The sequence below is a fragment of the Oryx dammah genome, unplaced genomic scaffold, assembly GCF_014754425.2.
Source record: "Oryx dammah isolate SB20612 unplaced genomic scaffold, SCBI_Odam_1.1 HiC_scaffold_29, whole genome shotgun sequence".
Taxonomy (NCBI): domain Eukaryota; kingdom Metazoa; phylum Chordata; class Mammalia; order Artiodactyla; family Bovidae; genus Oryx; species Oryx dammah.
The window spans coordinates 4690078-4748227 of NW_024070213.1; the positions used below are offsets into that span (position 1 = coordinate 4690078).

Genomic DNA, 58150 nt, shown 5'->3' on the forward strand with positions numbered 1-58150 from the left:
CCACATTAATAAGTGCTGGGGGATGGGAGCTTGAAAGGAATGAGGAAAGAAAGACCCCTCATCAGTGGTCTTGGGCGTCTCGTTTTTTTCCCCAACTTTAACTCTCCCTGCTAGCTGCTTGAGCCAAGATATGGTCTGCTTTGAGTCCTACTAAAACCATGAAACCAAAATTTCCCCACTAAGTGTGGGCTTAGGTGTGATATCCAGGTTGAGCCAAAGGCGTCTAGGAGTTCGTGTTCCAACTCTCCCCTTTATGGGCAGAGATCAGCGAGGTGAAGGGCTTTATTTGCTGCTGCGCAGCCCAGCCAGGAATCCAAGCGAGGTTTCCCGACCTCCTGCCCTCCTGACATGTGCCCCAGTCCAAAGTTTAAGCACATGCGTTTGGTTGTTAGCGTTAACTGCACACAGCAGACGCCCCTTGATGTCTGCCGCCACTGTTTGGACCTGATTCTCGAAACCCTTGTGATTTACAGCTGAGCAGGTCTCATTCCTGATGCCTTTTTGGCATCAGGGTGGAAGGCTGGTTGTGTCCTCTGACACCCTGAACGTTTCAAATGCCTTTGCTGTGTGCAGACTCCCCACCGTATTAGTCTCTCCACCCGAGGTGGCCAGACCTAGGGCTTTACCCAGAGTCCTTTGCAACCAGGACCCTGACACTGACTAGACTCCACCGTTGTGACCTACACCATGAGAAAGAAGGCGGCCCTGCAATGTTTTATGGGAAAGGGAAGCCTCCGATGTTCAGCCAGGGCAGGGGGCGGGGAGGAGGGGCCCTGCAGTGGGTACAAGGTTAAGTACCTGGGACGTGATTGCTATTGGTGCTGGTGACAGTTGTGGGTTTGGCCCAGGATAACTGGTACATTGTTATGTGGTGAGAGCACTTCCATATAGTGGGAGTGATTTGGGGGGGAGGTGGCGGGGCGGGGGAGCTTCAGCCTGCAGCCACTTGAAGCAGGATTTTGGCTTCTGGCCAGAGACTGGAGTCAGGCCGCAGCAGTGAGAACACTGAATCCCAGCCACTAGATCGGTGGCCAGGCCCTGCCCGTATGGCTTTGCAGAAGATGGGTTTCCACAAAGAAATGGAGAATAGTGAGACAAGTGAAGCTTTTATTAGAAGAGTGCGTGTGGATAGACACATGGTGGGCTCAGAGAGAGAGCAGCGCCCTCGTGGTAGCTGGAAGCACCTCCTTCGCTTGGCTCCGTTTATTCAGCGTATCCCAGTGTCCTCCCCTGTCTGCACGCACATCTCTTAGCCAAGACAGATTCTAGCGAAAAAGCCTATGAGTAGGTTGACAGCACTCCCTTTTGACCTTCAAGAAGCCTTCCTGTGCATGTATGGTTGGGAATGTCTCCTTGACCTTGAGAATGAGAAATCCGTGGTGTCTCATCTGGGCAGGGCTCAGCTCCTCCTCTTCATCTTGGAGTGTCTGTCCACAGGGAACAAGCTCCAGCTGTTCAGCCTAGGGCCCATCTATCCCCTGCCTTGGGAGCATCTCTGAGTGGTGGGAGCATCTGTGTGGAAGGAGCACCTCTGAGCAGTAGGAACATCTCTCAGTGGTAGGAGCATCTCTCTGTGGCAGAAGCATCTCTCTGTGGCAGAAGCATCTCTGTGCAGTAGGAGCAACTCTGTGTGGTGGGAGCATCTCTGAGTGGTGGGAGCATCTCCCTGTGGTAGGAGCATCTCTTGTGCCTTAGCAGCCTCCCTGTGCAATGGGAGTATCTCTATGGGGTGTGAGCATCCCTGTGCAGTGGCCACAGTGGTGGCAGCTTTCCCACCAGGCCTGTCATATGCGATGGTTTGAGGCACTGTTCCTGGAAAGAAAGCCTCTAGCTTGGTCCTCCCCACCTCCTGACAACTACATGCCTGCACTTGGTCGTTTAGTCAAGTCCAACTCATTGCAACCCCATGGACTGTAGCCCGCCAGGCTCCTCTGTCCATGGGATTCTCCCTGTAAGAATACTGGAGGGGTTGCCATTTCCTCCTCCAAGGGATCTTCCCGACCCAGGGATCGAACCCGTGTCTCTTGCGTCTCTTGCACTGGCAGGCGGGTTCTTTACCACTGTGCTGCATGGGAAGCCCCGACAGCTCTAGGCGCTCCCAACATCCTATGACAAACTCCTTCTCTGTGTAATATGCCAGACTCTGCTTCCAAGGCTTGCAAATAAGAGCCCTGCCTGGCTCTGCACCCTCCTATTTCAGACTACCCTGTCGCCCCTTCCCTGCCCAACACAGGCTGACATAAATTCCCATGGTGAAAAGAGTAATGTCAGCATGAGAAATTTTTCTGTGACGATATTGATGATACCTTACCTTTTTATAGCTTTTTACAGCTGTTAAAGCAATTCTGAGCACTCTGCAAACACATTCGTCAATGAGAAGGGGTCTTGGGGCTGAAACCATCAGTTCATTCACCCATTATCACCTTCAGGTCAAAACCCGTTAAGTGCTTGCTGGGCTGCACACTCTTGTCAACTGCACAGAGCTTCTTCGTGAAGGATGCTTGGTAACTCGGGGTTCATCATCTTACAGCCCCTCCTCTGTGTGTGTCCACAGTGCACAGACGAGCAGAAAAACACCGCCAGTCACAGGATATTACATCTGGGAAGACCCTCACTACAGATCGGGAATCTGAGGGTGGGTGACTCGGCCCCATATGACATAGCAAGGTCATGACCAATTCAGGATCAGAACCCTGGGTCGTGGCTCTGCCCACAAGGGGGTATGCAACACACATAAATATCTAAAATGCCATCACCCATTATCAGCCTTCTCCGCATGCACAGACCACCCTCCTCTGGAGTGTTTGGGAAAGAGGAGTGTATCAGTCAGTCACGCCAGGTATGCTGCAGTAACAAACATCCCCGGTCTCAGGGGCTTACACCAACCTGGGTCTACTTCTCATGCACGCTGCCCATCCGCAGCCCCTTGAGAACCGGCCTACTCGAGCAGCCCCATCTGGATACTGCCAATCTCCACGCAGAGAAAAGGAGAGCTCTGGAGGATCTCTGCCTGGCAACAAAAAGATCCAGTGCCAAAGGGCCCCTCTGCTCAGAACTGGCTGGCCGGAGCTGGTCACAGCACACCACCCAGCCCCAAGGGGACTGGGAAGTGTGGGCCTTCTGTGTGCTTGGAACCCGAGCGCAGCTGGTATTGGGTGTAGCTCACAGCACACGGGCCCCCAGGATCTGGCTGAAACGCAGATCCAGCATCAGCCGGCATGGGCCGGTCTGAGACTCTGCATCTGAGAGCAAAGGGGAGCGTGGTCAGGAGGGTCCCCTAGAAAACCTACAACCAACCAACCAACAAAACACAAAAACAGTGAGCCGGTCTCTCGAACCCCAGCCCTGGAGATGTAGACAGATGATTCACTGAAGAAGGGTCCATGCTGATCAACCTTCAGTTAGCGATGGAACCAACATGTGCCGGGCACTGAGCTGTGGCCGAGTGCTCAGTGGGAACAGGGTAGGGGGCCTTCCTGCTGCACGGGGCTGCCTTCTTGTGGGGAGACAAGTTAATAATGAACCCATTTCGGCAGGAGGATCTCCCAAGAGCTCATGAAGCAAAACCTTCGTGCCTCTCTCGGGCTCCCGGCAGCTATATTAATATTTTTTTCCCTGTCTCTCTCCACTCTGCTCTTAAAGACAACCACATGTAAGCTTCTGATCCCACAGTTCGTTTTCAGGTCTGAATTTCAGACTGACCAGTGTTGTGAATCGGTGGGGAAATGGGTGGCAGGGAAGGGGTGGGAGAGACCATGTTTCGGGGGTGGGAGGCGGGCAGGTGATGGAGCAGACACAGGGCTACAGGCCGGCCTTGGCCACAGCTAGCTTGGAGCCTGGCCTGAGCTCCCTGAAGGCCAAAGTGAGACATGGTCCATGGTGAGACCTTGGGTGCAGGGTTTGGTTCTCGGAGGGGACACCTGGGTTTCACCTTGGACCAAGGCCCACATATCTGTATCTGATAGTTCTGTGGATCTAGAGGCACCAGGAATACCTGGTCTTTGAATCTGAGTTCCCTGGTCGAGTTTTCATTCATAATTTACCAATTCATAGCAAGACACTTTGATGCAGAGCACCTTGAACTTTTTCTGAACAAGGTTGGGTATAAAACATGGACACACTTAAGGCCCACCTTGGCAGCCTGCCCCTTAATGGGGGGCTTGGGGGCAGCCCAGGCTGGAGGCCCCACCTGAGTGCCCCAGAGCTGCTGTGGGACCTGGGTTCAGCACCTACACCCCCCGGGCTTCCGTTTCCCTACTGCCGCGGATGCGCGTCTGGCAGGTGTCTGGGGGTTCCCTTCCTCCCAGGGTGGAGCAACCAGTCAAAGAGCTCAGAGGCTCCTACAGACAAAGGTCACGCCTGATCGTGGGGCCATGTGCCAGCCGATGTCAGAGCTCCCAGGGATCAGATGGGCCTGGGGTGCTCAGACCTCCAGTGCTGGGGAGGTGAGGGCAGAACAGGGCCTAAGGGGCCCTCCCCGCCAAGGGCAGAGCGCAGGCAGCCAGCTCCCCACCTCGAATGCCACCCTCCGCCTGGTCCTTCAGTCTAGAAGGGACCCGTCCCATGATGCACTTGCCCTATCCCAAGCAGGTCCCAGGCCCAGCCTGGGGTTCCGTACAGGAGCTGGGAGCCAAGCAGGCTGCTTCAGCAATCTCAGCCCCACCAGCTGAGCTGAGTGGCTACATCCTTGTTGGTTCTTGGACCAGGAACAGGCTCCTGGCCCCATCTCCCAAGCTTGCTCTCTTGGCCACTTCTTCCAGGGACCTTCTCGGTGCTGGAGCGGTCACAAGGCCCCGTGTGGTCAGAACATCCCCAGATCAGACCGCGAAGCTGAGCTCCTGCACGGCCGCCCCCTGGGCACCCCACCCTGGGCTGAAGCAGGGACTCCTGGCTTGTCTGCCACCAGGAGACACTCGTCCGCATCGACAGCTCCACGTGCAGACCCCCAGAGACTGACGCTTGCCACTAGGCATCCACGTGGCAGTACCCATCACACGGGCTCACCCACCCTGGGTCCATCCTGTTGTCTGCTCATACGTCACCCAGCCCTCACGTCCAACCAAAAACTAACTTCACAGGAGGGGAGCCCTTGGAATGGGTCACAGTCTCCCCCAACCCCTGGCCAGAAGGCCCCCATCCAGCGGCTCAGAGCTGACCTGGGAACCTGTCCCCTCCAAGAACAGGAAGGGGAGGCCCTGGTGAGCCAGTGAGCGGCCTGGGGCTGAAGACCCTGCAGAGATGTCCGCGGGGTCTGGTGTCAGACACAGCTCGGGACCAGGTAGACAGGTTTTATTCCACCCAATCCCTGCCCACAGCCGCCCTGGGCAGAGCAAGGGTAGGCTGCTTGGAGGGTCTGGGGCAGAGTGGCGTACAGGTGGTCTCGCTGTGGCCCCAGGCGAGTGACAGAGGAAAGGTGGGTCGGCCATCCACCCTGGGGTCGCTCCAGGGGCCTGGCCAAGATGAGGGGTTCACAGTCTCCGTGGTGTGGATGCTGGAGGGCTGGGGTGCAGGCCATGCCCAGACACGAACACAAGGCTGCCAGGCACCTGCTGGGCACCCAACGCCCCAGAACAAAGGTGCCGGGGGTGGGTGGGGGAATCTGGCAACAGTCTTTCCGACAAAGACAGGAATGCCAAAGTGGCCGAGGTCGACAGGGGTCCGGACGGGAGAGTAGAAAACGCTCGCGCTCACGCACTGCACACACACGCGGGTTCGGTAGAATCGCCAGGCTGCAGTCACACGACGCTTTGCCGGCTCCCCGCTCCCTCAAACTCAGACGTGCCTGAGCCTCCGCCCCGGCCAAAGTCAATGAAGATCCCCTCCGAATCCGAGTCGACCGACTCCAGGATCTGGTCGACCAGGTTCTCGGGGCTGGAAGAGGCCGGGGAGCCGCGGGCCGCGCCCGGGCCGGGCTTGAGGGGCTGGGCCGGCGGGTACAGTCTGTTGGGGCAGGGCCCTGACGGGGGCGACGACGGGGAGGTGCCGAAGGCCCCAGCGGGCCCCGGGCCGGGCGTGTCGGCGAAGCCCTGGGGCTCGGGGCAGGATGTCATCTCGGAGACCGAGTGCCGCCGGATGCCCGCGCCGCCCGCCGCCGCGCCCTCGGCCTCGTGCTCAGCCACGGGGTTCAGCAGCGGCGTGTTGTAGCTCTTGGAGCGCACCACCGGGTTCTTGGCTAGGACGTCCCCCGAGCGGGAGCGCCGCAGGTAGTGCTTCTCTGCGGAGAGACAGGCGGAGAGGGCGTCAGCAAGCATGGCCGGCCAGGCGCGGGGCAACCCCGGCTCCCGCAGCCGCTGCGCGCCGGCTCTGCACCGAGCGGCCGCTCCAGGGAGAGGAGTCGAGGCCCCGCCCCTGCGGACCCTGCGGCCATCCCGGGGGCGGGGGTCCCTCCTCCTCTCCTGGGGCCCGCCCCCTCAGCCTGGACGGGGCGGGGCTCGACGGAATCGCCCGTTCGCACACATGCACCTGGTGCACCGGCCTCCTCGTCCCGACCCGCGGGAAGTCACCAGGCCCAAGCACTTGCTACACGCCAGCACCTACCTAGGAGGGCAGAGCCCCTACCCTCACAGCTGCGGTCCTACTGTGTGTGTGTGTGGGGGGGGGGGGAGACTAGAAACCTCTTTTGGGGGCCACAGCTCAGGCAGCGGCAAACACTGAAATGGGGCAGAGGATGAGGGCAGGGCTGGGGTTTATTCTTAACCCCGGCGAGAGGACGGCCAGGGGGGCGGGGCTCAGGCTCCCCAGCTCGGGACCTGCGGTTCCAGGCAGCGACCACCAGGTGGCAGGGATGAGCGTGGCCAGCGGCCCAGGGGCCATTCCTGGACCATGGGAGACAGGCTCCCTCTTGGCCTGGCAGGGGTCTCGGGGTCCAGGGCCGCACGAGCCGGGGCGGCTCAAAGCTTTCCTCCAGCTGCTGGGGCCCACCTGAGCGGAGGCATGCCGCTGGGCAGGTTTCAGACCTGCAGGTGGATGGGCCCTCTGGACATACAATGTACAGCTGGCCTCCGGGGCCTCTTTACGTACCTCGTCCCAGGCCCAGGTCCTCCCTGCCCTTGAGCCCCCGGCCTGGCCTTCCCTGAGCGCCTCACCCATGGCGTAGGTCACTTCATGTCACCTGGCAGGAGTCACCTTGGGCACTCATCTGGGGATGGTTTACTCACTTGTCTGCCTCCCCTGGCAGCAAGAACCCTTGACAGTGGGGTGTGGTCCACCCTGAACCCCAGGACCAACAGCAGAAGCTGGCACCCAGCAGGTGCTCAGCTACACTGCTGACTGAACCAAGGGGGCCAGCAGCCCCAGGACGCCCAGGCACGCCCACCCCCTAATCCCTCCACACACCCCGGGAGCCCCCAAATAAGCCTGAATTTCTTGGGCTCTGGGCCATTGCACGTGCTAGGTCCTAGCAAAACCCCGACCCCAGGACTGAGCACGGACGTGACTTCTGTGGCGGATGCAGGGGCCTCTGGGGGGCTCTCAGAGGAGCCACAGCAACACCACTAATGCTGTCTGCCCACCAGGGCAGCCCTTAAAGGAGGGACCCCCAGGTGACCCACCCTGTGTGCCCAGTGATCTGCACGCCACATGGCCAGTGGGTACTCGGGGCAGACCTGCTGCGTCTGCACCTCTGGTTTGGTGTGGCCTTTCACTGGAGGCCGGGGTTCCCAGGCAGAGGTGTGGATGGGGCCAGGGGCCACCCCGCCCTCCACCCCAGGCCCAGGCGACCCCTACCCAGGATGCAGGTGTGTGTGAAGGCCCCCTCGCCAGAGTAGAGGCCGTAGGTGCCCAGGTAGGGCGACACCACCTTCTGGATCAGGGTCTCCAGGCGCAGGTAGTCCTTCGTCACGCCCCGGGACTCATGCACCCCCTGCAAGAGGGAGAGGGCAGGAAGGTCACTGGTCAGCCTATCCCCTGCCTCCCAGCCCAGCCAGGTGCAGCTCAGAGGCCACCACAAACGGCCCAACCCACCCCCTCTCTTCGGTGCTGGGCCCCATGGCAGGGGCCACTGCACTTTCCCTTTCCTGGTGTCTCTCCAGTTGGAACCTCTGAGCCTCTTCCTGCTTCAACGCCCTCGTGGGGGCCCGCTGCACACAGTAGCCGGCGTGGCTGGGAGGCTGTGATGTCCATGGAAAAGGCTCTGAGACCAAATCAGGCCAGGTACCCTGAACCCCCACCCGGACAGCTGTGTATTCCCTTCTGTGAGCTGGCTTCCCAGAGGCTCTGGGCAGTCACTGGGGCCAAGCTCATCGCCGGGGCCCCCTACCTCACCCACTTGTCCCATGGAGCACTGCAGGCAGGCAAGGCTGCCCCCAGGGGCGGGGCCTAGGTCCAGGTCAGCATCTCAGCTGGGCAGTCAAGCCCCTCCCATCTGATAGCACCATCCATCCCCCTCCCATGCTGCCACGTCCTGTCCAGCTCCTCCCAACACTTCCCCTCACCCGGAGCTTTGAAGGGCTTTCCACCTGCTCCCATTTCATTGGAACCAAGGCCTGAGGAACGAGGCTGCCCACGGGACAGCCTTGGTCTTGCCCACCCAGCTGTGAGCCCCGGCAGAGGGCTGGGTACACAGCAGGATTTAGTGAGCGCTGCTGAATGAAGAGTGTTTCCGAATGAATGGATCATTCTCAAAGGACTGGCAGCAGTTAAGAAACAAGACACACCCAGGTTAACATTAAATGATGGTTCAAAACAGGAACAGAATACAGCTCTATGCTGCCTATGAGAAAGCCACTTAAAGGGCAGAAACACACACAGAGGAGAAGTGAGGGAATGCAAGAGATTAAATGTGTTAACAGATCACAGCTCACCCACCACGGCAGGAAAAGCCATGTCGATTTCAGACGGGACCGACTTCAGACCAAAGAAATTTGGCAGGAGTAAGGAAGATCATTAGCTAACAATAAAGAGGTTGATTATCCAAGTTGACACAACAATCTCTAATGTGCACACACCTAACAACAGAACAGGAAACTACAGAGGCCAAAAGTGATGGCGCTGCAAGGAGAAACAGAGAAATCCATTCCCACAGCTAGCAACTCCAGCACTGGTCTCAGAAATAGATCCAGCAGAGAAACCAGGAAGGACTCAGACGGACTCAACAACACCATCAATCAACCGATACAATCGACATCTATGGACAACTTCGTCCAACAGCAGAATCCACATTTTTCTCAAGCTCATATGGGACATTCTCTAAAACAGACCATATTCTGGGCCATAAAACACAGCTCGACACATTTGTAAGGACAGAAATCAATGTCTACTCTCAGACCACAGAAGAACTAAACCAGAAACAGAATAACCGATAATCTCCAAATACACGGAGATTAAACAACTCACTTCTGATTAACACATGGGTCAAAGAAGAAATCTCAAGACCTATTTTTAAATATTTTGAGTTAAATGAAAATGTAACATTCAAATTTATGGGCTGCATCAAAAGCAGTGCTTAGAGGGAAATTTAAAGTATTGAATGGATACATTAGAAAATAAAAAAAGTCTAAAATCGATTGGCTAAGCCTCCACCTTAGGAAACTAGAAGCAGAAGCACAGGCTCAATCCAAGTTAAGCAGGAAAAAAGAAATAGAGCAGAAGTCAGTGAAACGGAAAACAAAAATGGGTAGAGAAAACCAACAAAACCAAAAGCTTTGAAAAGATCAAAAAATCCACAAGCCTCTAGCCAAGCTACTGAAGAACAAAAGAGAAAATAAACATGACTAATATCAGAAATGAAACAGGGGAGGACTTCCCGGGTGGGTCCCGTGGTTAAGACTCTCTGCTCTCAGGCAGGAGGCATGGGTTCAGTCCTTGGTGGGGGAACTAAGGTTCTGCATGCCAAAACCCAACCCAAAGCAAATGAACAGAAACCCCCACAAATAAACAGACAAAACAAAGAAATGAAAGAAGGAACATCTTATTACAGACCCCATAGTGATGTGCGCTCAGTCCTGTCCGACTCTTTGCGACCCCATGGACAGAGGAGCCTGGCAGGCTACAGTCCCGACTCAGGGATGGAATCTGCATTGGCAGGAGGATTCTTCACCACTGAGCCACCTGGGAAGCCCTATGGATGCCCCCAGAAGTCATCCAGATGAACATGGAGGAATTGTCCCCGCCCCCAACCACAGCACTGTGAGGATGTTACTGCTGAGCTGTGCTGGTCGGTGCACACACCGTTTGTCCCTTCCTTCCCAGGACTTGTTTATGAAGCCTGGTCTCTGCTCCCCACTGCACAGTGAGGAAACGGGGCCCCGGGGCTGGGTTATTTGGGAGAGCTCAGATGCAGGGCTTCTTCCCCAGTGGCTCAGACAGTAAAGAATCTGCTGCCATGTGGGAGACCTGGGTTCAATCCCTGGGTTGGGAAGATCCCCTGGAGAAGGGCATGGCAGCTCACTCCAGTGTTCTTGCCTGGAGAATCCCCATGGACAGAGGAGCCTGGCGGGCTACAGTCTGTGGGGCTGCAAAGAGTCAGACATGACTGCTATTCAGCTTCCAGAACCCCGTGAAAAGGAACTGTGACTCCACAGGTAGGCTGGGGAACTCGGTGCGCTTGGAGAACACAGCAGGTCCTCAACACACGCTGACTGGGTCCAGCTGGGGCTTGAAAACTGGGGTCAAGTTCACCGCGGGGCTGGGACAAGGCCATGCAAAGTGGAGGCCGAGGCAAGGGCAAAGGGCCGAGGCTGGTGTGCTGACGGCAGCCAGGCGGGGCAGGACAATGCTGGGGGAAAACGGGCCCAAGCCCAGAAGCTGCACGAGACACAGGGACCACCAGGGGTCAGTGCTGCCCTGGCCTAGCCCCCACCCAGGGGCTGCTCCTGGGGTCAAAGTGGTCGCTCGGTCGTGTCCGACTCTTTACCACCCTGTGGACTGTAGCCCCAGGCTCCTCCATCCATGGGATTCTCCAGGCAAGAAAACTGGAGTGGGTTGCCATTTCCTTCTCCAGGGGATCTTCCCGATGCAGAGATTGAACCCGGGTCTCCCGCACTGCAGGCAGGCAGACTCTTTACCATCAGCCACCAGGGAAGCCCTCCTGGGGTCAAAAAAAAAAAAAAAAGTAAAAGTTAGTCCCACAGTCACGTCTGACTCTTCGAGATGCCATGGACCACCACCAGCCTGGCTCCTCTGTCCGTGGGGTTCTCCAGGCAAGAATGCTGGAGTGGGTTGCTACCTCCTTCTCCAGGGGATCTTCCCAACCCAGGGATCGAACCTGGGTCTCCTGCATTGCAAGCAGATTCTTTACCAACTGAGCCACCAGGGGAGCCTGGGATCAAGGTGACACCTATTCCTTGGCTAGAAATCCCAGCGCTGTCACTTCCTACCCCCAAGAGCAAGCACCATGGAGGACTCGGCACCGGCTTCTTCCCATCATCCTTGAACTTGCCCCCAGGGAGGTGGTCCTACTCCATCACAGAGATGAGGAGACAGGACGAGATGCGAAGTTCCTCCAGCTGTTCCCTGCTCCTCCCCGACCTGGGGCAACCCAGCCAGTCCAGTTAAGTCGCTCAGTCGGGTCCGACTCTGCGACCCCACGGACTGCAGCACGCCAGGCCTCCCTGTCCATCACCAACTCCCGGAGCTTGCTCAAACTCACGTCCATCCAGTCGGTGATGCCATCCAACCATCTCATCCTCTGTTGTCCCCTTGGATCAACAGCCCCGCCCATCAACAGAAACCCAGCCAGGTCGAACCTAAAGCCCTCTGAACTCCCCACTGCAGGCCTGGCACCCTGCTTCACTGCCAGGACAACCAGTTCCCACTGAGAGTAGCCCCTGGACCCTTCAGCCCTCAAGGTTCATCAGGCCCTTCCTTGCTCTGCAATCTTCAACCAGCTGCCCTGGGTCTCCCCCCGACCAACGTCACAGACCCTAATTTAGGAGGACTCGCACATGCACGTCTGGGTTCAGGACAGTGAACTGGGTTTGGAGCCTGTCTGCCTGAGGCAAGCAAGGACTCTTCTTTTCCCTGTGAGCCTGTGAGGTGGGGTGGTTGACGGTGTTCCCCCCGAGCTGTGACAGCAAGGTAAGCTGGCTCACTGTAGGGTGCCGTGCTCACGACGGGGTGTGGCGGTTTGCAGAAAGGTCCAACAGGAAGGTCTGGAATTGCTGTAGGGAGTGGAAGGCGGTGGTCCCCAGCCCCACTGCTGGATGGGGGCATGTTGTGGCCCAGCCCCGACGACACTCTGTCCACACACCCCGGCTTCCCGCAGGGTCCCAGGCCAGCCTCCTCCTCTGCTCCGGCAGCTTCCTCTCCCTCCCAGGTTCTTCCCGAGGGTCCCTGCTTGGTGGGCCTCACATGGACAAGAGCCAGGCTCTGTCCCCAGGGAGCCTGCCCAGCAGCTGGGGGCCCACCCACCTGCAGCACCAGCAGCATCTGCACAATAGCTGGGGGCACACGGGCGTGGGCCCGGGCCAGCGCATCCTCCAGCTTCACGCCCAGGGTGATGGTGTTCCGGAAGTGCAGCAGGGCCAGCTGGCGCACCGACGGCTCCTTGCCCTGCAGACATGCGGCCACCTCTGTCACTGAGAGCCCCCAGGACACCGGGCGGACCCGCTGACCCCCAGGCCCCCGGCCCCCCTGCTCTCCTCCCCAGACGACCCTTGTTCCGAGGAGAGAGGGCCCCACACAGCTTCCTTGGGAGAGGGAGGGGTGACCGTCACACACAGAGACCCTCCTGCGTGTGGGGTGCTGAGCATTGCTCAGGTCTTCCTGGGGTCCTGGGGAGGGGGCTGCCTTCCTTCCATCTCGGCAGGGGGCACCAAGCGCAGGCACAGACGGCCCATGGAGAGTGGAGGCACGCCCATCCCCAGGTCTGGGCCGCTCACCTGCACTGGGTAGAAGACCGCCTGCAGGGTGGGCAGCACGTCACTGAAAAAAAAGTCCCAGGTCTCCGCCAGCGAGTCCAGCAGCTTCTGTCCTGTGGGCACAGGGACCGTCACCACCACCCCAGGGGAGCTGGCAGACACTTCCTATCTTCCCAGGTCACGCATCACCTCCTCACACCTAGGGAGGGCGTGGTCCCTGGAGCTAACGTGGGGCTCTGGAGGTCCCCCCGTCACCCGCTGGGGCAACAGAGCCGGGACCCCTTGCTTCTCCTCCTGGTGCCTCAGTTTCCCCATGAAAACAATGGGGCTTGTGTGGGGGGTGCTGCCCTGTGGCCCAGGGCATGGAGCTCCGTGCTCCCACTGCAGGGGGTGTGGGTTTGATCCCTGGTTGGGGAACTAAAATCTGCAAACTGTGCGGTGCAGGTGGGGGGTGCTGTTAATACTCCTCTCCCAGAGCTGATGGAAGGGAACTGGACAAAGCAGGGCCTGGGGCAGAGAGGGTATGGGTGTGTGTGTGTTCCTGTTTGCACCACACACAAGCCCCCGGGGGCTCCACTCACACCTCGTCTCATCCACTGCCCCCTGCCACCCTGTCTGTCTCTTTGTCTCCCCCAACAGACACTCGCAGGGCACCTACACTGTGCCAGGCCTGGCACCAGGGACCCAGCTAAGCCTGAACTGCCCGAGTCCCACCACGCTGACAGACAGCAGCAATCGGGGCTGGGAGCGGTGGGGGGCGGGGAGTGACCCCACCAGGCAGATGAAGAGCTGGGCTTCGGAGAGGGTCTCTTCCTCCAGGGCCCTTGTCCCCACCACCTGGGGCTGCCTAGGGTGGGCCCTGGGGAGCCAGGATGACGGCCTTCAACAGCTGAAACCTGTCCCAGGAAGGAGGGAGTCAGGCAGGGAGGGCTTCCTGGAGGAGGTGCTAGCCGAGGGTTTGCCTGGTGGGCTGACACCCTCGGCACAGAAACCGCGGAGGCAGACACATGGGAAGCAGGCATCTGGACAACAGGAAGGAGCGACGCCAGGCACAGGGTGGACAGACCCTCAGGGGAGGGACATTTTGAGGTACTCCTGTGCTGGCTCTGGGCATCCCCAGGAAATGCCAAGTGCTGAACCCTTAGCCCTCCTGCCTGGAACAAGTGGAGAGCCGGGTGAAGGCTGCCGGCTCAGGACGAGCAGGCCGCCGGGGTGTGTCGCTGAGGCCTCTGCTGCTGGCCAGGACCCCCAGCGGGAAGCCAGACCAGCTGTCGGCTGGGGACACAATGGGCGTGGTGGGTCAGTGTCCCTGGAAGCCGAGTGGCCAGGGCCGCAGACTGCAGGTTGGCCAGCCTCCCAGACCATACCACCCACACCCAGCTCCTGGAGGTTTCCCTGGGAACCAGGTTGGTGAAGGGCCCTTCCTTTTCAGTTCCCTTTCCCTGCTTTCTGGGGGTCCCCCCCAACCTGTAAAGTCCCCTGGTCTGTGGAGGTGCCAGGCTCGGAGAGGGCAGCCTGGCAGGGGGAGGGTGACCGTGGGGAGGAGGGGGTCTCTGCATATGATCCATCTGCCTGGTGGCCAGCTCCCGGTCTTCCCCAGGGGCTCCATGGCGGGCTGCATGGAACCCAGGACGGTGGGTGCCCACCCCCTGAGGAGCTTGGCCTGCACACAAAGGTCCCTTGAGGTCCCCGCCGTCGCAGGCGAGAAGAAAGGCAGCTCAGTTCCCGGGCGGCCGTGGGGCGGCTCTGGGCGCGCGCCAGGCCCGCGTCTGGCGGAAATGCAGGGGAAAAGGAGATCTTGTAAAACCGAGCACGGGCCTGGGCAGAGCAGCACGCAGACCAGGGGTCAGGAGGCTCGGCCCCGTCTCTTGGCTGGGCACTCTGCCGCCCAGGGACTGGGGGCGGGGGGGCGCTGGGGTTGTCAGCGGTGAGGCAGGCACGTGGTGTTAAAGCCCAGCCCCAGGGGGCCCCCATCAGCCCAAGCCTCAGTATAGTCCTCTGTGAAATGGGCATGATCCGCGTGTCCACGCTCAGTAGGCTGAGCGCTGCCACGTAGCAGGCACTCGCTGTTAGCCTGACGCTGACCGGTGGACCTCTGTGGTTCGCAACCAACCCAGCAGGACCTGGACTGCCCAGGGGTTGGACAGCCCTTGAGCCGGTTCTGGGATGGGGGTCTGGTCAGCCTGTTTGCCCTCCTTTGGTTTGATCGTGCAGGCCCCAGAGACAGAGATGTGCCGGGCTGACCTCTGCTCAGGTCTCTGTCTGAGGCAGCCCGGGGACAGCAGTGACCCCGGGGCAGCTGGAAAGGCCACCGCAGGGGCTCAGGTGAGCGCGTGAGGGTCACTGCAGTGGAGGTGGGTGGCCTGACCTCTAACAGGCTGGGATTCCTGCAGGACAAGGCCGAGTCTAAGGCCTGGAGCCTACGCAAGACCCTGGGGTCCCCCTGAGACCCTGAGTGTCTGCCTGCTGAGAAATGACCCCAGTTGTAGCTGAGTCCTTGGAACTGTCACCTTGAATGTGTTATCTGGAGGGAGGCTGCCATTTCAAGGCCCCTCGGAGCTTCCCACATTTCCAGGAATCAGTCTGCTCAGGAGCAATGTTCAAGGCCTCACTGGAGGCTGGAGTGGGCAGGTGGCAAGATCCTGGGGCTGGCCCGTGTGGGGCCACCTGCCTCCCAGCAGAGGCATGGGCTGAGGACATGGCTGGCCACAGGGAGCAGTCTTCAGGACTTAAACTGGGGTAGAAGGCAGTGGGGTGCGGTGGGCTCCCAAGGCTGCCTCTCAGGGTGTGGCTGGCCTCTGTCCCCACCGCATGGGCTGAAGGAGGCCACATGTCCTCCTGAAAAGACCACGTTTCAAGGCCTGACGCCATGCAGCCCTCCCTGACTGCCAGGTGGAGCCAACCCTCCCTTCCCCAGGGCCTCCCTTCCTCCTGACATCGATCACACTGGACTGTCACTGTCTGCTCCATGTCTGTGTGCCCAGCTGGGCTGCCAGGCAGGGCCCAGGTCCACCTCCAGCTCCCCAGAGGCCCCCCCCGGGCCTGACCTGTAGTGAGCGCACTGATGGAGCCCACCTGACTCCCAGCACTGAGGTGGGGACAGAGGGAAATGACGTGTCTGTGGCTGGCTGGGGATTGGAGGCCAGGCCCTCTGGCCCCCAGCCTGGAGCTCCGTGCCGGTCCCCGAGGCCAGGGGAGGTTAGATGGGGCTAGTGCTCCCTGCTGGGTGGCCTGGTGGCCACAGCCACCATGGGCAAGACTCCACCAAGCTGCACAAAGCGCCTCTTCTCCAAAGGGCCCAGCTCCCTTGGGCCGGAGCTAGTGGGAGGGCAGGCATTGCTGGAATGTGCCGAGTCAGGAGAGGGGTGTGGGAGGGCCCCTCCGCCAGCAAATCCTCCTGCCGGCTCAGGTGCCACCTCCTCCAGGGAGCCCGCCCAGATCCCCAGTGGCCTGTGCCTCCTGCTCCCCTGTCTGTGGTTCTCACAGCCCTTCTCAGGCTCCTGCCTTGGCCGCTTCCACCCAACAGATGCAGAGCTGGTGCAGAAGGGACAGAGGACACAGCTCTGAGTTAATGCTGACTGCCCCAGGCCTCAGTCTCCATCTCTGTGAAATGGGCTGGGGCCCTTGCTTTCCAGGGTCAGTGAGGATGCGAGGGGGAACCTGGAGCAGCAGAGAGAGGAGTGCAAATTCGGTCACCAGGCTGCCAGGGAGGGGCCGTGTAGCCTGGGTGAGTGACTCAGCCCCCCTGTGCCTCAGTGTCTCCAGTGTTCAGTGGCTACAACGATGGAACCTTCTGCACGGGTCTGTCGGGCGATCCAGGAGTTGGGCGATGGAAGCTGCTGGGATGAGTCCAGCACAGGGAGATACATGTGGGGCTTGGGTCTGGCACAGAGAGGCCTGCCCCGCATGGGGCGGGGCACACAGCAGGCCCGCAACAGCACGTAATCAGCCTGAGCTGGGTTCTTTGCATAACTCGATTCATCTCTATGCCAAGTCACTCCTACCAGGAGGCGAACACCCTGCATTTATCACCCTCCAGCCCACAAACATGGGGAACCCAAGGTTTCTGGGACCTGGCCTGTCCTTCCAGAGCTCTGGGCCTGGTCAGGAGCCCCCCTCTCCTCACTGAGGGCCGCCATGGGTGGAGAGGCCAGCTGTGACTCCTGGCCCAGTCCCTAGAAGGGCAAAGGGGATATGCTCTGGACCCAGATGCCCTGGGTTCCAATCCCACCTCCACCTCTTACACACACCGTGGTTCTGGATGAATTGAGGGCCACCGCTGCCCTGTCCCCAGCTATGAAATGGGTACAATGACCCAGAGGCCTCACAGGGCCCCAAACCTCGGCTGGAGTGGCTCCTCTGGCCGGGGACTCCCCGCTCTGCCATGTCCCGGGTCTAGAGCACTCCCCCTCTGGTCCTCAAAGATCCTGACGGGGGTTCTCCCAGGCTGCTGGGACGGGGTCCCTGGGGGCCAGAGAGCCTCGTGGGCAGTGAGGTGAAGCAGAGGCCTCCTCCCCGACATCCCTCGGCCCTCCAGGGCCCCATCAAGGTCCCTTCCCAAGATCAGATCTTGGCCCCGCTGCCCTCGAGGCATCACTCCTGCCCCTCTGAGCCCCCTCGCCTGGGAGGGGCCCCCACCTCCCTGGAGCCCTAGGTGGAGCCCAGGTGAAGTCAGGGTGCCCAGGCGCCATGCCCTCGAGCAGCCGGCACCCGCTCCTGGCCCCAAGCCGCCACACTCACCCTCGTAGAAGCGGATCTTGTCTCGCAGGATCACCATGCCTTTCGTCAGCAGCTGGTTCTGCAAGGCACATGTGGAGATGCCGTCACCGCCCCAGGGGCCCCAACACTTCCCAGCAGGCAGCCGAGGCCCCGAGGGGAGGGGCCCACTGACGACCCACATCCCGCCTGCCCCAGAGCTGGGATGTCAGCTCCCCTAGTGGACACGGGCGACTGACCCAACCAGGTTGTTCTGAGACAGAAGTGGGTAAGGAACCCCCAACCTGCCCCCCAGTGACGGGCCAGACCGGGGTCTCCTGCTCCAGGCTGAGCGGGTGGGCAGGTAGCCGCCCCTGAAACCCACGTGGAAGGAGGGTCTTTCAGGCAAGAGGGGCTCCGTGACCGAAGGATGGTGTGAGCGTGGCCATGGTCCACCTGAGGCTCAAACGGCAGCCCCCGGGACCAGCCCTCGAGCAACACCAGGTGGCCTTCGCAACGGCTGGTGCAGCCAGAGAGCGGGAACAGTCCGGGGGCCGAGGACCGAGGAGCAGCCCCGGCCCACGAGGGCACGTCACTCAGCTGCAGAAAGGCTCTGTCACAGAGCTCTGACACAGGCACCATGTGGAGGAGCCTCGAAACGCCGTGCTCAGTGAGAGGCCGGGCTAAAAGGCCACGGCCATGCAGTCCCACCGATGTGAGATGTCCACACAGGCGGACCCAGACAGAAAACACATCAGCGCTGGCCCGGGGCTGCGGGGAGAGGGTAAGGGGGTCCAGGACAGGGTCTCTCTCTGGGGTGATGGAAAAGCCCTGGGATCAGACAGTGGGGACAGCGGTCTGTCCCCCCGAGAAGAGCTGTGAGTATGCTGAACACCACCGCACTGCACACTGTTCAGAGGACAGGCCATGCCATGTATCAGTTCACACCTCAATAAAGCTGTTAAGTTAAAAAAACCAACCCTACACCCACAGGATGGGGAGGAGCCCCAGGCTGGTTCTCACCTCCCCTCTCCGGGGGGGGGGGTTGGGGAGCCTGCATGAGGACACCCCTGCCTGTACCACCTCGGCCTTCTTGCCTGTGCGACCTCAGGAGCCCCGGCGCCCAGTGTGCTCATTCTGTTTGCAGGCCTGTGGCTTCTGCAGCACCTGGGAAGGGGTGACCTCGGTGACGCAGGTGCCACGCTAACACTGTCACCACACGGCCCAGGGCTCGTAGATGAAGAACACTGGGACTCTGGAGACCAACCCTGATCTTCCAGGAAGAGGCGGGCAACCAATCACAAAAGTGACCTCGAGCCCCGGGCAAGGCAGGGTTCTGAGTCTTCACCTGCCTCTGATCGCGTAAGCGCCCCAACAACCCAAGCTGGCTGGCTGGGGAATCTGAGTCACGCCCAGGTAGACACCTCGAGCCCAGCGTGCCACGCGCCCACCAGGAGCAGGCACCCCCTTCCTACCCCATCCTTTCCGGCCGACTCAGGAAACAACCCCGGGCCGGACGGGGAGCAGAGCACACCCACCTGTAGGTACTCCGTGAAGAAGGACCCCAGCTCCGTCTTCAGCAGCTGCCTGTGGGGGTGGGGGAGAAGGAGTCAGAGAACCCACGGTGCTGGTGAGGGTGGGGGTGGGGTGGGGGCCGCCTACAGCAGGAGACCAACCCCCTCGGCCCGGAAACCGGAGGATGTGGCCAGATGCTTCTCCAAGATAGACGAATAGCCAGTAATGCGGGGGAAGACGTTATCAGTCAGGTCAGGGGAAGGCTGACCACTGTCAGTCACCACTGGAACCAAACCCAGACCCCGACACCCACCCCGGCACTGTCAGAATCAAAGCCCCAGGCTGTAACACCTGTCGGGGAGAAGCTGGGGAAACCGACCCCTCACACTCGGTGAGAAGGAACACAAGACGGCGCCGCCACTGCGGACAATGGCTGGGCAGCTCCTCAAAAGGTCCAGCGTAGACCTGAGGTTCGGTGTGGACCCCCGAACCCACCCTTAGGTGCAGACCCCGGAGCAGTGGGGACAGAGGTCCGCGCGAGGTCTCCTACACGGATGCTCCCAACAGCCGAAAGGTGCACACCACCCAAACGTCCGTCAGCACAGGGCTGGGGAAACAAAAGGGCGAGTTTTCATATGAGGGGTATTATCCAGCCATAAGAAGAGGTGAGGCGCTGACACCCGCTTCAGCCCAGTCAAGCCCCGGGCGGGGAGGCGCGCTGGGCTGAGGGCAAGCAGCAGACCCAAGGCCACGTGCATGTGCGTTATTGTATGACTCCATTTATAGGGAACGTCTGGGCAAACCCATGCAGATGAAGTGGGCCGGACCTCCCAGAGGCCGCTGGTGGTGGGGGGTGACAGGGAGTGACTGCTAAGCGGTCTGGGCGGGGTGGGAGGTGATGCAAACATCTTGGAATTAGATAGTGGTGATAGTTATACAAGCTCTTCAGTTCAGTTCAGTTCAGTTCAGTCGCTCAGTCGTGTCCGACTGTGAGACCCCATGAATCGCAGCACGCCAGGCCTCCATGTCCATCACCATCTCCCGGAGTTCACTCAAACTCACATCCATCGAGTCCGTGATGCCATCCAGCCATCTCATCCTCTGTCGTCCCCTTCTCCTCCTGCCCCCAATCCCTCCCAGCATCAGAGTCTTTTCCAATGAGTCAACTCTTCCCATGAGGTGGCCAAAGTACTGGAGTTTCAGCTTTAGCAACATTCCTAACAAAGAAATCCCAGGGCTGATCTCCTTCAGAATGCACTGGTTGGATCTCCTTGCAGTCCAAGGGACTCTCAAGAGTCTTCTCCAACACCACAGTTCAAAAGCATCAATTCTTTGGCACTCAGCCTTCTTCACAGTCCAACTCTCACATCCATACATGACCACAGGAAAAACCATAGCCTTGACTAGACGGACCTTAGTCAGCAAAGTAATGTCTCTGCTTTTGAATATACTGTCTAGGTTGGTCATAACTTTTCTTCCAAGGAGTAAGCATCTTTTAATTTCATGGCTGCAGTCACCATCTGCAGTGATTTTGGAGCCCCCCAAAATAAAATCTGACACTGTTTCCACTGTTTCCCCATCTATTTCCCATGAAGTGATGGGACCAGATGCCATGATCTTCGTTTTCTGAATGTTGAGCTTTAAGCCAACTTTTTTGCTCTCCTCTTTCACTTTCATCAAGATGCATTTTAGTTCCTCTTCATTTTCTGCCATAAGGGTGGTGTCATCTGCATATCTGAGGTTATTGGTATTTCTCCCGGCAATCTTGATTCCAGCTTGTGTTTCTTCCAGTCCAGTGTTTCTCATGATGTACTCTGCATATAAGTTAAATAAGCAGGGTGACAATATACAGCCTTGATGTACTCCTTTTCCTATTTGGAACCAGTCTGTTGTTCCATGTCCAGTTCTAACTGTTCCTTCCTGACCTGCATACAGATTTCTCAAGAGGCATCTCAGGTGGTCTGGTATTCCCATCTCTTTCAGAATTTTCCACAGTTTATTGTGACCCACACAGTCAAAGGCTTTGGCATAGTCAATAATGCAGAAAGAGATGTTTTTCTGGAACTCTCTTGCTTTTTCCATGATCCAGTGGATGTTGGCAATTTGATCTCTGGTTCCTCTGCCTTTTCTAAAACCAGCTTGAACATCAGTGAGTCCACGGTTCACGTATTGCTGAAGCCTGGCTTGGAGAATTTTGAGCATTACTTTACTAGCGTGTGAGATGAGTACAATTGTGTGGTAGTTTGAGCATTCTTTGGCATTGCCTTTCTTTGGGATTGGAATGAAAACTGACCTTTTCCAGTCCTGTGGCCACTGCTAAGTTTTCCAAATTTGCTGGCATATTGAGTGCAGCACTTTCACAGCATCATCTTTCAGGATTTGAAACAGCTCAACTGGAATTCCATCACCTGCATTAGGTTTGTTCGTAGTGATGCTTTCCAAGGCGCACCTGACTTCACTAAAAACCACTCATCAGTACATTGTAAAAGGATAAATTGTATCTTAAAAAAAAAAAAAAACATATATGGGCTTCCCTGGTACCTCAGACAGTAAATAATCTGCCTGCAATGAAGGAGACCCAGGTTTGATCCCTGGGTCAGGAAGATCCCCTGGAGAAGGAAATGGCCACCCACTCCAGTATTCTCGCCTGGGAAATCCCATGGACAGAGGAGCCTGGTGGGCTACAGCCCATGGGGTTGCAGAGTCAGACACGACTGAGTGACTAACACTTTGAAGGGCCATCTCAGGCCTTCAGGGTGGGCGTGGGGTGACCCTGTCCCAGTCCCTCGTTTACTCCTGCCCTGAGCTGACGAAGAGGTTGCTGCCTGTTTACCCCAGGGTGCAGGGACAGGGTGGCACCAGCCGGGGCATGAGGGAGAAAGAGCACGGAAGTGGGAAATGCCGCCTTGCACAAGGTAGCTGTGAGACCCTGGGCAAGTCTCTCGACCTCTGAGCTTCAGCCTCCTCCGCTACAACGTAGGACTAACGCCTCGGCCTTCCCAGATGCCCTCGACGCTGGTCTGTCCCAGCTCCCGCAGCCGAGTTCAGTTCTCAACTGTTGGCAGGAAATAAGGGGCGTTCAACTGGGCTGTAATGGCCTTTCTGGGAACAAAACTCCCGTCATTAGGCAGGTGGGTCCTTCCTCTTGTAACAGAATAAATATCCTTCGCGATGCTCAACGGCAGCTGGGAATGTGGTTGTCGTCTTGAGCCACTGCCCAAGTCCCTCCCTGTTTCCCCTGCAAAGCGGTCCTGGACCAGAGAGTGGGGTGTGAAGGCCATGGGACACAGCTGGGGTCAAGGGTCACAGAGCGGTCACCGCCCACTTCAGCTCTAAGGGTGGAACCTGGGGCTGGAGGACAGGGGGGCCTGCCTGGGGTCCCCCCTTCCTAGCACGGCCCTCCTACCGCTCCCAGACCCAGGCCCGCATGACGGGACAGACGGCCACTCACCGGACACCTTCGTTCAGGCTGAAAAGCTCCTGGTCGGGCAGCCCCTTGCGCTGGAAGACGGCGATCACCCCGTTGTGGATGCTGCAGGGGGAGGTTGGAGGGGGAGAGAAGGGTTGCCGACCAGAGGTCCTGAGCCCCAGCCTGTCTTCCCTCTCCCGTGGCACCCTGCCTGTTCCGCTCGAAGCTGGGCAACCGCCTGGAGCACACAGATCGGCTGCCCCATGGGACCCCATCTGCCCCAGAGCCTCAGATCCCATCTCGAGCTCCAGGCCTGTCACCAGTCACCTCTCCTGGAGCTCCCAGGTACCTTCCACACACTCTGCACCCAGGCCAGAAACTAGGGAACACCCTCTGATGGCCTCCTGCACCCCCAAAGATAACCACCTTGTGCTTCCAGGTGCCCTTGGGCTGGCCCCTGACCGCCTGAACTGGGAATCTGTGTTGTCTGCACCTGGCACCCCTGGGGAAGCTGCCCTCACCGCAGGGCCTTTGCATACGTCCTTCCTTCAGGCCCCAGGTGGTCTGTGTTTACCTTCTAACAGTGTGCAGCTACGTATTTATAGGTGACTTGTTTCATCGACTGGTTCCCACCACTATCTGTAAACCTCAGAGCACAAGGCCCTGTGCCATTAGTGGCTGCGTGCTCTCGCCTGGCTCAAAGGCGAGCCTGGAAAATGCTGTTCGGTCCTTAAGTTGTGGCCAACTCTGTGACCCCATGGACTGCAGTGTGCCAGGCTCCTCTGTCCTTTACCATCTCCAGAAGTTTGCTCAGATTCAAGTCCATTGAGCTGGTGATGCCATCCAGCCACCTCATCCTCTGCTGCCCCCTTCTCCTTTGGCCTTTAATCTTTCCCAGCGTCAGGGTCTTTTCCATGAGTTGGCTAGTGACATTGATGCTGACTCTCCCTGGCCCTCCACATCCAACTGGCCCTGAAGCCCTGCCCATCTCTACCCCCGAGATCTCTGCTGCACCATCTTTCCTTCACACTCACCTGACCTCTGACTGCACAGTCGGCCTCCTCACTGCACCCACCTCCACCCAGGGCCCTGCAGATACAGCCTAAAGCCTGAATGTGGCATTCAAGGCTTGTCTGGAATGGTTCCTCCCAACCAGGCAGAGTATTGGTGCCATACCTTAGGGTCTTTGTATACATTTCTCCTATGGGGGCGGGTGGTCCTTATGCTAAAGTGAAAGTGAAAGTGAAGTCGCTCAGTCGTGTCCGATTCTTTGCGACCCCGTGGACTGTAGCCCGCCAGGCTCCTCTGTCCATGGGATTAGGCAAGTAACTATTCATGCTGGAGCTTTGGCTCAGAGGCCACTGCCTCCAAGAAGCCCTCCTGACATCCTCTCTTTCCCTCATGTCCTGCAGACTCACGTCCTGGCACTTTACCGTTTACTTCCATGTTAGTTCCTGCCACCGGCCATAAGCTCCCAAGAGTGAGAACCAGGTCTGGTGGCTCCGCCGCCCTCCACTTAGGACCCAGTTGCTGCTGTAAAGCTCAGCACCATAGACTGCTTCCTGGTGTTTAGAGACAGCTGGTCACCTGTTGCTGTGCATACCATGGAGTAGGCAGCGGCTACCAAGCTCCCAGAGCCCTTGTCTGCTCTCCCCAGCCCCACCATTCCTAGTAACGTGGACTGGCCACCCACTTTGCAGATGAGGAAACTGAGGTTCAGAGCGGCCAGGTTCCAGGAGGCCACCGAGCGCACCCAACAGCTGCCCCTACTTTCTGTGGAGCCAGCAGTGGGCAGGGCTTCCGGCTCGCACCCTAGAAGGGGCAGGGCCCCCACGCCCCGGGTGGGTGAAGGCAGCTCTGAGCAGTGGGGACCAGGCCAGGTGCCTCGTCCCCTGACTTGAGGCCCGACCACCCCAGGGCCTGCTGCTGGAGTGCTGCTTATTCACGTGGCCAGGGCCACACGCCCTCCCACTTGTTTCCTGCCTGAGAAATAGGGGTCACAAGTGTGCCTGCCCCCAGGGCCGGGAGGATGAAAGCCTGGCCAGGCCCGAGCCTCAGTGTGGTCCTGGCTGGGATTGCGCTCACCTCCAGCAGGAGGCCTGTGTGGACCCGGCCTACAGCTCTGACACAGTCAGGCTGTTCCCCATTTACAGGCTAAAAAAAGTAAGAGTCTGCTGGGAAGTCAAATGGCAGCAGGAAGCCGGACAGCAGCTGCCACCCTGAAATCTGAACAGCCGGGGACTTGCGCCTGGTGGGGCTGTAGGGGGTCGGCCCCTCCCAATCCTGCCAGGGGCAGGAGCCCAGGGCGCTGGCACGTGGGGCCCCGTGGGGCCTGGCCAGTCCGGAGGCTCAGAGGGGCCTAGCTGAGTCCTCCCTGGGGCCCAGGCCTCCGTCAGGCCGAGGGGACGGCCCGGGGGAAGGCCTCGTCAGCCTCCCAGGCCCAGTCCTGCTGTTCTCAGCAGCCTCTTCAAATCCTTCCTCCTGCCTCCAGTGAACGTTCTGGAAGAACCCCAGCCCACTCTGGTCCGCCACCCAGAGGCCACCCTAACCAAGTGGCTTTGGATGGGAAGACCGGCTTTTGGGGGAAGACTTCCAGAGGCCCTTGGGGGTCCAGCACCCACTGGATCACCTGCACCGCCCCCCACCCCGCCTCAGGCCTTAATCCTTGCTGTCCCCTCTTCTGCAGGCTCACCATGAAGTCAGGACCCTCTCCCCTCCCACCTGTGTGGGGAGTGTATTTGACCCTATCTTCTTTTGCAAGAGGAGAGGTCTGTCTGGATTATTGCCTGCTTCTCGCAGCCCAGGCCTCACACCGCTCTATGTGTATATGAGCAGCGCCCTGCCCAGCCCTGGGGTCCCCCTTGAGTTCCCCAGACATCCTGGCCTCCTGCTCTGTGGACCCCGATCCTGCCCCGCCCACCTCCAGCCCCAAGGCTGGTCTCAGTTTGCATCCCAGCCCTGGGTTCCCTGGCTGCACATCTCTGCCAAGACTGGACCGCTTGTGCCTCAGTTTCCCCATCCATACAATGGGACTCATATAATCACAGCCGCTGTAGGAGACACTGGGAAACAGCGCCCTGTGGGGTTACGTGTGTCACACACACATCATCAGAGTTGACTGTGGGAGGGGGGCAGGGGGTGGCCCTAGAAGCATCCACCACGGCTCTACCATCTGCCTCGGGGTTTTCTCCATCTCCTTCTAGCCATGACATGAGGTGGGGACTATGACAGCCCAAGCTGCAGAAGGAAGGCGAGGCTCAGAGAAGCCAGGGCATGCCCAGCGTCATACAACTTGATGCTTGGTGGGGTCAGAAAGGAGCCCGGGGCCCACCGTCCTCCCACCCCACGTGGCTGCTCCAAATGGGGGTGGCGGCCAGGCAAGGTCCTGCCACTTCCCATTTCTCTGCAGCTGACATTCCACGCTGTTTCTAAAGTTTTGAGTTGGGTCAAGAATAGAGCCCTGCTGGCATAGAGAGGAGACCTGGGCAGGGGTGGGTGGCGGGGGGGACGGGAGTGGAGAGGCAAGGCCCTGTGGGACTTCTCCCTTCAAACAGAAGTGAAACCCCAGCCCGTGGCCTCCCCGAGCAAGGCGGGCAGGCCCAGCTGGGACATGGGCAGTGGCCCAGTGGAAACCGCAGGCGGCCAGGGGCCCGAGTGGAGGCCGACCCATCACCTCTTCTTGCTGGGAGGCCCTCACCAGACCTCCCGCCCACCTAGCGAGACAGGACGGCAGGAACCAGTCTCAGCACCTGTCACCCAAGCACAGGGCGAGGAGAGAAGCCCAGGACCCCTGAGTGAGGCTCCACGGCACCCCACGATGGGGCCCAGACCTGCTGCCCTCAGGGCTGGCCAGGGTCCCTGTGCTCAGGCTGGAGGAGGCAGGGCTGACTGTGGGGCTCTGGGGGGACCTGCCTTGGCTGCCCTGGCATGGGCTGGTGCTGGTGTGGGGCCACCAGCAGGTGGGAGCCCAGCAGGGCAGGACCCTGGCTGCACCTCTCACTGTCACTCATCTGTCCGTGTAGGAAACCCTGGCAGAGAGTAAGCAGGCAACAAAGCCCTGGCAGGTCATACAACATATCTCCAGGGACTCCTGGAAAGACTGGGCCCACAGGTGAGGCCTGGAGGTGGAGGCCTGCTCTGCTCCGGACCTGCCTCTGGAGCCTCAGGAAACAAGCGAGGAGTGCAGGCCTCCACCAGGTGCGCCCCTCACCCTCTTAACTGCCTGGTGCCCCAGACTGAGTAGGTGGGGGTGGCGGGGATGCCAAGCACAGGCTCCCACTGGCCTCCCCCTCCCGCTCCCAAACACCCGTCACCCTGGAGGCTTCAGCCAGCCTCCTTCGGCCACCCAGAGACCCCCATGAAGTGGTGGCAAGAGCTCTGGACTTAGAACTGGACAGGTCCCCTCGCCTCCGAGCCTCAGTGTCCTCATCTGCAAGGTGGGGACAGGAGTCCCACCTTGCAGGCGGCTGCAGGGAAGGAAGGCAGCCTCTTCCATGCCCAGGGTTGGGACAGGGCCCAATACCAGTTGGGGGTGGGCACCCCCATCGGAGGGATGTGGTGTTCAGGGCCCAGGAGGAGAGCTGGGCACAGGACACTCTCTGCCCCCTGCCTCGCCCCTCCAGGACCAGGGATGGGCAGATGAGCAGGGTGGGCTGCAGCCTCTGGGCTCCCACTGCCAACCCCCGCCTGTCCTGGCCCCAGTGGACACAAGCCCTGGGCCGTGGCTTCAAGTCAGACCAGGGTTCAGACCCAGCGTTAGCAGGGGCTCTTGGTCAAGTCCCTCTCCTTCTCTGGCCTCGGTTTCTCTGAAGACCACCATCGCAGCCTTGGAGACAGGTCTGCAGGAGAGGGCCCCGCCCCTGCATTGCATGGGCTCCCACAGCCGGAAGGCAGGCAGGCGACTGGCTCAGGCATTTGGGCAAGGAGTAGGGCTCCCTAATAGTCTATACCCTGTGGCCCAAATGCAGGACTCAGGCCAGGGTTTGGGGGGCTCTGCTTGTCCCCCAGCTGGCCCCTCAGCTCAGGACATGACCTTTGTGCAGCTCGACGCCCTGCACACACAGAAGGGTCCAGACCGAGCGAAGTGCTACCTGGGGCCAGCACAAGGACAGACAGGGACAGAGTATGCCACCTCCGAGCCCCTGGGGAGGGGACGAGGGGCTGTGGGTGGGGTGACAGGTGAGATGCCCAGCCCTCTGCAGGGCCAGCCCTGGGCCGGGCCCGGGGCACAGGTCCACCCCGGAAAGCAGCTGCAGGGGCTTAGGAAATAGCTTCCGACGGTTCTGCTCTAGTTTCTGGTTCATGAGTGTGGCCCGGTGGGCCAGCCCTGAACCCAGAGCTCCCCTGTGCACCCACGGGAGAAGGGAGCGCAGTCCTCCGCCACACGTGGCCAGTGTTCACACTCCCCCATGGTTGTGTTCTTCCTAGTACTGACTACCATCTGCTCAGGCCTCGTGGGTTTACCTGTGGCCCCGTTTACCTCCTGACCCCCTTCCTCGACTCCCGACTCCATGCCTGGGGCTGGGACAGTGCCAGTGGGTGAATGAGTGGACAAAGGAAGGAATGGCCAGTTGGCGCGTGGGTGCCACCGTCACGGGCACATACTCCATGCTTTGTCCCACATCCAGATGAGGGAACAGAGGCCCAGGGAAGTCAGAGGACCGGGCCAGGTCACTGCAGCAGGTCTCCGAGAAATTCATGTCCTCCCAACGCCCTAGATCTTATTTGTAAACAGAGTCTTTGCAGACGTAATTAGTAAAGGACTCTGAGATAAAACCAGTCTGGATTTAGGCTGGGCGCTACATCCAACAACTGGTGTCTGTATAAGAGGAAAGAGAGGGAGGATAAGACACAGGTGGAGACAGACACAGAGAATGGAGCAGCGTGGCCAGAGGCCAAGGAGCCATGGGGAACTGTAAGAGGCAGGAAGGACACTCCCTCCCCTGCAGCCTCCGGAGGGAGCGAGGCCCCGCGGACAGCTGATTTTGGACTCCTGAGCTCCAGACTGGGAGAGAAGGAATTTGTTGTTTTGAGCCACTAGTTCAGTTCAGTTCAGTTTAGTCGCTCAGTCGTGTCCGACTCTTTGCGACCCCATGAATCGCAGCACGCCAGGCCTCCCTGTGCATCACTAACTCCCGGAGTTCACTCAAACTCATGTCCATCGAGTCAGTGATGCCATCCAGCCATCTCATCCTCTGCCGTCCCCTTCTCCTCCCGCCCTCAATCCCTCCCAGCATCAGGGTCTTTTCCAACAAGTCAACTCTTCGCATAAAGTGGCCAAAGTACTGGAGTTTCAGCTTTAGCACCAGTCCTTCCAATGAACACCCAGGACTGATTTCCTTTAGGATGGACTGGTTGGACCTCCTGGCAGTCCAAAGGACTCTCAAGAGTCTCCTCCAACACCACAGTTCAAAAGCATCAATTCTTCGGCGCTCAGCTTTCTTTATAGTCCAACTCTCACATCCATACGTGACCACTGGAAAAACCACAGCCTTGACTAGAGGGACCAAGTTTGTGCCAATTTTTTTTACAGTTGCCCTGGGAAACTAACATGGCCACACAGAGAAAGGGGGTTCACTTTGGACTCAAAATGAGGCATCCACAGCTCAGCAAGGCAGGTCCCGCACTGCTCTGAGCCCCGAGGCTGTTGTCCTGGGGAAAACTGCAAGGAGTCGGAGGTGGGCCAGCAGGCAGACTGCAGCTAGAAGAGGCCCCGGCCCCCTTGTGATACTGGTGGGGAAGACCCTGTCCCTCCCTGACTCAGGGCACTCTCTGCCAGGGGGAGGACAGCAGGCACTGTGCTGTGCGGCATCAGTGCAGGCAGGCCTCCTGGTCCTCTCGTTCTTCCCCTCTAAATGGGGGTAATCGTATCTCCCTCCCCGGGTTACGCTGGCAGCAGGCAAAGTGAGCCAGGGGCCCCTCGCAGGGGCTCAGCCGCAGGAGTGTGACCGGGCAGGTCCAGCTGCAACGGGTCCAAGGCCAGGTGGTTAGGAGCCTGGGGGGAGCTGGCTGCCGGCCGGGCCACACCTTACAGTCTGCCAGGGATGGGGCACAGAATGGCTCTGAGGTCCTAAAGTTCCCTTAGGTTAAGGAAAACAAACGGGGGGGGGGCATGTGGCCTCTCCCTACAGGCAACCCCCTGGGCTCCAGAAGACTCAGAGCCGATCCTAGGGTGCCTCCAGCTCTGCCTGGAGACCCCCGAGTAGCGGTGAGCACTGCAGGAGAAAGCTGCTGTTGGTGAAAGCTCAGGAACCAGTAGACTTCTAGCACGCACGTCTCAGCTGCTCCAGTCGTGTTGGACTCTCCGTGACCCTGCGGACGGGAGCCAGGCTCCTTTGTCCATGGGCTTCTCCAGGCAAGAATGCTGGAGTGGGTAGCCATTCCCTTCTCCAGGGGATCTTCCTGACTGAGGGACTGAACCCGCGTCTCTTAGGTCTCCTGCACTGCCAGGCGGGTTATTAGCAGTGCCACCTGGGAACCCATGAGAGGCCCCCCCAAAACCTATCCCTACAAGGCCCACCCTGACATGTCCCCAGTTTGAATCTGAGTTTGAGTCGTGAGTTACCAAACACCTATTATGTGCTAGACACATGCTGAGGGCTTGAGTATAGATCTTCACCTTTAATCCCTACAACAGCCTAAGAGGTGGGCATTTTAAGGACAAGGAAATTGAGGACCAGGGAGGCTCAGTGACTCTCTCAAGCAGGGAAGAGGCAGACTTGGAATGTGAATTATCTCTGTCTGTCTCCGGCTGGATCAGGTCAGAGAGTCGAGGAGGGGGGACTGCTTCTCTCTCAATGCTGCGCGTGTGGAGGAACTGCCTCTTAAGGCTGCACGCGGGCATTGGACCCAGGAGATGCCCCAAGGGGAGTCCTTCCCTCCCTATCCCCACACCAGTCCTGTAAGAAGAAACGCTGACCCATGGGGAAACTGAGGCCGACTGGTCCCTAACTCTGAAGCCGCTCGCAACCTGGTAGAGGACAGAAGCGAAGGGCGCAGAGGATGGTCTCAGGTTGGCAGCCCCGTGCTTCCCGTCACGCTCAGGAATAGGTGAGTGTCCACGCTGACAGTTGGTTTCCTGGTGGCCCAGACCACAGACGGTGGAGCATCTGGCAGGGCGTGTGCAGTGGTGGGGGCGGCTCACATCCACAGCCCCCCTGGACAGCCTGAGACCCTCTCTTCTCATCTCCTCCCACTTTCCTTTCGGTGGAAATTATCTGTTTTTGAAAAGGGCTCCTGAGCAAACACGGTGGGAAACCCCACTAAACAAATCGTCTCTTTTTCCGGATTCCCTCAGCCTCGCTCTTCAAACAAAGCTGGTGGGGTGGGGGTGGGACTTCCCACGGCCCTGCTTGTCGGGGAAGGGCTCGCTGGGGGAGGGTCGTCTCAGGAATGCCAGGCAGCTGCTGCTGCTGCACCCCTGCTGACAGCTGGGAGGGCAGGGGCCCTCCCCCGCGCGCTCAAGGGAAAGCCGGCCGCCCCCACTCCCGACCAAAGGGACCTAAACGCAGAAACAGGAAGCAGAGCAACCCATCGACTGCGCCCGCGAAGCTCATCCGCGAAATGGGATAAATACTTCCTGCTCTATTTACCTCCCAGGTTGCCATGAGCAGGGGCGTGGGGGCGAAGACGTGGGAAGACCCCCGGAGGAAGGCAGCTTGTGGGATCCAGGCCCACCCCGCCACCCACCAGCTGCGGGGTGGGGTAGGGGTGTCCCTGGGACCAGCCCTGGGCCCGCGGTCTCGTCCCACCGTTCTAGAAACACGTTGCACTAAACTTCCCTCCCCGCCCGCGTAACTCCGGCGGAGCGAGTTCTCCGCACCCTGGGAGGCGCAGAGCTGCCCCCCGGGCACAGTCCTTCGCTCCAGGCGCCCTCGCCGCCCCACGGCTCTGGGATCCGCGGGGGCCGGCCGGGAGGGCGCGGCCTTACCTGTTCCAGGTGGCGTTGGCGCAGGCCCGGCGCTGCTGCGTGCCCCGCTCGTCCGCGGCGGTGGCGGCGGCCGGCTCTCTCTTGCCCAGGTCACTGAGGCTGGGCGAACTCATGAACTTCAACCTGCGGAGAGTCCTCATGGTGACCTCCCCTGGCGTCGGGCTCCGCGCCCACGCGCGCTCCGCGCCGCGCCCTGCGCCACGCCGCGCCGCGGGCCCCAGCCGGCGCTGCGCCCTCTACGAGGAAACTTGGGCGAAAGCAGGAAGCCGGGCGGCCCTCCCGGGGCCCGCCCCGGCCCCGCGCCTCCGCCCCGGGCCCCACGCCGGCCGCCGCGCCGGGTTAATCATTGCTCCGAACGGCCGCGGCGCGCAGCGCCCGGAGCTCGGCTGATACCGCGCGGACCCGGCGCAAAAGGGGCCCGGGGGCGGGGCCGGACTGAGGGGGCGGGGTGCAGGGCCGGGGCGGGGAGTGGGCGTGGCCTCTGGAGAGGGTGTGCACAGAGGCGGGGCCTTGACCTGGGGGCGGGGCACCCAGAGAGGGCGTGTGCAGAGGCGGGGCCACGAGCTGGGGGCGGGGCCGGCTCCTCCACGGCAGCCTTAGCGGTAAAAGGCTTTAGCGCCGGAGTCCGCCCTCCTGGGGTCGCGCTCTGGGTTTCCTCTGTTCTTCCAAGGGCCACGAGTGCCCACCAGAAACCAACACGCACGACTGCACAATCCGACCCCAATCGCCCACCCGGCCATAGGCCCTGCGGCCACACCCCGACGGTGCTCTGCTTCGTGCCCGGCCCAGGACCCCTGCTGCGGTTGGTGTACCAAGTGCCCCCTACCTCACCATCCCTCCCCACTAAAGGCTGCGCCCAGACAGATTTATCAAGACCCCGCCATGTGGACACAGGCTTCTCCCTGGTTCTCATGAAGGTTAACTCGGTCGAGGTCTTCAGCCTATTTTCCAGTTGAGAAAACCAAGGCTCAGAAGGTGAAAGAACCAGCCCAACGCCATACAAACGGCAAAGCTGGGCCTAACTCAGGCCTCCTGAGCCCATGGCACAACATCCCTCCAGCTTCTGGGATGCCATGGGGCTCCCTGGCCCTTGCCCTCTCCATCAGACAGGGCAGGACAGTGTCGCTCCCCTCCTGCGTTCCCACGGCCTTTCCCGAAGCAAGGCCTTTATCACCAGAGGCCTGGCCTCACGTCTTCCTGTAAATGTGTCCCGTGTGCATCACTGGGGGAGAGGAGGAGCAGAGCCTAGAGTCTCTGCATGGGAAGGAAGGGTGCTCAGACCCCCTTTCCCCAACGCTGTACAGAAGATGGAACTGAGGCCCCCACCCAGGCCCTCTGTATGAGATACCTGCCCCCCTCCCCCCATCCATGACAGAGCCAAAGCACCTGCCGCCACCCCTCCCCCACCCCACTGGTCTTAGCAATTCAGCCCGACACAGTGTAGGTCCCCATTACCGTCCCCACTCAGAGACTGGGATTTGCACCTCAGGGTGGAGGAGGTGGTGATGGCGGAGAGGTCTGTCTTAGCCCCCTGCCCCCCAAGGCGGGGCTCTCTCTGCTGAATGCCCCACTGGGATGGTTTGCCAAGTGTAGGCTGAGCAACCAATGAGCGTCTTTTGTGGCTCCAGGAGCGCGGAGAGCCTCATACGAGCTGTATGGACCGGGGAGGAGACACTGTCCAGGGAAAATCAACCGACGTTTCGCAAGCACGTACTGCACACAAGACATTACCCTCATCCTCGGGAGGCAGAGTCCTGCCCAGCAAGCCCCCTGACTCTGAGCTCAGAATCGAGCGGTCAGAGACCTCTGACTCCCCCAGAGGACATCACCCCCAAGGCTGAGACCTGCATGATCCAGCGTGAATGACAGGCCAGGAGGGACCTGGTGGTTTCCACGTCCTTGGAGAAACAGCTGTGGACCCTGTCTGCTTCTTCCACCCCCGCTGTCACCTCCCCAGCCCAGGACAGCAGACACCCCCCGACTGGTCTGCCTGGGGCCACCCAGGTCGCGGGACAAGCCCGTCCTCCAGGTGGTGACCAGGGTGATCCTTGGCATACCACGCACCCTCCTGCGCTTGGAGCTCCCGCTGGTTCCCGCTGCGCTGGGGATTAAGTCCAGAGCCTGGACTCCTTGGAGGACTGTGCCGCCTCTCCTCGCCCCCCTTCTGACTGCCTTCACCTTGGTTAGGCTCAGGGGTTCCCTCTGGTCATCTGATGGCTTCTCCATGCGATGCCTTACGCCAGGGGGCCCAGGACTGTGATATAGTTCACCACCGCATTCTTGAGCTCAGTACACAACAGGTATGCGGGAAATATTTGGTTAAATGGATGGATAAATATCTGTCTCACAGGTGGGAAGGGATTCAATGCATTGTAAATATTGCCACACTGAGGCTTTCCTGGTGGCTCAGTGGTAAGGAATGTGTCTGCCAACGTAGATCCCTGGTTTGGGAAGATTCCACACGCCTCGGAGCAACTAAGCCCCTGTGTCACAACTATTAAGCCTGTGCTCTAGAACCGGGGAACTGCGACTACTGAGCCCACGGGCCGCAACTACTGAAGCCTGCACACTCCACAGCGTGGCTCTGCAACGAGAGAAGCCACGGCAACGAGAAGGCTGTGTGTGCAACGGGAGAAGAGGCCCTGCTGGCGGCAACTGGAGAAGAGCTCTTGCAGCAGTGGAGACCCAGCAGAGTCAATAAATGAATAAAATTATATATAGAAAAAAAGTTGCCGCCCTGGACAGAGGCAGAACCACTCTCACTGCCCCTGGTGTAAATGCAGCAGAGAACCACCAGGATCCGTTCACATCCCCGTGGACAGGATGAAGGGCGGGCTCCCGAGCTGGAGGCAGGCTCTCGGGGGAGGGCACTGGCTTCACGTACTCGGTGCATTCAGGTGGGAAGAACTCAGCCACTGGCAGGGTCTGGCTGGCGCAAGGGGCCAGCTCAGTGCAGAGGGAGGCTAGACTGTTCTGGATGTGGGTGGTAAGGGCAGTCCAAGGAGTGGAGCAGGAGCGGGGCTAGAAGAGGAGGGGCTGGGAGAAGTGGCCAGCCAGAAATGCCGGAGGTGGGGCTGGCTGGCTCAAGGATTTAAAAGCCATGCCCCGTCGGTGCCAAATGCTTTAACTGCACCCCCTAAGCCCAGCAGCAGACCTCTGTACGATCCGTCTGCAACCAACGGCCCAGTGCTGGGGGTGTAGTGGAGACCCAGGGGTCTTCAGTGTTTGGGCTGGTGACGGGCAGGGAGGGGCCCAGGGCGGGTGGGGGCTGGACAGGCAGGGGAGCAGGCAGCCCCCAGGGCCAGAATCTGAGGCAGAGGCTGGGAGGAGACAAACCATCCCAGCCCCCAAAGCAGAGGGCAACGGGGAGGCCAAAGACCAAGTCCGGCCCCTAAACGTGTTCCGCACAGCTCGCAGTGTGGGGGAGAAAAACAAAAAACCCAAACTGCCCACAGCCAGGGTTTCACAATGGAGCACTGACACAGAAGCCCTGATTTCTGGCTTCCTGGGAAATGTCAGATGACCGGGCCTCCAGGCCTGAGGCCCCACGTGACCACTCTGACTGGGATGCTGCCCCCGCAGGCAGGCAGGGGGTCTCCCAGTGCCCACTGGCCTCTCCACTCACTCATGGAGGCTTCCGCGCGAGGTAGGGGGTTGGGGACTGAGCAACCGTACGGCGGGGTGGGTCTGGGTTGGGCCCGTGTGTGCCTGGGATGCAGGGAAGGGAATGCCCTCTGTTCAAGGGAATGGGAGACAGGGGTACCCATTCATGCACCCCTGAGGCTGCCAGAGTAACCTTGCTGCAAAAGCTGTGCCAGGCCGGATGGCATCAACCACATCCTCTCCTCCAGGAGCCAAACTTCATCCCAGCCCCTCCCCCACCAGCGGGAGGTCGGTACCTGGTGCAGGACCCTGGTCACTCAGGGGGACCCACAGGGCTTTTCTTTCTGTTGGGGGAGGGAGCCCTGGGCAGAACGGGGGTCCACTGGACCTGCCATCAAGTCTGGTGACCTCTCGGATCTCGGTCTGCCCATCAGTAAGATGGATGGGGTTGAGGGACATGGGACTGAGATCCCATAAAACCCTTCTCCTGCAAGGAGATCAAACCAGTCAGTCCTAAAGGAAATCAACCCTGACTATTCATTAGGACTGATACTGAAGCTACAATACCTTGACCACCTGATGTGAAGAGCCAACTCATTGAAAAAGAACCTAAGGCTAGGAAGGATTGGGGGCAGGAGGAGAAGGGGACAACAGAGGATGAGACGGCTGGATGGCATCAGCAACTCAATGGACATGGGTTTGAGCCACCTCCGTGAGATGGTAAAGGACAGGGAAGCCTGGCGTGCTGCAGTCCACGGAGTGGCCAAGAGCTGGACACGACTTAGTGACTGAACAATGACAAAGCCCTTCAGGGGCCATGTGTTCCCTGTAGCTGTGGCAGGAGATGGTGACCCAGGTGTCTTTGATCCTTGAGGTGACTGTGCTGAGGGGCTGGTCCGGAGGTTTTGACTTCATGGTCAAGGTGTGAGGTCTGGCAATGACCTTTAGGATGGGCTCAAGGCACTGGGACTTGGCATCAGAAAGTCCTTCGGGGCTGGGAACCCGGCCAGGATCTTTGAGGGTGACGCCTGGGGTTGCTCGGAAGTATCTCAGGGGCTCTGCAAACCCCCGGGCATGGCTCAGCCATGTGTCCACTTCACAGATGGACAGCCTGACACCTGGGAGCAGGATGCCATTAAGTCCGTGTGGCCCTGGAACCCAGGCCTCCAGGCTTCTAGGCCACCAGGGGTAGGACAGGAGCGGAGAAGAGGCAGCCAGCCGCCAGCTCCGTGGACCTCTTGCAGGCGCTGACCTCAGCCGGCTGCACCCTGCCCGCTTGGAGGGGCACTTTCGCCCCCTGGCGGCAAAGGCTGGTGCTCCCCACAGCGGGCTGGGACTATCCCTCCGGTTCGCTGAGGAATCCCACGGGCCAGTGGCTCTGCACTCTGGGAGCCTGGACACCCGGGAGGGGCCTCACCCAGGCACTGAGAGCCCTGAGGGGAGTGCCTGGCCCGTGTCTCCTTTCTCTGCGATGGGCAAGACCCCCATGCTGAGGGGAGGTGGGACGAGACCATTCACTCGGTCGTGCGATGCATGCCAAAGGGTGGCTTACTGTTGTGACAGTCGCAGAAAGAGACCGGAGTCAGGCCGGAGCCCCCATCGCCCACGGTGATGCCAGCATCAATCGGCGATTAGACTGGTCATCTCCGAAGGCTTTGCAATGCGATGGTTCTCAGTGACTGTCCCAAGGCTGGACAACCAGTCCTCAGGCTGGATGGGCACCGGGCCATCAGAAGCAGTATGTACTGTACAGTTCATGAGTGGGGGGACTTTCAGAGGCGTCCCTGTGCCCAGCCTGGGCTGGGGGCACCACCACCAGAGGTGGGTGGGTCCTGCCCTCGAGGTTGTTGTTCAGTCACTGAGTCACGTCCCGCTCTTTGCAACTCCACGGACTGCAGCATGCCAGGCTCCCCTTCACTATCTCCTGGAGTTTGCTCAAATTCTTGTTCACTGAATCGGTGATGCAATCCAACCATCTCAGCCTGTGCCGCCTGCTTCTCCTTTTGCCTTCAGTCTTCAGACTTGGGGAGCTTTTCTCTCTGGCTTCATCGTTGTTGCTGTTCAGTAGCTCAGTTGTGTCCGGTTCTTTGCGGCCCCATGGACTGCAGCACTCCAGGCTTTCCTGTAATTCACCATCTCCCAGAACTTCCTCAAACTCATGTCCATTGAGCTGATGCCATCCAACCATTTCATCCTCTGTCACCCCCTTATCCTCCTGCCTTCAATCTTTCCCAGCATCAGAGTCTTTTCCAATGAGTCGGCTCTTCACATCAGGTGGCCGAAGTATTGGAGCTTCCGCTTCAGTCCTTCCAATGAATATTCACGGTTGATTTCCTTTAGGATGGACTGGTTGGATCTCCTTGCAGTCCAAGATACTCCAGGGAAAAGTGTCCCTTCTGGTGGTTTCAGAGTCAGTACCAACTATTATTACCCCTGTTTCAGAGATGGAGACAGTGAAGGTGAGTGGGGGTGAGCTGCCTGCTTAAGCTGTCAGCTAAGAAGCATGGGGGCAGGGATGCTGTACTGCTGGGGAGACAAAGCCCACCTCCCCAGTGCTTTAATAAATGCTGGAGACATTTATTGAGCACCTACTGCATGCCTGGCTTTAGGTGTTGGAAACACAGCAGGGGACAAAAAAGCCAGGGTCTCTGCTGTCAGGGGGCGTTCACCATCCCATCCGAGCTCTGCCATCTGACATCTCCTGACATGTTCACGGTCCCCTCAAGCCTTCTCTCTACCAGCAGAGCCCCCACCCCCACCCCGCTGCCACCAGGACCCACCTGGGGCCCCCTTCCCCAGACTAGTGGCCTCTCTCCTCTGCTCTCAAAACCCTCCCCTCCTCCTTCTGGATCTGGATCCCAGGTCTGGGGTGGGGTGGGGGTGGGCGTTCTGACCAGGAGACGTCCCTATTCTTAGATCCCAAATCCGCATCCACTAGAGACTCTGGCAAGCCTCAGTTTCCCATCTTCAACAATTGGTTCTCAAGGTCTCTCCCGGGAGAGTGTTGTGCAGCCCTTGTCGTTATTCAGTTGTTCAGTCGTGTCGAACTCTTTGTGACCCCAAGGACTGCAGCCAGGCTTTCCTGGCCTTCAGTATCTCCCGGAGTTTGCTGAGTCGGTGATGCCATCCGGCCATCTCACCCTCTGCCGCGCCCTACTCCTTTTGCCCTCCATCTTTCCCAGCACCAGGGCCTTTTCCAATGAATGGGCTCTTCACATCAGGTGGCCAAAGTATCGGAGCTTTGGTTTTTTTGTGGAACCCTGATTCTGGTCTATAGGTAGGTCCCTGTGGTAAAGCAGGAGAGATTCCAGGCTTCCCGGTCCTCCAGACTGGGTCTGCTCCCCACTCAGCCACCTCCCCTGCAAGCCCCTATGCCCCCAAGTCTTGGGCTCCCCAGTAGAATGTCCCTGGGAGGGTTGAAATGAGCCTCCAGAACTATAAGAAAGTCAATTTCAGTCTGTGGCAACTGATGAAGGCAGCCCCGAGACACCAGGGCATCACCTTCTCCAGACAGAGCCTGCACCCCGGCCCACCCAGACCCCGGCTTTGACCTCTGCATCCAGGAAACCCCACAGCCAAATGTGGCAAGGTTGGGCCCCAACGCCCAGCAAAGCGGAGACGCGTTCGTTCCCTACTCCCGGCTTCTCTAACAGAAGCACTCAGACTCTAGGAGACCGGAGGTGACAGGTAACATCTGGCCAAAGCATCGTGGCCCCCGAACGCCCACAGAGCCGGGGGCTGCTCTGCCTTTCCCAACCCAGATAAATGCAGCTCCAAGCCACATCCCCACTGTGCAGCCAGGTGGACCGGGGCCACGCTGGGCAGAGCTGGGTGGACTGGGCTTGATGTCCAGTTTTCTCTCCTCCCCAGGCACTTTCCTGGCCAGCAGCCTTTTCTTAGAAGAATCCTTGGAAAGAGCAAGGACTGCACGGGCAACCAGAGTTCAGACTGACAATGGGAAGCCCAGGAGAGGAGCCTGCGATTGTGGACCAGGGTTGGCGGGGGAGCTGGGGGCTCTGGAAGGGTCTTTTCACTTACTTCTTCCAAGAATGACTAGTTCCAGGGGTGGTGAAGGTCAGTGGCGGGGGGAGAGCCTGCGTCCTTGACTTTGTAAATAAAGCTCACAGAGCCCAGTGAGGAGGCAATGACGGTGGGTCAGCTGGACTCTGCTGAATCTAAGGCCTCGCTCCCAGGGGAGGGGGCATCCGCCCCAGCCACCATCCTCCTGCTTCTGCAAGGACATGGCTCCGTCCACCAGGTGATACATTTAATGCAGGAGAAGCTGCTGCTGAGATTCGCTGGGAGGTGTAAAGGGGAGCCCCCCACCCTTCCAGCAACAGGGACCCCTTACCGAGGGCTGGCCCCAGCTGGGCTGGCCCACAGTCCCCAGCTGAGGACCTGATTCTCTGCCAGCAGGGTGGTCTGATTCCCCCTCCACAGTGGACGTGGGGGCCCAGGTCCTGATGTCACCTGGCCGGTCACAGGCCAGGATGGACGCTGGGGTCCCCGTCCCAGTCCTGGCTTCCTTCACAGTGGGCTGTGGACTGAACCCTGGCCTGCTCCTGGGAGAGGCTAGGACCCTCCCCGCGCAACGCCTGGGCAGGTAGCGCCCCTCCCCTACTGACCCCCGGCCCCTGCTGTCCCCCAGCCCCTGCTGGACTGGGGAACCTGCCCACCTCTGGGCCCTGAAGGCCTGAGCACTCGAGACTTCCCCACCTCCCCTTCCCCTGACCTGGCCTCCTGGCCTCTCCGTCTACAGGACTCCACCCCACCCCTGGCCGATCAAGCCACTCTGCCACCCAGACATGACCTGCCCATTGGCTCTGAGGCTTCCGCGGAGGCCCCAGCCTGCGGGATGAGCTCCAAATTTCCAGTGAGGTGGCCAAGACTCCCACAGACCGCGGCCGCTGCTCCTTGGTCTCCGCTGCAACTCCTACGAAGCCCCTCCAGGCCCCCTCCTGGAGCGCCCCCAGCCCCAGCCCCACCCCCGCTAGGAGACAAGGCAACCACTGTTCCCCAGTCTTTCTGCCCGCTTCCTAAGTCCGGGCCTCTACCCAGCCTCTGCCCTCAGTCTGGATGCCCCTGTCCCTCCCCTCCAACTCATCTCTTGTACAGTGATTATATTAATAGTAAAAGGCAGGAGAGAGCCGTGATTTGGGGTGTGGACTCTGGAGCCAGCCGGCCTGGGCTGGATGGTGGCTTTACCCGTTAACAGCTGACTGTCTTGAGCTGATCACCCCTCCTCTGTTTAATTGTGCCTCCGTTTCCTCATCTGTAAGACGAGAGTCAGAAGAACATCTTCCCCCCAAGGATCCCAAGACTGTAAATGCATTCAGCGATGTCAGAGGCTCAGGGTGGGCCTGGTGCACAGTAGGTGGTCATCAACCTTAGCAGTCATCACCAGCTGGCCTCTTGCTCTCCACATCCATTCCTCCAGCGCCCCCTGGATCCCGAGTCCCCAGGATCTTTCTCCCCTCAACGCAGCTCAGCCAACAATCCTCAGGCTGCCCCCCTCTCTCCTTGGGAGGATCTCGGGACTGGGCCTGCCTCCTCCATCAGACGCCCCCTGAGGCTGAGGCTCCTCCAGGCAGAGGTGAAAAGCAAATGCCCAGTGGACACCGATGAAGACTTCCCTCTTGACCTAGCTTTAATCAGTCTCCTTGCAGCTCTCTGCTGGATGAGGGCTGACCTTGGGCTCCACTCTCTGTCCTTGCAGAATCCACTTTGAGCAAGAATTCTGAGTCAGTTTAGTGAAAACCCCCCACCCCTGCTATCTGAGCTCCCCGTGTCTCACCACTTGGCTGGCCTTCAGCTAGAATTAGGCGGAGTGGGTCAGTGAGAGTCCTCCTTCCCCGCATGTCTCCTCTTCCAGCTTTCCCATCCACTGACCCTCATCCTGCTCCCTGGCTACAAACCCCCACTTGTCCTTGTTCACGCTACACTGCGCTCAGTCGCTCAGTCATGCCCAAGTCTCTGCGACCCCATGGACTGCAGCCCACTAGGCTCCCCTGTCCATGGGATTTCCCAGGCAAGAACACTGGAGTGGGTTGCCATTTCCTCCTCCAGGGGATCTTCCCGACCCAAGGATCGAGCCCATGACTCCTGCTTGGCAGGTAGATTCTTGACCACTGAGCTACCTGTGCAGACCTGCTGGAGTGGGAGTCAGGTCCAGTCACTTCCCCCACCACTGCAAGACTCCATCTGAGATTCAGAAATGCAAAGAACTTGGAAACTCAGATGTTTGTCAGGGCTCATTTAGCCACAAAACCTGATCTGACCAGAAGTGAGGCTATTTAGAGTCTCTGTCTACCTGATGTGGTGGAGATCTTTGTGCAAAAACATTCCCCAGGCTGCCGCCCTGATGCCTTCCACAGGGCAGCAACAGCCTGCGTCATCATTCAAAAATAACAGGAATTCCGCCGTTACATCTGGCCCTGAGGGTGTTGGCCAGATAAGGGCTGGGGGATTTGCACAGATGCAAGATGAGTCAGAACTGAAGGACTTGCTTTCGGAGATTAGCCTCATTTTTCCACCTGGTTGTTAAGTTAAAAATTATAACCTTACAGAAAATTAAAAGGATGGTACAAAGGGATTTTCCTGGTGGTCCAGTGCTGCCACTGCAGGGAACATAGATTTGATCTCTTGAGGAACTAAGATCCCACAAGCTGTGAGACGGGGCAAAAAAAAGATAAAAGATGGTACAAAGAACACCTTAGTTTTTTTAAGATAGCAAACCGTATGTCGTTAAGCCCTCTTTTAGGAAGCAGTCTTTAAAAATCTGAATTTTAAATACATAAAATAAGATCACTTCTTTATTTTACAAAAGGAATCACTTGAATTGTGATTTGAAAGTGTGTAGTTGACTTCACTTTCACTTTTCACTTTCATGCATTGGAGAAGGAAACGGCTACCCATTCCAGTATTCTTGCCTGGAGAATCCCAGGGACGGGGGAGCCTGGTGGGCTGCCGTCTATGGGGTCGCACAGAGTCGGACACGACTGAAGCGACGCAGCAGCAGCAGCAGCAGCAAGATGAATCAGAGCTGGCAGGTATGTGGCTGAGCCAGATTCCACCAGAGTCCAAAGATGGCCTGCAACTTAGGAGAACTAGAGACAGGTATATATAGGCTCTGAAAGTGCCTGGGAAGAAGTAGTGATACATGGAGGATATGGCAACTATTTTGCATTCACCACTTAAAAGTCAATTTAGGGAACTACACAACCTGAAAACTCTTCCCTACATATCCTCTAGAAGTGTTGCATAAAAAATTATACACGTCTAAATGCAGAACTGAGCTTGCACAAAAGTGAGGATAATCACCACAGGCCAGAATGATAATAATATTAGTATTATCATTAAGATATTCCTTATCAGTATATTTATACCATATCTGACATTAATTTACATAATTAATCTAATAATATTATATAATTAAAATAATAGCATCACTGACTCAATGGACATGAGTTTGAGCAAACAGCAGGAGATACGGAAGGACAGGGAAGCCTGGAGTGCCTCAGTCCTTGGGATCGCAGAGTTAGACATGATCTGGCGACTGAACAACAACAATATTAATTTTACTGAAGGCCAGCATAATGCTTGCAATATACAATAATTCAATACGGAGTGATCTCAAGTATCTTAACAGAAGCCTCATTTAACATGGAACCAGGAGGCCAGAAGGGGGAGCCCTCATATCCTAGCACTCCCGGTCAGTCGCAGACCCAACAGTAAGAGGCATACCTTTGCATCTCCAACAGGAAGAAGGTGACTACTCTACTACCCAGCTGGAGGAAGGAGGAATTTCTCCTTGCCTGGCAACAGCCCAGCCAATGAGAGACTGGGACAATTCAGCCAATGAAAAGCCACTACACTTGGAACTCCCCGTTTCCTCCAATGGACTCTTGTTTATAACAGCCCCTCCAAACTCCCCTTCTCTCTTAAAAAAGAATGGTACCCTGGACTTGCCTGTGGTTTGCCATAGGTTGCACATCCTGAATTGCAATTCTTTGCTATTCCCGAATGCACCTATTTTTGCAAAACAACAGGTGTTCTTCTGTTTTCTGTCAACACCCTCTAGCGCTTGCAGCAACTGCAGCTCTCTGCTATCCCCATTTCACAGCTGAAGAAACGGAGCACATCTCATGCTGGTGGAGCTGGGATTCAAGCCCAGGCAGTCCAGCTCCAGAGTCTGCATTCTTGACTATTATACTCCGAGAGCTGTACTCTAATTAGCATAACAATTTAATCACAGGAAAAGACTGTCAACTAAAAACCCAGATGTTAAATGAAGGTGTGGCAGCCTTGTGGGATAGGGAGAAGGGGGCTTCCCTGGTGGCTCAGATGGTAAGGAACCTGCCTGCAATGCAGGAGACCCGGATTGGATCCCTGGGTCGGGAAGATCCCCTGGAGAAGGGCACGGCAACCCACTCCAGTATTCTTGCCTAGAGAATCCACATGGACAGAGGCGCCTCTGGAGGCGGGCTCCAGTCCCTGGGGTCGCCAAGAGTCAGACATGACTGAGTGACTAACACTTTCACACGCTGAGACAGAGAGGTGCAAACCAGCAGCTGGGAGACAGGATACCAGCAAGCAGGACAGTGGAGGGCGCAACTGAGTCCTTCACAGAGAGCCAGAGGCCTCAGGGGATGGCACCCTAATAACCGGGCAGCTGGGAGAAAGAGCTGCCTGGTGGCAGAGAGGACAAGAAAACTTGTCTCTGACCACCGAGCTTGAGGTAGGAAATCTCCTGAGAATCTGTAGTCAAGGCTCTGCCTTCAGACTGGGGTGGGTTAGGCGGGTGGAGAGAGCCTAAACTGATTAGCATAGAAGTGGCTCCAGGCTGTGCTAGCCCTAGGCTTCTAGGCAGAGCAACCACAAAGCTGCTCTGGAGGGGCAGGTGCACAAGCCAGGCCTCTGGGGTTTCCACGGATAAAGCCTGGATGGAAGTAACGTCATGACCCAAATTATACAACACACAGGGAAACAGGCCACCACGAGGCAAGGAAAGCAAACACAAATGTTGGGGTGAAATTCCTAGAACTTCAGCCAAGAAACTGTTGGAAAGAGACCATAACATGAATTTAATGTAATCAAAGACAAAAGAAAGTGGGAATAAGACACGATGTCATAAAATCCGGGGCTGTTGCTGAAGCTCCCAAACTTTGCACCTGATGCAAAGAGCTGACTCACTGGAAAAGACCCTGATGCTGGGAAAGATTGAAGGCCAAAGGAGAAAGGGGTGGCAGAGGATGAGATGGCTGGAGGGCATCACCAGCTCAATGGACGTGAATCGAGCAAATTCCAGGAGATAGTGGAGGACAGAGGAGCCTGGCGTGCTGGAGTCCATGGGGTGGCAAAGAGTTAGACACAACCCAGCAACTGAACAACAGCAGCAACCCACTTACTGGGCACCTCCCCAGGTGTAAAATGGAATGGAGACGCCTACGCCACCTCAGCGCTGACTTCCCTGTCCTGCCCTGCGTTCCGCAGTCATTGTAAAAGTGCCCACCAGCTCAAGGGCCTGGCGTGTCTAGGAGGGTATTAGATACCAAGGCCCACTTCTGTCTGGGTCATGCTGAAAACATCTGAGTCTGTACGGAAGAGACAGTTTCATGGTAAATTTGAGCTTTCTGCTGCTTCATGCCTAACAGAAGCCCAGTTGCGAGAAATAATATTCATGATCTTGGTCCAGAAGATGCATTCCCCTCCATCACCCCAGATCAGAGCTTGTCAAGACAGGGTCCCGGAGCTTTCCAGGATCTGTGAAGCCTGCATCACTCCTGAATGTGAGTGTGCTTTTCCTGGAAGGGTGTGGGGACAGAGGTGTGGTATTTGTGGGCTTCTCTGAAAGGGCTGAGGTCCCCTCTTAAGGCAAAGCCAACGAGTGAGCATGGCCCATCATATGGAGCATCTCTGTTACCCAAAGATTTGGAAAGGAGGCGGGAAAACAGCTGTTCTTTTGGCCAGGCTGTGTGGCATGTGGGAGCTTAGTCCCCTGACCAGGGATTGAACCCGCACCCGCTGCAGTGGAAGTGCGAGAGTCTTAACCTCTGGGCCACCAGGGCCATCCCGAAAAAAGGACAGGGAAGCCTGGCGTGCTGCAGTCCGTGGCGTGGCAAAGAATCAGACCCGACTTAGCAACTGACCAGCACCACCACATGGCTCAATGACAGACTTGAGGTGAGATCCTCATACTGAAGATGACACAGGACACCGCAGTCATCTCAAGGTTGTGGACCTCACCGAGTCCTCCTTGCAGACCAGCTGGGGGTCCCTCTCCGTCTCCCCTGCAGTTAGGAGAGCCTGAGTGTCCGGCTCCAGACCCTCGGTCCTTGGATACAGTCAGTCAACAGGAGCACTGAGACGCTGCTCACAACATCACACCGGGAGCCCTTACAAGGGTTTCTAGGAGGATTGTCCCTTGGGTTCCATTGCCAGGAAAGGCTCTGTTTTCATCTTAAGGGCATTATAAAACTAGTGAGTGATCCTCTTTCCCTCTTTGCTTTGGTTGCCAGGAAGCTCACAGTTAAAGGCTCACAGTCCCTGCTCATATAGGGACTTCCTTGATGGTCCAGTGGTTAGGACTCAGTGCTTCCATTGAAGGAGGCCCAGATTCGATCCCTGGTCAGGAACTTAAGATCCTGCAAGCCACTGGGCATGGCCAAAAAAAAGAAAATCAGTCCATACCTCACATGTGATCTCTTGGTATGTGTTTGTTTTTTAACCCAGGAACATCTTGATAATGATGATAGCCATAACACAACCACAGGTATTATGAGCATTTTCTAACAGCCAGGCACAGCCCGGAGGGATGGACATGTACAGTCCTGCCGTCCCAATGCCCTCTCATGCAGGTTCTGCTGCTGCTGCTTCACGGACAGGGCTGATGAAGCTGCAGGAGGGGTGCTGGTGGTCCCTGTGATACCCGAGGGGTGACATCAGGGCAGTGGGGCTTCAGACAGGGCATCTTCCCTGTGGCCCGCACAGCAGGGTGGCAGCCGCCATCAGACTCCGCTTCCTGGGGAGGGACTGGGGGTGGGGGTGGACGGGGTGGAGCGGAGCAAGGGGACTTGGACAGTTCCACTCCCAGAGGTGTCTGGAGGAAGGGGCACTTGTCCCAGGCCCCTGGGGTCCCTGAGCCTTCCGCCTTCCTTTACACTCCCCTCCCACGTCTGCAGTTCCTATACGTTCCCGGTTGATGAACTTGGTTTAAGTTTGGCAACTGACACAAGCAGCTCAGAAAGGACATTTAACAAAACCCACCTGGCCCTCCTTGCCTGCGAGAAAAGCTGGTCAGTACTGTAAACACGGGAGGAAGTAAGAGAAGGGGCTTCTGACAAAGGATGCTGTGTGGCCTGGCTCCAACGCTGCCTCCCAGGCCCTCTGCACGCACCCTGTCTCCCAGGAAGCCAGGCCCAAAGGTCCCTGGAGTTTATGTAGCTCATCTGTCCATTTTATAGACAGAAGGACCGAGGCCTCGAGAAGGGCCATGCAGGGTCACTCCTACAGCAAGGACATCCTGACATGTGGCGAAAAGGCTCGAATACTGAGGTCCTACTGAGTCCTACCCCCTCCCTCCTGGGGCAGCCCACCCAGGTCAGAATTCACCCTCATTTTTCCAAGGAGGAAATTGTGGCCCCAGGGGAACAGACCTGCCCAGCTGCATGGCAGGCAAGTGGAAGTGCTGAGACTGAGCCTAGCTCTGACCTGGAGGCCACACACCTCACACTGTTACTCTGGGGGATCCCCCCCTAGCCCTGTCAAGTTGTTAGTAATAGTGAGCACCAACGCAGCCCAGAGCCTGTCCCCAGAGGCTGCCACATTCCCCCTTCCCTGGAGAGTCACAGGAGGCCAGTAACAGAGGAGGCAACGGGTGGAAGCTTCTGGGACCCCTGAGGACCCTGACGGCCTTGGGGAGCTCTGACGAACCACCAGAGGCAGTGACATTTTAAACAGGCCTGGAGGCACGACCTCACCCAGCAGGGCCAGGCGGGGGTGCAGACCGGGTGGCAGGAATTGGGAGGAGCACGGCGTCGATGAGAACACCAGCTGAGCCATCGGCAGGGGAAGGGCCCTGTGCTCAGAGGGGCGCTGGGCTCTGGAGGGGACAGCACATGGCCCCATGGACAGAGCAAAGGCAGGAGGTGGCCTTCTGGGGTGGGGGTGTCGTGTGGTGCTATGGCTGGTGCTCAGATGGGCAGGGTCTCTCTCCAGGCGGAGGCGGAGGGGCGTCACAGGGGAGGCAACGCAACATACAGAGCAGAGGACAGAGATGCAGCCTGGGGAGGCGGGAGCCAGAGCTCCAGGGGCTGGGAGGACCGTGGGCACCATGGTGCCGCCTTGAGGTGCAAGAGGGGGTTGGGAGGGGAAGGTTTCAGGAAGGACCCCGGGCTGAGTCTTGAGTTGCCTGCTCATGCCCCAAATCTGGACCATCCAATAAGGGCCTGAGCTCGGGATTCCCGCCCCGAGTTCCTACTCTGCTTTCCCAGCGGGGGCACTTAGAGTTGAGCCTGAGAAAAGTCAGTGTCCCCCCCCCCCCGCCCCGAGCCACAGGGGTGCCCTCCAGCCGCCCTCTGTCCTGCTCACCTGTGGCCGGGGACGGGGGCTGCCCCTCGCATTTTTGGGATCTGTAAGTAATGAATCTTGTGGCTTGGCTGTCTCAGTGTGACTGTATCGAAACCGCGGCGTCGGGGGTCCCGGGCCTCGGCTGGATGGCTTGCCGGCTGCACGGGGATCAGGGAAGGGCCTCCCCGTGGGTCCACAGGTCGCCCAAGGGACCGGGCCTAGGCAGGGGGGCAGAGCCCAAGGGGGCCGGGCCAGAGCGGCTGCAGGGACACGGTGCCCTGGCATCTATGCCCTCTGGCAGCCTCCTGTGGGGCACTGGGCGTGGGAGGGCAGCCCTGCCCAGCACCCGGCCTGACCCCCGAGCAGCTCCTCACTCAGGTCTTGGCAGTTTCTGTTTTTGAGTCACAGAGGCCCGGGCTCTTTCTCTGTGGTTCCTTGTGCGAGTGGCAGAGGGGGTGGGGACCGAGGTGAGAAGTCTGCCTGGGAGGGAGACTGCCGCCTCCACTGCACGCCGCCTGGTGCCTCCTGCACTGGCTGGGCCCTCGGGATTTCCCCAGACTCGGCGGCGGGGGCAGGAGGGGGCTCTCCTGGGCTCTGCCGCAGGGATGAGACAACAAGGAAGCAGCCAGTCACAAGTGCCCAGCCCCTCCCAGGGAGGCTGTCAGCTCAGGGATTGTCTGAAGGCAGGGGAAGGGAGCCGAGAGCCTCCCTGCAGCCTCCCGAACAAATGAAAGCAGAAGTCAATGTCCTGGTGGAGAGTGCAGTCCTCAGAGGCCAGGTCCAGTTCATGTCCACATGCTTGCCCTTCACTGTCTGGGATAACTTTCCCGAAGCCTGGTCTGGTTGGCCAACTCCTGTGCATCCTGCAAAACCCTGCTCAGAGTGACCTCCCCCACCAACATCTTCTCCACAAGCCCCGCCCCACCACACACAAGTGTGTTTGAAAGGCAGTACTGTCCAGGCCACCTGCTGCAGTGGCACATTCCCCAGAGGCTCGGAGAGTGAGATCCCTCACTAATTAAGGACACGCTCCTGTCTCCTTCCTTAGCTGGTTCCTGCAGTTCCAATCTGGCTAGCAGTTCAGTACTCTCCACATAGCAGGCCTGTCTGCACAACATTCCCGGGCTGGGGGGCAGCTTGTCCTCTCTTCACTGAGGACACGGAGGCTGCGAGGGCCACACAACTTGTCAAAGGCCATCTGCACTTTCCTCCTTTCTGCCCAGTAAGCACTTCTTGAGAATCTAATATACACATACCAGCCCCTGAGCCAAGCGCGCGATCTGAACCTGACCTCGGCCAAATCTGGTACCCTGTGGCGGCCTCAGTGTCTGCTTGGCCTCGTAACTGCTCTGGGAGGGAGCTAGGCTGAGGGGGAGGGAGGGAAGTTGTCCTCACTCTTCCAGCGGGGACCGAGGCCCACACTGGGCACACGGCCAGGCCCCTGAGGGGGTGGGCAGCCTACACTGGCTCCTCTGCCTGCCTTGTTCACCCCACTGACACCCACAGGGAGCAGGGGACCATCACCCTCTCCTGGTGGAAGCAATGGAAGGAAAAAGGTGGGCCCTGGCTGGTGCCTGGGCGGGCCTCTCTTTCGCCCCTCCTGCCCACCCATGGGTGCCTGCAGCACCTGCCAGAGCCTCCTGTGTCAGCAAACATGCAGGGAGGAAACTCATCTGAGCTCAGCGACACCCCCCACACCCACCCTGCCCTGCACCAAGGCCTGCAGCCGACAGACCAAGGTGATGGCCGGTGACCTTGACCGTCAGCATGGAGGCCTTTCCTCCGTATTGGCTGCTTCTTCTCTGCACCTTCAGGCAGCGCAGAGGGCATCTTACCTGCATGGGCCCTGCTCCCACTGTGGGCCCCCATGTTCCCACCTGCCTCAGCTGGCTGGACCCAGAGCATTCAGAGGCGGCCCCCTCTCTGACCCGCCTGCCTTGTTTCTGCCCCCGGGGCGCACTGCCCACACTCCCCCGGGCCCACATCTGGGGAGGTCCGAGCTGACGTCCTTTTGGCTGCTTGAAGCTCGTTCCCATTGGTCTTAGGACATCAAACTCATGTCCCATTTCTGTGGGTTCTCCTGAGAGCCCTGTCCCCAAGGTGCCTCCCGTGCTTATGTCTGTCCCCCTAACTCGCCACCCTGGGTGATGCTCCAACCACAGGAAACAAATCCTGGACCCAGTGAATGTCAAGGGCTGGACTTAACAATTAGCTCTACGAAGGGCGCTCACTTGGTCCAAGACATCACGTTCTAATCCCCACCCTACAGATGACAAATCGGAAGCCCAGTGATGAGCAAGGGCTGCAGGAGAGAGGCCAGCTGTTCCGAGCTGGGCTCTGGGGATAAACAGACCTAGATCTGAAGCTTGGTCACTTACTGCACCTGGCCTCACTCTCCCCATTCTGTGAAGTGAGGCCACAGCCCGGCCAGCCCCCTCGGGTCCCTGTAGAGGTAAGGGTCACAGGGCCTCCTTAGTGCACCATGCCTCCCCTCGGCGGGGGCTGGCGGGTGGACCCCCAGGGGAGGCAGCCAACTGTGACTCTAGCAGGGGCTCACACCCTCCCCTGCCCCCATCACTCAGGATCTGGTCCAGCCCCTTGCCGCCTCTCTTACCATCCTCACCTCACCCTCGTCCAGGTCCAGCCAAACAGCCCTCCCAGCCCCAGTGCACCTGCCTCCCTAGCAACTCCCCTGCACCACCACCCCCGGCAAGGTTCCAACTTCACAAGGCTCTTTAAGCTCCTGCTGGAAGATGCCTTCCTCCTCCAGGAAGCCCTTCTGACTGCCCTGCGTCCACTCCAGGCACAGCCAGGAGCCTCCTCTGGGCTTCCCTTTGTGACAGCTCCATCACACCCTGGGTCTGAGTCCCGGCAGCCTCCCTGATCAGACGGCGTCAGGTCAGTCTGATGACGCAGGACTAATTCTCCATCAGCCTGAGCGTCCCAGCAGCAGGGCCTCTGTTGCCCTGCAGGGTCATCGCAAAGCTTTCAACATACACGCAAAGTCACTGAAAGAACCTGAGAAAACCAGAAAAAACACGAAATAGGTGGAAGAGGAAACAAACCACCAGAGAAAATTACTGCCCTCATGTTGGTGCATTTCCTTCCAGCCTTTTTTTTTTTTGCTAGGCTGTAAGTGTTGGATACCACTGTGAGCACCCTATAAATGCAAGCCTGCCTGCTTCTCTTCCATGAATAAAAGCTGGGCTTGCAGAATGGACCTGAGCCCTGATGGAGGGTCTGAGTCTCTCAGGGTCATGCAGCTCCAACAGGAGGGGCCCAGCCCTCTTGACCCCCAGGGCTCTGCACATCCTGCCCCACAAGTCTCAGTCCCGAAGTCCTTATCACCTGCTGTGTAGTGGAACATCCATCATCTGTGAAGACCAGGAAGATGGGGGTCCCCACAGAAACACAGCAAGTTCACATGTGGAACACATGTTACAGGTTTCCTACCATCTCTCACGATACATTCCTAAAGCCCCAAACCAGCTGTGATGTCGGTCATTTGCTCGCTTGTTCTTCAGACACTTCTAGGGTATGCCAGCCCTAAGCTGAGCCCTGGGACCCAGAAATGAATCAAGCAGAATTCTGCACTTGGAGCCCCAGGCTGGCGGGAAGGAGACTGGGGAACAGGTCCAGAGCTAGATCAAAGACAGGAGCAAAGATTCCAGGGCACAGGGGCAGAGGAGGGGCATCTACCCACTCGGCCTGGAGTGGACGCAGGGCAGTCAGAAGGGCTTCCTGGAGGAGGAGGGAATCTTCCAGCAGGAGCTTAAAGAGCCAAGAAAAGCCCCCAGCGAAGAAGGGAGGAAAAGAATCCCAGGCAGAAGAAGGGCAGGAGACAGTCTAGAGGGAAAGGTGGACAGCAAATGAGAATACAAGATGACCTCCGGGCAGTGACCCCGGAGGAGGGACCCCAGGAGATGGCCCCAGCCACCCACAGGGCTCCCTCACACAGCTGCGGGCAGCGAGTGTGGCTCCTGGGGCCAGGATTCTTTAGAACCAGGCTTGGCAGAATCTTCCACCTTGAACTATCGGATCTGCAAGGGCCTGGGGCACTGGCTATGGGTTATTTCCTGGGAGAACCAGCCACAAGGCCTGCCAGGCTCTCTCTGGAGAGCAGACCCGTCCCAAAGGCCGATGGATGCCATCAGGCCGACGCGAAGATGTGGTGGAGCACAAGGACACAGGTGCGATCCTCGCTTGAGAAAGCAGGGTGTCCCCCTCCCCCTTCACAAATGGGAGACAGAGGCTCAGAGAGGTGGAGCAACCCACCAGAGGTCACGCAGCACGCAAGCAAGCAGTACGTGGGCCCAGGCCCAGAATCCAACTCTCTCTGGCTCCAGGGTGGGGGGCCCACCACAGCCCCAGTGTCCCCCACCGGTCCCCAGGCCTGGTCACCGCACCCAGAATGTATTTTATGAATGAGCGAACAAAAGAATCCGAAAGCCCCGTCTTTCTGCCCACAGCAAGCAGGAGCCGTCTGCTACTGTTTTTGTTGGTGCTGTAACCCTGCAAATGAAAAGCACAAACCCGAAGTCACAGCTCGGTGTAACCTAGGGGTGAGCAGAACACCCAGGCCCTAGTGTGGGGCTGGATGGGAGTCCGGCACCTCGGGGGAGAGACTGGACAGCCAAGGGCCAAATCTGTGCTCGGCTGCCCTCTGCCTGAGGCCTGCCCCGACGCATCCCTGCTCTGTGCCTTGGGGTCTCCGTCACTAAACGGGGGTGCCAGGGACCTACCTCGCCAGGGGCGGTGAGGACTGAGGAGCTGGGGTCCCGTAGGGGCGGGTGCAGGGGGACCCCGTCCGGTTGGCCGCCTCTGCCTGTGACCCTGGCTGCCGAATGAGCTCTGAAACTCTCGGCCCTAACCTCGCTGGATGCCCGGGGCCCTGTGGGCAGCCGAATGGCTTACGTATTATGAGGCCTGCATGTGGCCAAAGGGCAGAGGGGCTGAAGAGGGCGCAGGCAGGCAGCTCACCAGGCTCCCCCGTGACTCAGCGGAACTCGACAAGGTGGCAGGCCCAGGGTGAGCCGCCTGCAGCGGTACCCTGTGCAGGGAAGCCCGGCCGCCAGCATCTCTGATAAATATTTTATCACTGCTCACAGAGCAGGCCCCAGGAAGGTGCCTGCAGCCTCCGATCCCGCAGAGCACCCGTTCCTGCCTAGACAGAAGGACGTGGCTGGGTGAGGAGTGCAGGTGGGGCCAGGAGCCCAGACGGCTAGCTCATTCCCGCCCTGGCGTCACGTCAGGTCAGCTCAACTCAGCAGATGCACTCCCCAACCCCGAGCCTTACTCACACTCTGGCCCCCACTGCGCTGGGTGCTGAACTCCACCCCGCCCTAGAGAGCTCCGAGGGTCCTCTGCAGCACCCCCAGAACACCAGTACTCCACCCCTCGGCCTGGTCAGACGGCCCACGATGCCGGCCGAGTGCCACTGCCGCCTCCTCCAGGAAGTATTCCTGGCTCTCTTCTTCCCACAGTGTGGCCTTGGGCAGGGCCATCACCCTCTCTGAGCCATTTCTAAAACGGGGCCGATGATCACCACTCATGGGGGACCAGGTGAGACTATGTAAGCGAAACATCTCCCAGCTCTTCGCCCACATGGAGACTCATTTTTTTTGAAGGGGCCTGAATGTCAGGAATGAAATCAATAGATACAAAGGAGTATGTCTAGGAGTGGGAGGCAGGAAAGTACGGAGCCCTCCTGCTTGCAGGGCTCCACAATTTAGCTGGGGAGATAGGACCTAAATAATAATAATAATAACAGCAGCAGGAATAACAGCTACCATATCTCAAGACCCTGCCACTGGCAGGTAACCGACATCACAGCCCTTCATTTACTCCTCCCAGGGGCCCTGTGACGAGAGGTTCTTACCCCTATTTCATAGCAGAGCCGGAACCTGAGACTCAGAGAGGGGCAGGACTCTGCCCAAGGTCACACGGCTCGGCAGGACCGACCTGCTGTCCTGCTGGACCTCTGGGGGTGTGACCTCAGGGTCAAAGTCTGCTTTTCACATCACTGTCCATGTGGATGCCACCAAAAAGGGGATGGTCCAAGTCAGATGACGAATATCCACAGGATATCATGCAGCCAGTAAATCGCCACTCTTGAGAACTAGTGGACTTTTGAAGGAGGCGGGGGGTGGGGTGTGGGGGGAAACGCTTGTAGGATTACAGTTAGTGAAAAAGAACAGGATCGGGGCTACGTGTGGTGTGATGACGTCATGGGAACATAGTTCTACATCAAGATGCATTTATTTAAACCAGACTGGAAACGATACACAAAAGGATGATGCTCAGGGGACAGAGTTTACAGGTAAAACCGGGGCCTATTTTCCAGACTTTGTACAACACGGCTATGTGGGTTTCACAATTTAAATTTTCCTTAGAAATAGGGCTGGTCCACTGCAAGGATTTATTAGGCACCTTGCATCTGCCCTGTGCTGAGAGTTTGCTCCTCACTCAGCCTCATATTGGGTCTGTGGGAGGGACGACCATCAGACCATCAGACCATCTTCTTTTCTCACCATGGCCAAAGTCAAGCTCAGGTTCTTCTCCCATGTGGAGTCTCCTGTAGCAGGGAACATCACCACCACCCACTCAAGTCCTAGACCGACAATCAACAGGAGCTCATGAAGTAGTGAGCTCCCCATCACGGGGAAAAATCAAGCAAGGGGCTTCATATCTCTCCACCAAGAAGTGGCCTCAGTAGCTGGTTTTCAGTCCATCTTAATCAGACCTAAAGCCTTACCACCTGTGTGACCTTGGACAAGATCCTGCCCTCCTCATGATACAATGACCTCAGGAAGCCCCAGAGGGTTAAATGAGGGCAAATACAGAAGACGCTTTCCAGATACCTGTCAAGGGCTATACTGACTATTACTATTTCCCAGCATTACCTATCCACCAGGGGAAGCTAGGTAGTGCAGATATAAAAATTCCCATTCCACAGGTTTGAAAACTGAGGCACAGAGAAGAAGCCACTGCAGACTCAAACGGGTGTAAGTGGCTCTAGGCAGATAGATTTTGCTGGAGAGACTGTTTGGTGAGACAAAGAAGGCCTTTAACTGGTCTAGCCAACAGCACAGAAAGCAAAACTTCAAGAACTTTCTAGAAATTAGCAGGACCCCTGCTGGGGTCGGCGAGCCCATGGCGGCAGCTCCTGATGGTGAGGTGTCTTGGTGACACTCCCTCCCCTTAAGGCACATAGCATTGTGGAAAGCAGCAAGCATACCTCAAGCCAGAGACCCAGGGGTTTGAGAATCAGCGCTGCCTCTTGCTGCCAGGGTCTCCGGGGAGCTCTTGGCCTCCCTGAGCCTTAGTCTGCCCATCTGTTAACTTAACTGGGCATGGCCACGATTGCCTTCTGGGTTGGCTGGGATGGTGGGTGGGATGGTACCTGGGGAAGGCTTCACACAGGGACTGGCACACAGTTAAGTGCTCAGGGAATGGCCAACCCCTCCTTTGGAGGTGAGTCCGCGCTTTGGAGTCAGAATCCCGGAGGGCAATACCTGTCGCTGCAACGAACCACAGAGATTTTCTCCATAACCTTTTCAGAAGCGACTTGGCCCCCGCCCCTTCCCACTTGCCTCTGGGTTTGGTTGGTGGTAACGCAGAAGCAAACATGTCCTCGGTCCCCTCTGCTCCCCCCAGAGGGTAGAGATGGGGGCTGGCATCACTCGAGGGCTTCCCCACACTGGGTACTGAGGGGCCCTGCACACGTTTCAGCCCCCATCGTCATCACGTGACCCCAGAAGTGGGCTCCAACGCCAACATTTACAACTGATACTGATAGGAGGTCCAGGCCGGGCCAGCCTGACTACAAGCCACTGTCACTGCAGGACCACGTCACTGTGCAGTCAACCACGCTGGGTCAGGGCACACTGTCCTTCTGGGGCCCTTCCCTGGAGCCACGTCATCCTCACGAGCACCCTGTGTGGCAGGCGCTGCCATCAGCTCCACTTCACAGATGAAGAAACTGAGGCACACAGAGATGTCTGGTGACTTGCCGATGTCACACAGCTGGGGAGAGGAGAGGCTGACATTTGAACCCAAGCATCCTGTCTCCAGAACCCAGGCCTTCACCTAAGCTGAGTGTTCCAATCCACGCTACGCAAATGAGAGCACTGAAGCTCAGAGAGGTTAGGCAACTTTCCTGCAGCCACACAGCTATAAACTGTGCCAGGTGGACCTGGCCTTCGGGTCTCCAGCCTTTGCAGCCCTCCGCCGGCCCCTGCTAGCTCCTCCTCCAGGGCACCCAGGACCTTGGGTCTGGGGTCAGAGCCAAGTCTTATGGGCAGTGCCACCCAGGCTACTCCCCTGAGACATTAGGATTCCTGAGTCACTAGAACTCTGCTCACACCAACTTCAAAGCCCCCGCCCCCCGCAGGTGCTCCCCCCACTGAAGTTCGACTTTGAGACATAAAAGAGGGATGTGGTTAAAAGAAAAAAAAAGGTTATACTGTCACCAGGAAGTCACCTCCTTGTCCCACTAACCGAGGTTGTTATCACAGCCCACAGTCCTAATTCACATCTCCCGACTCCAACGCTGGTTCTCCTCCGTATCCGTATCCCTCAGGGCCACCCTGGGCCTTGGGGTGAGTCCTGCCCTAGGATGTCTTGACCCCGATTTTCACCCGGAGGACCAGTGACAGCCCATCTGAGCCAACAGATCCCCAACCAGCTTGTGTCTGCGGCCTCCCCCTTTCTGGGTGGGTCTCTCTGCCTCCCTGGGGACCGTAGCTACCCAGCAGGCCTGGAGCAGGCTCTGGGGAACGAAGGCATGAGTGAATGACTTTTTCTGTCTCTCTGTGGGCATCTCGAGAGCTCTACTCCCCTCACAGATGTCCCAAAGATGATTTTGTTCACGTCTACGAATGCCCACCACTGGGGGCACCAGGCTAGGGCCCAGGGCTTTCTCCTTCCTCTTCCACCCCTGCCCGTCCTGGGTTTCTGCTCTCCTGACTCTGCCAGGGGTTGCCCGGAAGATAAACGTGCCGTCTCCGAGTGCCCGCCTTGAGCAAGAGAGCTGGCACAGGCACCCAGCCGGATGCCATTAAGTGCCGCCCGATGCCGTCTGGGCAATTCCGCGTGGCCATCCTCAGGCCCTTTTAGCCGCCCGTTAGAAACCAAAACCCCATTAGCTAACAAACGTTTCTGCACAGATCACTTTTCCTGCTGATGAGAAATTACGTCCATGTGACTGTTCCCATCACCAGACAGGGAGAACAGATGAGACACAAGGAGTCCCAGCCACTCGCACGATGGGTGCCCACCCCCCACCCCCCCACAGCCAAGGTGTACTTTTGCTGTGCCAGGGCTTGCTGCCTCTTTGGATCCCGACCACCCCTTAGGAGTTGGTAATGCTGTGGTTCCCAGTTTCCAGATAAGGAACCTGAGGCCCACAGAAGCTGAGTGACTTGCCCAGGGCCACACAGCCAGCCAGCGGGGGTCCTGGGATGCTGATCCAGGCCTGCTTGGGTTTATAGCATCTGCCTCACCTTCGTTTAAACAATGCCTCAGAACCCCAGCCCATTCGGCAGTAAAGTTGCTGAGGAGGCCAGAACCTCCCCTGATCGATTGGACTTGGGCTCAAAGAGGGCAAGTGGCTTGCCCAGGGACACAGCAAGGCCATGCCCCTAGGATGGGCTCCCCTTGGGTCCGCCCCACTGCATGCCAGGCAGAGGAAGCCATGTGACCTTGTCTGATCACCCAATGCCACCACCCAGCAGCGCTCACACCTGAAGGTGCATCAGAAGGGAGGTGAAGCTGTAAAATGCAGATGCCTGGTGCCCCATCAGAGGTCAGGACAGGAGCCCAGGGGTCAGCATTATATTAAGCACTGTCGTTAGACAGGACGGTCTAGAGTTGCCAGCCTCTCCTCCCAGAGCTCCAGGAAGAGTCGGGCTGGGCCTTGCAGCAGGTCTGAGTGGCCACAGGGAGCTCCCCTCCCCCTCCGGGTGCAGTCCAGGGACTGGCCTCTGGGATCCCGGGGTGCAGCTCCGGTCTCGCCATGAGCATACCTAATCACCTGGACCCGATGGTCGTCCCACGGGGTCCTCATGGCAGCTGCCTGCAGCTCTGACTGCCGCCCCAAGCCACAGAGGGGGAAATGGAGGTCGCCCTCAGGAAGTGGCCTGGCTGAGCAGGGCTGGACCACACCCTAGGACCCGGGGACCAGGGACCCTCCCCCGCCCCAGCAAGTTCTCCCCTACCTCAGCTCCATTGGGAAAAAAAAATCTTAGAAAGCGGTCAGGCGCTGCTCATGCCAACCAGGTCCAGGGCATGATCTGATTTTGCCTGAGGGCAAAGGGTCCAGGGTCAGATCTGATTCTGACTGGGCAGGTCCGCCTCAGGTGCCACCTCTCAAAGGATGGGAGGGGGCTCCCCAGGTGGAGGGCACAAGGCTCTTCATGCTCCTGCCGGAGGCGGGAGGCCCTCTGCCCCAGCCGTGCCCTCTGCCCCCAGCCCACCCCCACAGCTCTGCAGGCCAGCTCCCTGCAGGAAGGTGGCGGCAGGCCTCGGCCAGAGGCCAAGGGCGGGGGGCCGCGCTGAGCCAGGACAGGGCTCCGAAACGACGTGTCTCCCTCCCTCGACCATCTTTGTTTGCTCTATTAAGGGGGGGCAGTGGAA

General features: G+C 58.5%; 1 protein-coding gene across 2 annotated transcripts; it reads right to left on the bottom strand.

Moving 5' to 3' along the window:
• Nucleotides 1-5274: 5274 nt before the first annotated feature.
• On the bottom strand, nucleotides 5275-31763 carry PRR5 (proline rich 5). 2 transcript variants are annotated; one of them, XM_040234566.1, is made up of 8 exons: nucleotides 31346-31763; nucleotides 22459-22539; nucleotides 19031-19079; nucleotides 17538-17595; nucleotides 12819-12910; nucleotides 12349-12489; nucleotides 7726-7861; nucleotides 5275-6214 (listed from the first exon to the last, which is right to left on the bottom strand). In XM_040234566.1, the coding sequence occupies exons 1-8, from the start codon at nucleotides 31483-31485 to the stop codon at nucleotides 5736-5738; spliced, it is 1176 nt and encodes a 391-aa protein (XP_040090500.1). In that variant the 5' UTR covers nucleotides 31486-31763; the 3' UTR covers nucleotides 5275-5735. The 2 variants fall into 2 exon arrangements, with proteins under 2 accessions (XP_040090500.1, XP_040090501.1); XM_040234567.1 differs by lacking the exon at nucleotides 31346-31763 and adding an exon at nucleotides 25337-25924.
• Between the last annotated feature and the right edge of the window lie 26387 nt (nucleotides 31764-58150).

Bases quoted from the DNA above. Each gene is read 5' to 3' on its own strand.
- PRR5 (XM_040234566.1), bottom strand. From the start codon at position 31,485: ATGAGGACTCTCCGCAGGTTGAAGTTCATGAGTTCGCCCAGCCTCAGT. The intron at 19,080-22,458 runs GTGAGTGGCCGT...CCACCCCCACAG, and splicing joins AGCCTGAACGAAGGTGTCCG to GCAGCTGCTGAAGACGGAGC. The intron at 17,596-19,030 runs GTGGGTGTGCTC...TGTGCCTTGCAG, and splicing joins TCTTCACGGAGTACCTACAG to AACCAGCTGCTGACGAAAGG.